The sequence below is a fragment of the Cibotium barometz genome, chromosome 5, assembly GCF_041138505.1.
Source record: "Cibotium barometz isolate CiBa-2024 chromosome 5, ASM4113850v1, whole genome shotgun sequence".
NCBI lineage: Eukaryota > Viridiplantae > Streptophyta > Polypodiopsida > Cyatheales > Cibotiaceae > Cibotium > Cibotium barometz.
The window spans coordinates 12,194,866-12,266,954 of NC_141050.1; positions in this window are offsets into that span (position 1 = coordinate 12,194,866).

A 72,089-nucleotide genomic window follows, 5' to 3' on the forward strand; every position below is an offset into this window, starting at 1 on the left:
GTTTAAAACTCATCCACACATGTGAAATAGGTGCCTCCTTCATGAGGTGAATTACCCACACTGAGGTGTCAAAAATGCATCATTTTCTTTAAATATCTCTTCTTTTTTACCTAGTAACCTTGTCCTTAGTCAACTCTTCATCTTATGTGAGTATTTACTTATTTTTGGGAGATTTTTCTTTTATTCTTCAATTTATCTCCTCCCTAAATTTGGATTAATCTTATTGGTCCATAGAAACCTTAATCCAAATTTTCATAAAATGTGGACCCTCAGGCTAAGGTCCTTTTTACCTATTTTTAATTTATTTTAATTGTACACTGGAAAGTTTTTTTTGAATTTTTGTTTAAAGGAAAATCATTTTAATAAGAAGGGATATTTTTCCATCCAAAGATATCTAGAAACTGAATTACCTCTCTCTAGAAGATTTTCTCTCTCTAGTCCAAAACAGAAGATCTGTTATCAAAACTGAAGCCAGAAAAACTTCCCTTGCCCGGAAAGCACGGGTGAATCCTCCAGGATAACTTTTCTCTAACGTAGTCAAAAGCCTTGACCAACTAAATTGATCTGACCCAACCCGTAGTATCAAAGTCAGATCAAGGAAAAGATTGCACTTGGATCATAGAGACCAATGCTTTTTTCCTCATTGAGAGGCACATCTGTTGATTCTTTTCTATAGAATAATTTTTATCCGTGATTTACTTCATCTATCGTACCATAACAGAATTGAGTCTCATTTTAGGGATCCATCAGTCCAGCCTACATTCCCATGGGTTAGCCAACCACTCTAGTGATGGGATCCAATTAGGAATTTGGTTAGGTTTTGTCACGGGTACCAGGGAAAAGAGTTCCTAGGCCCCCTAGCTGGATATTTATGCAAACTTAAAACTAGTCACACCACTTACACACCCAATATAAAATTGCCTTTTTCACAGAATCAGCTAACTTCAAAAATAATCATTTAATGAAACCATTGTGTCACTGATCATAATCCTGAAAATCTCTGGTTAAATCTTTATTTCCAATCATTCCTTCATCGGTGTACCTATGGCATCATTGGCAACCAGAACGCTCACCACTTGTTCACTCAGGGGCCTTTTTGATAATTCCCAGCTCATAGTAACCGGCAATATATTCACATATCAAAATGGAATCTCCATTGAAGATCAGCAAGATCAACGAACGGATCCATATAAAAGAGCCATGGTCTCATCCGTTGAGGACTAGCAAGGTCAATCAACCAGATCTATGCCCGAATTCAGAAAACAACACAAACTGATTCTTTTTCCAAATCAGTTTGGTCAATTTTTGACCATTTTTAGGTCAGTTGAGCTAACTTTTTGGAACTAGACTTGAATTAGGAGAGAGGAGAGATGAAATATCTCAATTTTTGAAGATTTAAAACTCAATTGCACATGTGAAGTAGGCGCCTCATTCATGAGGGGGAATCCCCATTGTGAGGTGTCAAAATCCATTTTTTTAGCTTTTCCTTTGGTCCTTAGTCCACTCTTCATTTTATGTGAGTATTTACTCATTTTTGGGGGGATTTTTTTTATTTCTTCAATTTATCTTCTTCATACATTTGGATGAATTTGATTGGCTCTTCAAAACCTTAATTTGAAATTTTTCAAAAATCTGGACCCCTAGGATAAGGCCTCTTGAATAAATTTTACTCAATTTCTAATGCACCTTCTGAAAATCTTTTTGAACTTCTGTTTCGGGGAAACTTATTTTAATAAGAAGATATATTTTTCCATCCAAAAATATTCAAAATTTGAATATTCTCTCTCTAGAATATTTTCTCTCTCTAGATCAAAACAGGTAGAAACAGGATCTTTTATATTTCTAAAGAGGGAATTAATTACAGGGGAAGATGCTGGATATCTTGAGAGGCTGGGGAGGAATCTTACATTCTCTCCCAATGTCCTCATCTCGCAAACTGGGGATGATCTCGTTACAGATCGGCTTCTTTCTCCTAGGTGACATCTTCAAAAGGATAGAACTTCCATTTAACCAATCATTCTCTCAGAATTCTGTTCTTGAGAATCTTTTCTCGAACTTCAAGGATTTCTTCAGGTTGGAGTTCCATCTGCCCTTGGGTTGAAGAAGTTAAGATTTCATCATCAAGCACATGATTCGGGTTTGGTATATACTTTTTAAGAAGGTTGACATGAAATACATTATGTACTTTGAGATGAGGAGGCAGAAGAAGCTCGTAGGCTAAGTCACCTACTTTCTTTGTAATCAGATATGGCCCACAATATCTAGGGGATAACTTCTTGTACTTCCCAAGAGATAGAGAACTTCTTTTGGGAGGCGTACTCAAATGAAGACCATATCTGCTTCTTTGAATTCTCTGTCTGTCCTCTTCTTATCTGCATACTGCTTTTGTCTATCCTGGGCAGCTTTTATATCTTTACGAATTGCCTGTAGCTCCATGTCATCAAGCATCTCTCTAGACATCTCGACCCTAATCAATGGGTCGGACCAAGTTAATGGAGTTAAGAAATCTTGTCCATACAAAGCTTTGAAAGGGCTCATCCCAATACTTCTGTGATAAGAAGCATTGTAGGCAAACTGGACTAGGTGCAGATAGCTTAGCCACTTCTTGGATTCCCTGCCACCCAGAGCATGACCGAAGTATATCTTCGATTACTTGGTTCACCCTTTCAGTTTGACCATCGATCTTAGGGTGGTAGGTTGTGCTGAGATCCAAGAAAGTTCCTACTGCTTCAAAAAATGCAGTCCAGAATCTTGACGTGAATTTAGGGTCTCGATCACTTACTATTCTTCTGGGTAGGCCATGAAATCTGAAGATTTCCTTGAGAAACACGCTAGCCACATCCACTACAGTGTAGGTTTCTTTTACTGGAATCAGATGGGCAACTTTGGTTAATATATCAACTACCCCAAAGATGGAGTTGTAACCTGATTGCACTGAAGGTAATCCAGTAATAAAATCCATACTGATACATTCCCACTTCCCAGGCATTTTTACTCTCTCTACCTTGACTTTTTGACAGGTCAGACATTCACGTACATGATTAAGCACATCCTTTTTTAGACCAGGCCAAAAGAAGCTTTTCTTCATAGACATGTAGGTTTTGATGAAACCTGGATGTCTTGCAATAAGGCTATCATGTGCTTCGTTCATAATTTGTCCCTTGGCTCCCTCATCATTTTGGGAATGCATAGCCTGTAATTATAATACATAATTCCATCATCCAGACTGTACCCTTGAACTCGGTTCAACTCCTGTGGAGTTTTGCTTTCCTGCATAAGTAGCGTAGCAATAGGGCCAAAGAATCTATCCTGCATGATCTTCTCTCTTGCTTCAATAATCAAAGGATTTGACACTATAGTAATTGCAAGCAAGGAGGCTTTTTTGCTGAGGGCATCTGCTATCACATTTTCTTTGCCTGGGTGATACTTGATTTCAAAATCAAATTCATGCACGGTCTACATCCACCTTCTTTGGCGCATGTTGACATTAGGGAAAAAGGGAGCTCATTTTGGGGCCCTGTAAGAAATTCACTATTTTTTTATTTATTTCTCTCCTAAAAGACCTCAAAAATAGTAAAATACGAAAACGTGGCTCAGAACTGTCAGTAAGGACTACAGAACTGTCAGTTCAGAAAGGAATAAGATAATCTTTTGTCTAACTAACACGATTTTGCATTACATATCTCCTTAGTTTTTTTTTTGTTTCCCGAAGATTCCGCATCTCTTTTGACGACGTGTACAGGCCTCTCATAAAGAATCCATCACTGAACTTGATGATTGCACTTTTTCAAAATATTTACATGGATACTGCCACACTTCCACGATTCATGTTACAAAAAGACTATGAGATTGACAAGCATATTGAAGAAATATTTCATGGTGGTAAAGGAACCACTGTGTATACCCTTGGAACAATATATTTGTAGATCTACAACAACTTCAAAGAAGAATGGTCGAGTTTTATGGAATAACATTTGAGGAGTGCAAAGGCATTTTGAAATTTGTTATCAAACTGGATGAGTGTGAGGTTGTAAAGGAAAAGAAAATGGAAAGGTGAGCACTTGATACATCATTGACTGAAGCGAGTTCGAAGTATTTTAGTGTGCAGTCGGAGAAACACATGGTGGTTAGGCTCGTTCCAGGTATGATCATTTTTTTGTTTCGTACTTGATTTTAGTCATTGTTTTCAAATCTTTTATAGTAAAACTTTTGTTTTCTATAATCACAAGTAAAGATAGAAGACCATGAAACACTAGATTGGGTGTTTCACCACACGAAAATACCAAGAATAAATAAAAGACAAGTGCGAGGAGAGAATCTCCATGTTGCAGGAAAAGGTGATTTTCAAGTAGAGTGGCACATGGCGGGGGATCTTAAAACACTTAAGTGCATGTATAACGTTAGTAAAGGAGGCAACTCAAAGTCTCCTTGTCTTTACTGCAAAGAATCAGCTCAAGTAATGGATTCCAAATGGTGGAAGAGAGCACCTAATAGAGATAAAGTTGACCCTAACTTCAAGGCCATTCTTGACATTCCACTATGTAATGTTCACATATGCTCATTGCATGGTCTATGTCGAATTATTGAGAAATTCGTATTTTTGTATATTGGATTTGCTTGGAAACTTCGTCCCGAAAAGAATAGAAAGGATGCTCTTCAACAAGCATTGGAAAAAGTGTTATCTGATATAGGTCTGCATGGAGGTGATGTTCATATCACAAAGGATTTTAAAAAGTCTACCAATGAGGTAGAACAGTTTCAAGGATTAATTATGGATTGTGGAAGCAAGTCCATAATGCCGTGAAAGATCATGAGGCAGATGGAGAAGCACGAAATGTGAAGGCAGAGGTGTGGAGGTCTCTTGATCAACTCTTCATGTTCTGTGACAATGTAACATGGACAAAAAGTGATACAAGAACTTTGAAGAGGCAATTAAACATTTTGGGAAGTCAATGAAAGACGCATGGACAGCCTGCAATATAACTCACTACATGGTAAAGTTCTGTCTTCTTCTTTTACTTAAGTGTGATCCTCTTTTTTTTATAACTTACTATGCATTCTTATGTCTCTGTGAAAACAGCATATCATCTACAACCACCTTCCCTATTTTGTCAAAAAGTATGGATGCCCAGTAATTTGGTCTACCCAAGGCATGGAGAAGTCTCACTACATGGCACATAATGCATTTTTCAGACACACACAACACTACGGAGGGAGTCAAAAGGCAAATAGTCTGAAGGAAGTCTTCCAATGGTTTTACCGAGGCATACTACAGAGGCTGCATGCTAAAAGAAAAGTTGCTAGCTCCAAAGTCAAGCCTGCTTTTATTCTAGCCCAAAAGCAAAGACGAAGACAAACTTTGGACAATTCAATGGCAGCAGAGAGACATAGACAATGGAGTAGGTATAGAAAAATGCATACTAAAAATATTTTATTAAAAAAGTGTTACTTTCTTTAGAATTAAATTCTATGCATAGAAGGAAGCATATTGAAATTTTTATTTTGATCATAAAAGAGTGATTTTCATCATAAATGATTTGTATGCATGAAAGATATATTTTTTATATTAAAAGAGTGATTTTCATCATAAATGATTTGTATGCATAAACATATACATAAAAGATATTTTTATGTATTAAAAGTGTGATTTTCATCATAAATGATTTTTATGCATAAATGGATGCATAAAAGAAATTCTTTTATATTAAAAGAGTGATTTTCATCATAAATGATTTGTATGCATAAAAGATTTTTTTATATTAAAAAAGTGATTTTCATCATAAATGGATTTTTTTGCATAAAAGAAATTGTTTTATTATAAAAGTGTGACTTTCATCAGAATTGAATTTATGAAAAAATAGATGCATAAAAGAAAGTTTTTATTTTAAAAGAATTATTTTTCATTGGATTTAGTTTTTATGCATGGGAAGATGCATAAGAGAAATTCTTTTATTCTAAAAGTGTAATTCCTACTAAATTGGATTTATGCATGGAAAGATGCATAAATAATTTATTTTAATCCAAAAGTGTTATTCTCATCAAATATGATTTTATGCATAGAAAGATGCATAAAGAATTTTATTTTTAATTCAAAATAGTTATTTTTATCAATTTTAATTTTATGCATAAATAGATGCATAAAGAAATTTATTTTTAATTCAAAAGAGTTAATTTTATCAATTTTGATTTTATGCATAAATAGATGCATAAAGAATTTTAGTTTTAATTCAAAAGAGTTATTTTCATCAATTTTGATTTTATTCATAGAAAGATGCATAAAATATTTTATTTTTAATTCAAAAGAGTTATTTTCATCAATTTTGATTTTACGCATAGAAAGATGCATAAAGAAATTGATTTTTAATTCAAAAGAGTTATTTTTATCAATTTTGATTTTATGCATAAATAGATGCATAAAGAAAATTATTTTTAACTCAAAAGAGTTATTTTCATCAATTTTGATTTTATGCATAAATAGATGCATAAAGAATTTTATTTTTAATTCAAAAGAGTTATTTTCATCAATTTTGATTTTATGCATAGAAAGATGCATAAAAGAATTATTTTTATTTCAAAAGTATTATTTTCATTGAAATTGAATTTATGCATAGATAGATGCACAAAAGATTTATTTTTATTTTGAAAGTATTATTCTCATTAAAATGGAATTTATGCATAGTAAAATGCATAAAAGGTTTATTTTGTAATTCAAAAGTGTTATTTTCTTTAAAATCGAATTTATGCATAAATAGATGCATAAAAGGATTTTTATAAAAGTGTTATTCCTACTAAAGTTGTCTTTATGCTTAATTAGATGCGTAAAGAATCTTTATATCAAAAAATTAGAATTCTCTTGCATTCTATGAATGGATGGATGGAAGTGATATGAATCAGATAAATGTAAATGGATGAATGGATGTGATGTTCTGTGAATTAGGATGTGAATAATGTAGATCAATGTAGATGGATGTATGGATGATGTGGTTTGATGTGTGAATGATGTGGGTTGATGTAAATGGATGGATGGATGATGTGGTTTGATGTGTGAATGATGTAGATTAATGTGGATGGATATATAGATGATGTGGTTTGATGTGTGAATGATGTAGATTAATGTGGATGTATGTATAGATGTTGTGGTTTGATGTGTGAATGATGTAGATTAATATGGATGGATGTATAGATGATGTGGTTTGATGTGCGAATGATGTGGGTTGAAGGAAATGGGTGTAAAGATGTAGATGTGGATGTGGATGTGGATGTGGATGTATGGATGTAGATGTGGATGTGGATGTGGATGTGTGAATGTGGATGTGGATGTGGATGTGGATGTATGAATGTGGATGTGGATGTATGGATGTAGATATGGATGTGGATGTATGAATGTGGATGTGGATGTATGGATGTGGATATGGATGTGGATGTATGAATGCGGATGTGGATGTGAATGTATGGATGTGGATGTATGGATGTGGATGTATGGATGTGGATATAGATGTGGATGTATGAATGCGGATGTGGATGTGGATGTACGAATGTGGATGTGTAGGTGGAATAATGATTGCGAGTGTGGATGTGAAAGGATGTGACGTCGATATGAGTGAATGGATGAGATGTGATATGTGAATCAGGACGTGAATGAATGATATGGGATGTGAATGAATGATATGGGATGTGAATGAATCTGATGTGATTGGATGAGAATGGGTACACATATGAATTGAATGTGGAATAAGTAATGTGGACTGATGAGGGATAATGTGGAAAGACAAGAGTTCATTATAGAAACTGTATTTGTGACCTGTTTGTAAATGATTGTTTTATGTCAAGAATGCTGGGGAAGCATTTTGACCGTCTTGTGATTAAGGTCGTGGATACCTAATTGATAAAGTTGCAACAGCTGATGGAGAGTCAAGGGAGGACGTCTCGCATAGCATGGTCGGCCAAGGTCTTGACCAGCCTCGGTTCGATTTAAATGATGAGCTTCCGGTACGGTGGATGAGGGACCAAGGAAGCGGCCTATGAGTGAAGCGCTAGGTGACCTGCGAAGGATCCTAGAGGGTGCTGACCATACGGTGCTCGGGCACTGGGTCGTCGAAGATATCCACACGTGCGTCGTGAAAGATATTGAATCAAGGAGTAAGAGTTGTTTTCTAAAATCGGGCATGGATCTGGTTGATTGACCTTGCTAGTCCTCAACGGATGAGTCCATAACTCTTTTATATGGATCTGTTGGTTGATCTTGCTGATCTTCCACGGAGATTCCATTTTGTTATGTGAATATATTGCCAGTTACTCTATGAGCTAGGAACTATCGAAAAGGCCTCTGTTTGAACAGGTGGTGAGCGTTCTGGTTGGCCAATGATGCCATAAGTACACCGATGAAGGAATGATTGGAAAACAAGGATTCAACTAGAGATTTTGAGGATTGTGATAAGTGACACAATGGTTTCATTAAAGGATTGTTTTAAAGATAACTGATGCTGAGAAAAAGGCAATTTCATATTGGGTGTGTAAGTGGTGTGACTAGTTTTATGTTTGCATGAACATCCGGCTAGGGAGCCTGGGAATTCTTTTTCCTGGTACCTGGGACAAAATTTAACCAAATTCCTAATTGGATCCCATCACTACAATGGTTGGGCGGTTGGCTAACCCGTGGGACTGGATGGGGTTGGGCTGGACTGATGGATCCGTAAATCGAGACTCAATTTCTGTTTAGTTCGATAGATGAATTAAATTCTGGACAAAAATTGTTCTATGGAAAAGAATCAACGGCTGTGCCTCTCAATGAGGAAAAAAGTGTTGGTCTCTATGATCCAAATACAATCTTTTTCCCTGATCTGACTATGGGACTTACGGGTTCGGTCAGATGAGCTCAGTTAGTTAAGGCTTTTGACTACGTTAGGAAAAAGTTATCCTGGTAGAATCGCCCGTGCTTTCCGAGAAAAGGAAGTTTTTCTGGGTTCGGTTTTGGAAAAATCGATGGATTAGTCTCTTGTCCGGATCTTTGTGGGTGAAACCCTGAGTGTGGAACCCTACCCCGCGTAAGAACCCGCGTAAGAAGTGCTACTTCCGCTGCTAGCACCCCTGAATTGTTGCGCGGTGGGGACAGGGATCTTATATATTCATAGAATTTAATCATAGAATTCTAATTTTTTATATAAAGATTCTTTACGCATCTATTTATGCATAAAAATTAACTTCAATGAGAAAAACACTTTTATAAAAATCCTTTTATGCATCTATTTATGCATAAATTCAATTTTAAGGAAAATAACACTTTTGAAATAAAATTAAATCCTTTATGCATCTTTCTAGGCATAAAATCAATTTTAATGAAAATAACACTTTTGAAATAAAAATAAATCCTTTATGCATCTTTCTATGCATAAAATAAATTTTAATGAGAATAACACTTTTGAAATAAAAATAAATCTTTATGCATCTTTCTATGCATAAAATCAATTTTAATGAGAATAACACTTTTGAAAGAATAATAAATCTTTTATGCATCTTTCTATGCATAAAATCAATTTTAATGAGAATAACACTTTTAAAATAAAAATAAATCTTTTATGCATCTTTCTATGCATAAAATAAATTTTAATGAAAATAATATTTTTATAATAAAAATTTCCATTATGCAGCTTTCTATGCATAGAAATTAAATTCAATGAAAACAACACTTTTATAATAAAAATTTCCATTATGCATCTTTCTATGAATAGAAATTAAATTCAACAAAAACAACACTTTTATAATAAAAATTCCCATTATGCATCTTTCTATGCATAGAAATTAAATTCAACGAAAACAACACTTTTATAATAAAAATTCCCATTATGCATCTTTCTATGCATAGAAATTAAATTCAATAAAAACAACACTTTTATAAAAAAAACTCCATTATGCATCTTTCTATGCGTAGAAATTAAATTCAACAAAAACAATAATTTTATAATAAAAATTTTCATTATGCATCTTTCTATGCATAGAACTTAATTTTTATAATTAATATCAGTGATATCCATTCATATTTATAGGTGAATATGTACATGGAATAAATTAGAATATTTCTTTTAGAATGCACAAACGGTGGGAATTACTCTTTTAGAATAACATAAAAATAAACTTTCTTTTCCACAAAATTTAAGCAAATTTTACCATAACCTCGTTTGTATGGATGACCATTTCTTAACATTCTATTTTCTATTTAAATTAACCCCAATAAGATATAAAGGACTCTAATCTACACAATTTTCAATTTCAAGAGAGTAAACAATAAGAAAAGTTTAATCAATTTATTTTTTAATCATTCTAGGATAAAGAAAGGCTAAATTGTAAGGAAGAGAACGGGATGGCCTTTTCATCAAGGCATAGCATTAGAATTTAATTTAATCAACTATAAAAAAACAAGAAGATTAAGAAAACCATAGATTTAAAATTTAAAAGTAAGAAGAATTTAGTTTACATAGAGTTTGTAAGCTTTCCTTTGGCTTGAGGGATTGAGGGTTCTACTCTTGTTTGGATCAATAGTGGCCACCAATTACTTTGGAGAGGATTAAGCCAAAAACAATTGATTTATGAAGAAAACTCAATGTAATTGGCTCTTGGTAGGAGTAGAGTAATAGTGCATAAACACTATTAATCTTTTACAAAGGGAGAGGCTTTTATTTATAGGAAAAAAACGAGCCTCTAACCAAGCAAACTGATTCTAGAATTTTCTAGATTAGTTTGGTCAATTTTTGACCATTTTTAGGTCAGTTTAGCTTACTTTTTGGATTTTTTGGATCTAGTTGAAACAGGAGAGAGGAGAGATGAAAATATCTCATTATTTATGAGTTTAAAACTCCTCCACACATGTGAAATAGGCGCCTCCTTCATGAGGGGAGATCCCCACATATTGAGGTGTAAAAAATACATCATTTCCTCTAAATATCTCTTTTTTTTAAACTAATAAACCTTGTTCTTAGTCAACTCTTCATCTTATGTGAGTATTTACTCATTTTTGGGAGATTTTCTTTTATTCTTCAATTTATCTCCTCCCTACATTTTGATTAATCTTATTGGTCCATAGGAACCTTAATTGGACCATAATCTAAAAATTTCAAAAAATATGGACCCTTGGGCTAAGGTCCTTTTTACCTTTTTTCAATTAACTCTAATTGCACATTGGAAAGTTTTTTTTGAATTTTTGTTTCAGAGGAAACCATTTTAGACACTAGGAGAAATTTTATATCCAAAAATATCTCAATTTTGAATTACCTCTCTCTAGATATTTTCTCTCTCTAGACCAAAACAGGGTAAAACAAGATCTTTCTTTTATTTCAGAGAGGGAAATAATTATAAGATCAAAAGGGGAGGTTCTTACACCTGCACACCTCAAAAGACGGAGGGAGGAATCTTACATCTACTCCACTTAAAAAATGTGAGATGTCCTCATCTCGCAGAATTAGAGGAGAACTCTTTCCCTTAAGATACAACTAATTCTAGGATTCCTACAGTTTGGTTAACCCAATAGAATCCTGGGATAAAGATCCCTTATATAGAACTCATCATCAGATAACAATTCACTTAGATCATATCATTCAAATCCTTATCACAATAATGGTCCATTAGACTGAAATTTCTATCTAAACAATCCTCATTGGAAATTTTCAATTATACAAATTTTTAATTTGACATCCCTTAAATTGATCCACTAGGTCAAGTGTTAACAGCAGAGCAGCAATCTATCAACAAAATCCAATAATCTCATAGTGATTTATTGAAGTCATTAACGTCATTCCAGTTATGAATATCATCACAGGGACTCGTCCCATTCATCCTCATTGTGGTTTTGCTCAGCTTATTACATTTCAACCAAAATTCAAGAATCATCATTTTTCAATCAGAATAAATCAACTCATCAGTTCTCAACCACAACTTAAAAATCATATCAACCACATTCGAATTCATTATCTGGATAGTATTTATGCTTATAATTTCAAGTCTTAGATTTACTCGTATATACTGCCACAGTAAAGAGCTGTAGTTAAACCCTCGGTATATACGGGTAGTCACGGTCCTTGAAACTATAAGGTAAATACCATCATTGAGTAAGATTCCTCCCGAGCCTCTCAAGATGTCCAGCATCTGCCCCTGTAATCAATTCCCTCTTCAGAAATATAAAAGATCTTGTTTCTACCTGTTTTGGCCTAGAGAGAGAAAATATTCTAGAGAGAGAATATTGAGATTTTGAATATTTTTAGATGAAAAATATCTCTTCTTATTAAAATAAGCTCCCCCAAAACAGAAGTTCAAAAAGATTTTCAGAAGGTGCATTAGAAACTAAGTACAATTTATTCCAAGAGGCCTTATTCTAGGAGTCCAGATTTTCAAAAAATTTCAAATTAAGATTTTGAAAGGACAATCAAATTCATCCAGATGTATGAAGAAGATAAATTGAAGAAATAAAGAAAATCCTCCCAAAAATGAGTAAATACTCACATAAGATGAAGAGTGGACTAAGGACCAAAGGAAAAGCTTTAAAAAATGGATTTTTGACACCTCACAATGGGGATTCCCCCTCATGAATGAGGCACCTACTTCACATGTGCAATTGAGTTTTAAATCTTTAAAAATTGAGATATTTCATCTCTCCTCTCTCCTAATTCAAGTCTAGTTCCAAAAAGTTAGCTCAACTGACCTAAAAATGGTCAAAAATTGACCAAACTGATTTGGAAAATTCTAGAATCAGTTTGTTTGGATAGGAGCTCAATTTTTCCTATAAATAGAAGCCTCCCTCTTTGTTGAAAAATAATAGTGTTTATGCATTGTTACTCTACTCCTCCCAAGCTAAGAACTGTGAATTTATTAATAATTCACTAGTTTTTGACGTTTCCCTCTTCCAAAGATTGGTGGCCACTCTTGTTACAAACAAGAGTAGAACCCTCAAACCATCAAGCCAAAGGAAAGATCCCAGAAATTATGTAAGTAGAGATCTTGTAATTTTCTTTATTGATTTTTATGCTTTTCTAATTTTTATGATTGTGTGAAGTGATAAATGGACGCTATGCCTTGATCGAAAGGCTTTTCCCCTCTCTCTTCTTAGAAACAACCCTTCTTTATCCTAGTTAAGTGATAATTATTGAAATTAAACTTTTTATAATGTTTTCTCTTTTATAAGTGAATTTTGATTAGTCTAGATTACTTTAAATCAATTAGAGATAATTTTTAAGACAAATTAAGTAGGAAAATTTGAAAAATGGTCAGCAATACAAAGGAGGTTATGGCAAAATTTTTGGAAAAAAGTATTATCTTTTATTATGCTAAAAGAGTAATCCCTATCATTTCTATACTCTACAAGTGTCATTTTCATGCATAGAAGATGCATATTGATTATTTTTTTATATGCATAAAAGAATAAATTTTTTATTATGAAAGTGTTACTTTCATCAAAATGGATTTTATGCATAAAAGAATAATTTTTTATTATGAAAGTGTTACTTTCATCAAAATAAATTTTTATGCATAAAAGAAAAAAAATTTATTATAAAAGCGTTACCTTCATCATTATTGATTTTTATGCATAAAGGGATGCATAAAATAATTTTTTAATTATAAAAGTGTTACTTTTATCATTATTGATTTTTATGCATAAAAGTATGCATGAAAGAATTTTTTTTATTATAAAAGTGTTACTTTTATCATTATTGATTTTTATGCATAAAGGGATGCATAAAAGAATTTGTTTTAGTTATAAAAGTGTTACTTTTATCATTATTGATTTTTATGCATAATAGTATGCATGAAAGAATTTTTTTTATTATAAAAGCCTTATTTTCATCATTATTGATTTTTATAAAGGGATGCATAAAAGAATTTTTTTAATTATAAAAGTGTTACTTTTATCATTATTGATTTTTATGCATAAAAGTATGCATGAAAGAATATTTTTTTTATTATAAAAGTGTTACTTTCATCATTATTTTTTTTAATGCATAAAATAATACATAAAGTTTTTTTAATTGTAAAAGTGTTACCTTCACTAATATTGATTTTTATGCATAAAAGGATGGATAAAAGAATTTTATTTTTATATCAAAATAAGAGTTCTCTTTAATCCTATGCCTAATTCCCCTGAAACATGATAAATGATTATGTAAATACTCTGTGAAAGAAAATCCTACCGTTTTATATTCTCTAAGATGACAATGAGAAAATTCAGTGAAACTATCGAAATCGAAATTTTTAGATAAATGATGCCTCATAGGAATTCATGATTAGTTTTAAATTCAGTAAAGTAGTAATTGAAATATTTTCCTTTGGTAAAGATAGTTCAAGAAGAACCTTTCCAGACTCAAAACCTGAATCACACTATGACCAAGACATAACTCCTTCGTCAGTTTCAAGAAATGACGATGTGACCAGTTCCTGAATCTATACTCAAATCACCCACCGAATCTGAAACTAAGTTGAGACCTTTGATTTTGATCTAAGGATTAAAAATTCAGAATTCAAGGAATTCTGCTTGAGAATCCAGTCCTGTGATCTAGAAGTCTTGGATACGGAATTAAGATATACTCATTGTATTCAAAAGAAAATCAAAACTGAAAACTTGCATAGAAACCCTGTTTTCTTAAAAGATTGTCTTATGCGAGAATGCTGGAGGAAGCATTTGGTATATGTGTTTTCTAAGGGAAGTTTGATTGCAACAGTTGGCGGGGAGTGTTCAAGGGACAGCTCACGTGACAAAGCCTACCCAAGTCTTGACCAGCCTCGGTATAGTTAAAATGGTGTGCTTCCGGTACGATGGACGAGGGCCGATGAAGCGGTCCCTGAGTGAAGTGCCAGGACACTTAAGGAGGATCCTGGAGGCTTCTGACTAGGAGATGCACGGGCTCGCGGTGCTAAGGACACCCATGCGTATGTCGAGGAAGATATTATATGATAGACCAATGTTTATTATAATCTGTTACTGGATCTCGTTGTTGACCCGATGGTCTCAACGGAGAGTCCAGAGTGATACTGTTCTGTGAGAAACAAAGACTCAATGGAAATTTTGAGTTATGACATGTGTAACCTTTGTCAATGGATTGTTTTATAAGTTAAATTTTAAAGAGGAGTGCGTGCGTATCTGTTTTCTAAAGCAAAAGTTAAGAAAGGCATTCAATTATGGGTGGGTGAGTACTTGTTTGGTTCTACTATTCCAGTGGTTGGGCGGTGGCTAACCCATGGGCCGAATGGGGTTAAGCTGGAATGAGTAGAGTTTTAATAATAAAATTGATTAATAGGAATACGCTTAGAACTCGAGTAGTTAATTAGAATCCTAAAGACTTCTCTAAAGAATAAGTGTGACGGCGGCTGTGCCTTATTCAATCAGGAAAAAAGCGTTGATTGCTTCAAGTTAAGTCTGTAATAGTTTCCCTTCTATCTGGTTTATTCAGATGAAGGTTAGTTCAGTACCTTGACCTCGTTAGAAAAATCCGTTAAGAAAATAAAAATGGTGGAATCGTCCCCGCTTTCCGGGCGGCATGGGAAATTTTTTTAAAGTAAGTCTGGGAAATAATGTTTTTGCTTGTTAATATTATGTTGAATAAACTTCAAAAAAATTGAAAACTTTTATATTGAATTGGAAATTATAGATGGAAGTTCCATACTTATCCGGTATTCCTGACCTCACCCAATCACAAGACATGACTGCGTTCACCTTTGAGCATCTCATCTCTTCCGCTTCGACTCGAACAAGCCGAACAAGACTCGCAACCCATTTTGAGGATTTATATTTTCCTGACCCAATGGAGAAACGACAGCATAAGTGGTTTGCAGGGCAGTATGTCCACGCCTCTTGTGACCGGCGTGCAATGTTGAGGCAGAACCTCTCATTGGCAATGATTCTGTTAAAGCTGAAAATGGTACATGGTGTCATTCTATATCATTCAATGCCTCGGAATTTCAGACTTTCATGCCAAGTCTACAGACTCCTTAGTTGCTTTATTCCTAAAGGAAAAGATAATAGCTCCCTTGTCAGTAAGTGAACGTTTGTATCAAGGCATGGCTATGGCCCACCAGTACCGTCGTCTTATGCATCTCGCGAGGAGATTTTGAATTCTAGAGCCGAGCTGCTCTATGTACATATTGCAACTTATATATAAATAAAGAAATGTTTTTTGGAGAAAAATTCCCTGTTGTATAATAAGTGATTGTTTATGGAGGATCTGATAAAGAAAAATCTTTTATCAGACATATGTCATGGATCTCCAATAAGATCATTGTCTTGTTTAAGAAATTGTTTTTCGAACCTCTTAAGTCTTAGGATCTCGTAAATGATATCAAAATAAAAATTTAATAATATGTAAATTTTTGGCAGAATCATGAGACGAGGAAACCGTGGCCGTCAGCCACCACCACAGACCCTCTCTCTAAAGATGACGAGCTTGACCCTGATGTTCGCAAGGCTCTTCATAGGACTCAGCCAAGACCCCTCAAAGGAGAAGGGGAGAACCTAGGCGAGGCTGTGGGGTGGAGAAATGGGTGGAAGCCATGGAAGAATATTTTGACATCATAGGCTACAATGAGCGGAGAAAATTGGCTCTTGCCACGCTGAAAATAGTGGAAATAGTGAGAGTAGCATGGAGGAACCACTATGACACCAACTGTCTGGACAGAAATACTCAGTCTTGGAACGACCTAAAAACCTATTTGAGAAAGAGATTTTGTCCCCCTGGATTTTTGGAAACCAAAATGAACGAATTCTTAGAGCTAAAGCAAGGGAGAAAAACCATCAAGGAATATCATCAGGACTTTGCTCTTTTACTCAAATATTCACCTCCTCTAGATGAAGAGCAACTCATGGTCAGGTTCATTCGGGGAATGAACAAACCCTTGGACACATTGGTCAAAAATGCCAAGCCACTGTCCATGGCTGAAGCTGTCAGAATGGCGAAGGACTTTGCCAAAGCCTTCATCGTAAAAGTCCCGCCAAAGCTAGCTCCCTCATCCTTCAAGAGATTTCAGACACCGGGAAGTTCTTTCAACTTTCCACCTCCAAAGAGACACCAAGGTCCTAACCAGAATGTGGAGACGGGAAGCTTTCGAAATGAAGGAAGACCTTTCCCCCCCGAAGTACATTCTCCAGAACTCCGGCTCTCTCCAAAATGCAAAGAGAAGACCTTCGAAGCGAGAACAAATGCTTCGGATGTCAAGGTCTTGGGCAAGGATTGCCCATCTCCTTCTGTGGGCCAAGGAAGCCAGGGTCCTAGAGTTCCAAGATAGACTCCTTCTTATCAGTCTAATCAGGGTCCCCTATGCGAGAATCAGGGAAATCCTAGGAGAACTCAAGCTCAGTCGTCTGCCTCTGTCCAAAGTAGCCTCCGAACTCCTTCCCAGAACTGGGGCAACCAAAGAGAAAGAGTTCCGCCTTAGACTGTAGCAACCAGAGCAGTCACAATAGTAGCAGTAGTGGAAGAAGAAAGAGGCCAGATTTATGCAGCAATTGAAAATCAAGGGCCAAATCGTCAATTCTCCGTCATCAATACTCTAGCTGAGTATCAGGGTAAGCCTTTTAAGCTTTTGATTGATTCAGGCAGTACTCATTCTTTCATTTCCCCTGGATGCTTGCGTAAGCTAGTCTTAGATCAGAAATCAGGGAAACCTATGCAAGTTGAATTGGCAAGTGGGAAGATTCTTTTCATTCACCTTGAGATAGATCGTATTCAGTTCAATCTAGATGGGAATTTAACTGACTATCAGTTTAGAGTTATACCTTTGGGAGTTTTTGACAGGATCCTTGGAATGGATTGGCTCCACAAAAATCAAGCTGACATTCACTGTCATAATGGAACCATCTCCTTCCGTGACCTTCACGGAAACAAAGTTCAAGGAACCAAAATTTTAGGATCCCCTAGTCTGCAGTTAGTAAAAGCTTCTAAGTTACTAAAAGGACTTAGAAAGAAGCAGCGCATTTATCATGTTAAAATGAATCCGGTAGACTCAAAGTTAAAAGCTAAAGAACCTGAATGGTTAAGTGAATATGATGATTTATTCCTAGCAGAATTAACAGAGATGCCTCCAATTCGGGAAGTAGATCATGTGATAGAATTAACCCTAGGAACTCAGCTAGTAGCCCTGCGCACGTACAAAATGCCAGTTCCTAAAGCCATCAAACTCAAGGAACAGCTTAGATAGTTGTTGGAACAAGGGTTTGTAAGACCCAGTGTTTCACCTTGGGGTGCGCCAGTTCTCTTTCAGAAAAAGAAAGATGGAACGCTAAGACTCTGTGTGGACTACAGAGGTCTAAGTATCCTATCCCCAGAATTCATGAGCTTCTGGACAGGCTAAGTGGAGCCCAGATCTTCACAAAGATAGATCTCAAATCAGGGTATTATCAGATCAGGATTAATGAGCAAGATATCCCGAAGACAGCCATCAATACTCGGTATGGGCATTATGAATTCACTGTCATGCTGTTTGGATTGACGAATGCCCCAGCTACATTAAATCGCTTAATGGAGGACATTCTCAGAGAATACCTGGATGATTTTGTTCTTGTTTTCGTTGATGATATTCTGATTTACTCAAAGAATGCAGTTGACCATGAAGTTCATGTCAGAAAAGTTCTTGAGATTCTAAGGAAGCACCAACTCTTTGCAAAAAAGAGCAAATGCACTCTCTGCCGACCATGTTGAATACTTGGGCTTTCTTGTATCAAAAGATGGAATTTCTCTAGACTCCGCAAAAGTCCAAGCAGTCATAGATTGGCTTGAACTAAAGACAGTGAAAGAAAATAGAGGATTCTTGGGATTGATTGGTTGGTATAGAATTTTTATACCAAAGTATGCTCTCATAGCTTCCCCCTGACTAATCTTCTCAAGAAGAATATTCCGTTTCAATGGTTTGCCACGTGCAAGAGTGCTTTTGATAAGCTGAAGACCGCCTTGGTTACCAATCCCGTTTTGAAGCTGCCAGATTTCTCTCTACCCTTTGAAGTAGTAAAAATTGATGCCAGTGGTTTTGCCCTGGGAGGTGCACTCATGCACGAAGGTCATGCAGTGGCCTATCAATCCCGAAAACTCAGAACGCATGAGAGGAATTATGTTGTCCACGACTTAGAACTACTTTGAGTAGTATATGCCTTGATGGACAGATCATTAGAGCTTAAAGTGGATCTTCACTCAGAAGGATCCATTAGGAAAAAAGGGAGCTCATTTTGGGGCCTTTTACGGTTTGGAAAAATAAGCTCTCAACCAATCAACAGAGGGCCAACGTAACGTTGGAAATTCACAAAAATAAGAGAAAATAGATAAAAGAAACAATACTTTATGTAGGTACAAGCGTGCTACATTAATGTGGAGATTGGTTTTTTATTCTCACAAGATCTTTGGACATGAAGATAGAATCTAGTCTGACATTTTCTCTGACAAGGGCCTTCCCGCTTCCACCTTCCTTTGAACTTTGAAATGTTGTGCTGCCTTTCCTTCGAAAGGTCTACCATTCTACACCACTGCCTCATTGTGCAGCAGTCTCTTCTTTTCCAAAACTGCTCCCTTGATCCTGTTTGGCTTAGAGTAAGATGTTTCTTGTCAACTGTCTGTCTGCCCACTTTCTCTTTCTTGAAACTTCACTTTGTTATCTTGTTTACATTACTTTGCTATTGTTACAGATTCACAAGGTCTCCATGGTGAATAAAAACTATGGCCGTTCTTGTGGAAGATGCTCTGTGGATGATAATGCTATGAAGACAGAATTATACCACACATCATTACCCCGTCGACCTGCTTCTTCTATTTCTTCGGTAGAGAATTCAAGTACAGTCAAAACGGAAGGAACTTGGGAAAGGTTTAGTGTTTCGAAAGGAGCATGGGTGCTCATGCAACCTAGCAAAAGAAAGAGACCCCAGACAAAAAACATTTTCTTGGCATCATGGAAGGGAAGAGTACGAGATTTTAAGATCACCAGAGGGAAGATATCGGTGAAAGAAGTTTTGATTAAGCATGTGTACATGCATAAAGAACTTGTCTTGCGAGACTATCCAAATGATCTTCCGCAACACAGGCCTAATTGTATATTTTTCTATTGTGGTTTTGTTCTTTATGAGGTGTATGGACTTTTAAGATGAACCTTTCTTTCTTTGCTTATTGACATTCTTGTGTTATTTTATTTCAGATTTATACCCTTCATCGTATGAGACATGGCAAAGCATCGATTGTATTCTGGGATTTATAGATATTTTGCATGGATCGATAGGAGAATAACAATACCAAGGTCAATGTGCAACAGAGCTAGCTCAATCGAGTATATTTTTTACTGATCATTTTTATCAGTTGGTTGGACAATGCTAACACACATGGTGTGTTAAGAAAACAAGATCATTTGACTTATCCTAGTCTCATTAAGCACTACTATTAGTTTACTTTACCCTATTGATTCATATTGCTTTTTTGCAGGTGCTCAAAAGAAGAGAGAGTTCAATAAAATGCAAAGACATTGAAAATTTGAAAATTGAGATAGCACAGACTCCATAAACAAAGGTATTATATTCAATAAAGTAAAATTTTGTACAGAAGTGTTTAATTGTATATGTAGAACATATTCTTGACAACCATTTTCTATTTATCTACAGCCTGATCTAGAGGTTGCTCTACATGGTCCAAGCTCTCCGTATCATCTTTTTTTGGAGAATCTGTTTTCTGCTACTCCATCCTGTCCTGTACAAGTGCTGCTCCATTGTCTCCTCTACTACCCCTGGAGAATCTGTTTGCTGTGCTGCTCCATCTTCTCCTCAATAACATCAGCAACAGCAGGTCCTTGTTCCTGTGGCTTCTCCTCATCAGCACTAGGTCCTTGTTCCTGTGGCACCACATCAGCATCATCTGTGTCATCAAGGTGTATGACATCTTCTCGGACTTTAGAGCTCTCACCCAACTCGACAGTAGCTGGTACAATAGGTTTGGGAGAGGCATACTTCAAAAACTTCCAAATTGTATCAGCTCTGAAACTATATACATAGTTCGAGCTGAAGCTATCTTCTCTCATCTGCAATGGCATATGATGATTTAGAACACTTTGTACCAATATCAATTATTTTGAAGCTAAATGAAAATTATTTTTTCTTACAAGGTCTGGCTGTCCTATCTCAAAATAGCTTGAAAGTATATATTTGGCACTAATCAGCACTCTCTAGCAGCCCCGCAGCTACTTGAATCATCTTGTTGTGGTGTCTGTACAGTTGGAAAGATATGTTAGAAACTGTTAACATCTGAACAAAACAAAATTATTCAATAGGTTCAAAGGCATAGCATGAAATAGACATCAGTAGGGGAAACGACTTTCTACCTCTAAATTTATTGACTCTATTGAATCCAAAAGATTGACATTAGGAGGACAGTGATCCAATGCATCTAGAAACCTTCTAATATAACTGCAATACATATAATTCAGTTAGTGTGCATTAAAACAAAATAATAAAGTTTAAAGTTAAAAATAGCACACACACCACTTACAATTTCAGCTCTCTGTGTGTGTTTTTAAGAGAGTTGAATATAAAGCATTGCTTCTGTTGGATATCAATAGAAGCAAAGCTCCAGTGGTCACTGTGTAAGGAAAAAAGCATTAAGAAATCAAAGGCTACAAGATTTCTCAATCTTAAAGAAGAATCCCAAAAGAAGCAGTCACCCACATACCTGTTATGGTATGGAAGTAAGCAAAACATCGATAACATCAAAATTGCAGTGTCTGAAACAATTGAAAATATCCATGGGAGTTTCCTTTGCATCTCTTAACCTGGAGGAAATGACAGGATCAATAATATGAACTGTATGTTGTATAGCGTGGTTAAGCCAGCTTCTCATCATGCTGCATTGGACCAAACAACAATTAGGGTAGGGTGTAAAGGAGGTACAAGAAGGATTGTTTTGCAAACAAATATAAAATAAAAGATACTTACTAGAGCATTGCAAGAATGATAGTATCTGAGCAATACTCATTCTTATGAGCCAATGCTGCCAAGCATGGTTTTGTCAAGTCAAAATTATTCACTGAAGTTTCATCCTCAATATGGACAACTATGTTAGGGCCCAGCTCCTGCAACCTTCTCTGTATCTACAGCTCCCTCTGTACAGTCTCCACATCTATAACAGATTTGGATTCTTTCTTTTTGCTGCTTCAGTGACTCCTCATAAGTAGCTTTCCCTCGTGGGTTACTTCAACAACCTTAACCTCATCTACCTTCAACTTTCTTGTAGGTGGAATTAATAATATGTCTCTCATCTTGATGGAATTAATAATATGTCTCTCATCTTGATGGAATTAATAATATGTCTCTCATCTTGATGTCTTGCCATACATTGCATCTTCAAAATATTTCTCCAAGTAATCCTCTGACATTTCCTGTAAGGAAAGAATGGCAGTCCTGTTCTACCTGAAACCAAGGTGCCAACTATCACATATGTCTTTCACTAGTCTCTAAAAAGGTGCCTTGGGGATTGCAAAGCCTATAGCTTTCTATTACTTCCTGATCTCCTTTAGCACACCTGCACCATGTTTCAATCTCTTGGCCTATTGCTGGAGCAGGCTCATTGGCTTTCCCTTCCTGCCATGTGTAACTCTTCTCTTTGGAGGCACACTAAATTCCTTGATACCTGCCCCAGCTGCTGCTGCTGCAAGCCCTGGCCCCTTGCCAGCACTCCTTGCAGTTGACTTGGTTCTAGCCATCACTCTGACAAGCTGCACACAAAGCAATGGAAACAGATTACAGCCATGGAGAACATGGAATGATACAAAAAGGCAATGATAGGGGTGGATGAAGCAACATTTATAAATTTGCAACAAAATGCGATTTCGACAGTTTGAAATTCCTAATAGCTCACTCTCGCGTTTTCCTGCAAATACTTGAAGTAACATGGTACATTCCTACAGTGATTTCTCTGTCTTTACAACTAAATACAATACATTAGGAAAAAAGGGAGCTCATTTTGGGACATTTTAGAAGAGAGAGAAAATAGGCTCTCAACCAATCAGGAGTGAGCCAACGTTACGTTGAAAATTCAACAAAAGAAGATGAAAATAAGAAAAATAAATAGTACTGTATGTTCATAGAAGCGTGTCACATTAATAAGGTGATCCAATTTGAATCTTTAAAAAAATTATTTTTTGTGCAGAATTTGGTGATTCTGACATTGCAAACGCGTTCGGAACGGCCCAAAACCCCAAAAACGACACTTGAAACGCTGGAATCGGACATCCGGAGGCTCGAAAACGGCCCAAAAAGGCCCAAAAGTGAGATTTGCAACAAAACGCGATTTCAGCTGTTTGAAATTTCTAAACCCTTCTCCTCGCGTTTTGCTGCAAATTTATGAGGCAGCCTACTGGAACATGCCTTCAGTCATTTCAACCAGCCCAATTCAAAAGTCTTTCTGCTTGTAGTATTTATTCTAATATCTAAGCTACATCACATCCCAAAAGTATGTGTTATACTATTAAACAAGAAGATAAGGATATAGAGAGTCTTACTGACCTGGAAGCTATCTGTGGGTGTGTTGTGCTTGTTGATGAGTACCCTGTGCTGGGGATGAACTTGTGCTGCTGGTCAGGATGCTGATAGTGCAGAGTAGGGAGGTAGGGAGGCAAGAGAGCTGAGGGGAGGGCCAAGACAGGAGAGATTAAACAGGAGGGAAAAGATTAGTGCAAAATACAAAAAAGGCAGCTACTAAATGATGGAGCCGTTTTTAAACACGTGTGGATGGGACCCAGATCTCTTGGAGTTTAAAACTTGGCACTGTGAATGGGACACTTTTTGCCTTGAAACTTGTGCCAATCATGATTTCATAATCATTTCCATAACCACTCTTCCCTCCCCGTCTTTCATCCTTGCCAGCACCCTCCCATCATCCTTTTCCTTCCCTCTCTGATCCCTTCCTACTCAACACACTCCATCCAGACTGCAACCTGCCTGAAGACTACTACCACTGCCAGATCTCCAGGTTACCTAGGCTGTAGCTCAAGTTTGGGAGAGAGCAGAAGATTCACCAGTGCAACTCCAACAGTATGGAAAAGGAAAAGAAAGGTCAGAGTTCTATATCCTTTTCAATGTTTTTTGATATATATTTCTTCCATCCATAGAATTCTTGATGTCCAGATATCTGGGCAATTTCCATCCACCACATCCCATATCCCAAATTTCCACATCCTAGTTTTATATTTGCAACAAAACGCGATTTCGGCTGTTTGAAATTTCTAAAGCTTTCTCCTCGCGTTTTCCTGCAAATTCATGAGGCAGCCTGCTGGAACATGCCTTCAGTCATTAAAATCAACCCAATTCAAAAGTCTTCCTACTTGTGGTATTTATCCTAATATCTAAGCTACATCACATCCCAAAAGTATGTGTGTTATTCTATTAAACAAGAAGATAAGGATATAGAGAGTCTTACTGACCTGGAAGCTATCTATTTGATTGGAGATGGATATCAATAGAACCTAGAAGTTTGCAACAAAATGCGAGGAGAGTGCTTAACATTTTCCAAATAGCCCTATATCGCGTTTTCCTGCAAATTCCTATATTTCTTTTGGTTTTCATTTCTTCCTCATTGTTTTGCTTTCTTTGGCCCTGGGGAATTCTTCCTAGTATCATCTACTGTGTCCAGGAATCTTTGAGGTGATCCTAGCATTTGATTGGAGATGGATAGCAATAGAAATGGAAAATTTGCACAACAAAATGCGAGGAGAGTACTTGACATTTTCCAAATGGCCCTACATCACGTTTTCTTGCAAATTCCTGTGTCCCTTTTGGTTTTCACTTCTTCCTCATTGTTTTGCTTTCTTTGGCCCTTGGGATTTCTTCCTTGATGATGAGAAAAGTTTTTGCTTTGGAACAATTGATTCTCAGGCCCCTCCTTTCAAGAGAAAGTTGGACTTTTTTGCTGCTATACTTAGACCACAACAATTACCAGGTGAGTCATGTGTGCTCATGAAGGGAGTTGTTTGGTGATATCCTATACATTCCCTGATTGCATATGTCAGCATATAGAATTCATGATATATAAATTTTGGTTCAGGCAAAAGGAAGAGACTGGAGCAGAAAGCTGAGTCTTCCCTCTCAAAACAAAAGGAATCAGAAGAGCACAAATCTCCAGATTTGCTCCTATTTGACTTTCTTCACAAATGCAAGGCTCAGAGGAACTTCCATATATACCACAGTATTTTCAAACAGGGAGTTCACTATGAGCTTTGTACTGGAGCATCACAAAAATTTTCTTTCAAATCATTGGGATACCTTCAAACAACTGACAGAGGCAGGAAGAATTGTGGAAGGTGAAAAGGTTTTTGTGCATATAAATCATATTGTCTCCATTGACAGGCTGAGGTACCATGTGAATAGAAGATTTGACAACCTGCCTGAGAAATATAAATTCAACTGTAGCTTGCACACCAGAAAGTGTAGAGTGCTTGAGGAGACCATGGCATTCCTTATGTACATTGTCTTTAGTCAGTACTCTCTAGAAGAGCAAGGGCAGGAGGCTGAAGAACAAGACACATTTGAAGCAGAGGAAAAAGAGGATGTTCCTGTGGCAACAGAAATGGCAGAGCAAGAATTAGATATCACTCTCCAGGAAAAAGAGTCCAATCAAGATCAAAAAGAGAGTTCCGATTGGTAGGCCCTGGGAGTAATAGGATTTAGTCATCAAATATAGCATAAACATTATGTTGAAGTTGAACTGATTTGTACAAAGTCTTTGATCCTCTACCTTTCCCTTTTGCATTTGTCCCATCACCGTACAATACTTCAATAGTCTTCCCACACTCAGTAGCTTCTAAAAGCGTTTGACATTCATTCTCAGTACACACTCAGTACACACTTAGTAGCTTCTAAAAGCGTTTGACACTCAGTACACACTCAGTACCTTATTGGTAAGGATCAATAGTGTGTCTAGCATAATTAAGTAGTATTGATTGAATTTTTTGTGTGTAGCTCATGGATGTATTGATGCTTGTTTAATATAGATCACATGTTTCACAAAAGAAATACTTTTGATGGAGTCTCAAAACATATAGGCATAAAACCAAGAGTCACTTGTTCCACAAAATAAAAATCTATTGATTGAGTTTGAAAACATGTGGACATAACACCAATAAGTTACAAACTGCTATTCATGTTTACTTGTCCATTTATGGTTTCTAAATATCTTCGAAGACAAAAATCATAAAAACCATAAAATGAAATAAAAAAGAGAAGAATCTCCAACTTACAAGGAGAATTTGAGAGCTTTCCTTTGGCTTGAGGAATCTATTCTTGTTTGAAACAAGAGTGGCCACCAATCTTTAGAAGAGGGAAAGGTCAAAAACTAATGAATTATGAGTAAATTCAAAGTTTTTGGCTCTTGGGAGAAGCAGGGTAACAGTGCAAAAAACACTATTAAGCTTCAACAAAAGGGAAGGCTTCTATTTATAGGAAAAAGTGAGCTTCTAACCAAGCCAACTGATTCTAGAATTTTCCAAATCAGTTTGGTCAATTTTTGACCATTTTTGGGTCAGTTTAGTCCACTTTTTGGATCTAGTTGAAACAGGAGAGAGGAGAGATAAAAATATCTCATTATTTGGGAGTTTAAAACTCTCCCACATATGTGAAATAGGCGCCTCCTTCATAAGGAAATTCCCCCATACTGAGGTGTCAAAAATGCATCATTTCATCTAAATATCTCTCTTTTTGAACTATTAACCTTGTCCTTAGTCAACTCTTCATCTTATGTGAGTATTTACTCCTTTTTGGGAGATTTTTCTTTTATTATTCTATTTATCTCCTCCCTACATTTGGATGAATCTTATTGGTCCATAGGAACCTTAATTTAAAATTTTTTAAAAATCTGGACTCCTAGGATAATGCCTCTTAAACAAATTATACTTAATTTCTAATTCACCTTCTGAAAATCTTTTTGAACTTCTGTTTCAAGGAAACTTATTTTAATAAGATGAGATATTTTTCTATCCAAAAATATTTAAAAACTGAATTACCACTCTCTAGAAGATTTTCTCTCTCTAGGCCAAAACTGATAGAAACAAGATCTTTTATATTTCTGAAGAGGGATTTGATTACACGGGGAGATACTAGACATCCTGAGAGGCTGGGAAGGAATCTTACAGAATAGATGTGAATGGATGGATGGATGTGATGTGAATAGAGGTGATGAGATGTGAGGTGAAAAGATGTGATGAGATGTGATGTGAATCAGATAGGTGTGAATGGATGGATGAATGTGGTGTGAATAGAGGTGATGAGATGTGAGGTGAATAGATGTGATGAGATGTAACATGAATCATATAGATGTGAATGAATGGATGGATGTGATGTGAATAGAGGTGATGAGATGTGAGGTGAATAGATGTGATGAGATGTGATGTGAATCAGATAGATGTGAATGGATGGATGGATGTGATGTGAATAGAGGTGATGAGATGTGAGGTGAATAGATGTGATGAGAATTAGATAGATGTGAATGGATACATGGATGTGATGTGAATAGAGGCGATGAGATGTGAGGTGAATAGATGTAACGAGATGTGATGCGAATTAGATAAGTGTGAATGAATGGATGGGTGGTTGTGATGTGAATAGAGGTGATGAGATGTGAGGTGAGTAGATGTGATAAGATGTGATGTGAATGAATGGATGAGATGTGATGTCATGTGAATCAGGATGTAAATGAATGATATGGGATATGAGTGGATGATATGTGATGAAAATGTATGTAACGGTATAAGTGAAGAATGGATGTGAATGTATATGTGAAAGAATTGATGTGGATATGTATGTGAAAGAATGGATGTGGATGTGTATGTGAAAGAATGTGATGTGAATGTGTATGTGAAGAATGGATGTGAATGAGTATGTGAAAGAATGGATATAGATGTGTATGTGAAAGAATGGATGTGGATGTATATATGAAAGAATTGATGTGGATATGTATGTGAAAGAATGGATGTGGATGTGCATGTGAAAGAATGTGATGTGAATGTGTATGTAAAGAATGGATGTGAATGAGTATGTGAAAGAATGGATATAGATGTGTATGTGAAAGAATGTGATGTGATGGAAAGAGATGTGATGTGTCATAAATACATGTGGATGTGAAGTGATGGATATGAATGTATAGATAGATGTGATAAGTCGTACATGTGAATGATTGGATGGATGTGGATGAATGAGATGAGATGTGTATGAATGAGATATGATGTGGATAGACGTGATGTGATATAATGGTGATGAGAATGAATGTGATGGATATGAATGAATGTGAATGTGATGGATATGAATGAATGTGATGTGATGGGATGTGCATCGGGATAGATGTGAATGAATGAGATGTGAGGTTAAATGAATAAGATGTGATGTGAGTGAATGTGATGTGGTCTGAATGGATGAGATGTGAATGAATGTGATGTGATGAGATGTGGATATGGGTAGATGCGAGTGGATGAGATATCTGATGCAGATAAATGAGAAAAAGATGTGATGAAATGAAAAATGATGTGATGAGAATGGGAATACATATGAAATAAATGAGAATTGATGTGGAATAATGTGGAAAGACAAGAGTTTGTTATAGAACCTGTATTTATGAGACAACCTGTTTTTAAATGACTATTTTATGTCAAGAATGTTGGGGAAGCATTTTGACCATCTTGTGAATGAGGTCGTGTGGAGACCTAATCTGATAAAGTTGTAACAGGTGATGGAGAGTCAAGGGAGGACATCTTGCATAGCAAGGTCACGGCCGAGGTCTTGACCAATCTCGGTTAGACATTAGGAGGATAGTGATCCAATGCATCTAGAAGCCTTCTAATACAACTGCAATATATATAATTCAGTTAGTGTGCATTAAATCAAAATAATGAAGTTTAAAGTTAAAAATAGCACACACACCACTTACAATTTTAGCTCTCTATGTGTGTTTTTAAGAGAGTTGAATAAAAAGCATTGCTTCTGCTAGATGTCAATAGAAGCAAAGCTCCAGTGGTCACTGCATAAGGAAAAAAGCATTAAGAAATCAAAGGCTACAAGAGTTCTCAATCTTAAAGAAAAATCCCAAAAGAAGCAGTCACCCACATACTTGTTATGGTATGGAAGTAGCAAAACATCGACAACATCAAAATCGCAGTGACTGAACCAATTGGAAATATCCATGGGAGTTTCCTTTGCATCTCTTAACTTGAAGGAAATGGCAGGATCAATAATATGAACTGTATGCTGTACAGCGTAGTTAAGCTAGCTTCTTATCATGCTGCATTGGACCAAACAATAATTAGGGTAGGGTGTAAAGGAGTTACAAGAAGGATTGTTTTGCAAACAAATGTAAAATAAAAGACACTTACTAGAGCATTGCAAGAATGATTGTATCTGAGCAATACTCATTCTTATGAGCCAATGCTGCCAAGCATGGTTTTGTCAAGTCAAAATTATTCACTGAAGTTTCATCCTCAATATGGACAACTATGTTAGGGCCCAGCTCCTGCAACCTTCTCTGTATCTGCAGCTCCATCTGTACAGTCTCCACATCTATAACAGATTTGGATTCTTTTATTTGCTGCTTCAGTGACTCCTCATAAGCAGCTTTCCCTCTGGTCCTCTTTGAGTGGGTTACTTCAATAACCTTAACCTCATCTACCTTCAACTTTCTTGTAGGTGGAATTAATAATATGTCTCTCATTTTGATGTCCTGCCATTCCACAGGATGGAACAGCTTGTCATACCTCCATCTCACTCTGGACAAAGTGTTGAAGTCTTTGGCCATCAAAGTTATCCTCCTGTGAGCATGGGCTACTACCAGCATTGCATCTTCAAAATATTTCTCCAAGTAATCCTCTGCCATTTCCTGTAAGGAAAGAATGGCAGTCCTGTTCCACCTGAAACCAAGGTGCCAACTATCACATATGTCTCTCACTAGTCTCTGAAAAGGTGCCTTGGGGATTGCAAAGCCTATAGCTTTCTATTGCTTCCTGATCTCCTTTAGCACACTTGCACCATGTTTCAATCTCTTGGCCTATTGCTGGAGCAGGCTCATTGGCTTCTCCTTTCTGCCATGTGCAACTCTTCCCTTTGGAGGCACACTAAATTCCTTGATACTTGCCCCAGCTACTGCTGCTGCAAGCCCTGGCCCCTTGCCAGCCCTCCTTGCAGTTGACTTGGTTCTTACCATCACTCTGACAAGCTGCATACAAAGCAATGGAAAGAGATTACAGCCATGGAGAACATGGAATGAGACAAGAAGACAATGACAGTGGTGGATGAAGCAACATTTATAAATTTGCAACAAAATGCGATTTCGATAGTTTGAAATTCCTAGCAGCTCACTCTCGCGTTTTCTTGCAAATACCTGAAGTAACATGCTATTACATTCCTATAGTGATTTCTCTGTCTTTACAACTAAAAATAATATGGATTGAGTTTATGCAAGGAGTGTACAGCCATGGATAGCTTAGAAAGACACAAAATCACAATGATAAGGGTGGATGAAGCAACAGTTTTATATTTGCAACAAAATGCGATTTCGGCTGTTTGAAATTCCTAAAGCCTTCTCCTCGCATTTTCCTGCAAATTCATGAGGCAGCATACTGGAACATGCCTTCAGTCATTTCACTGTGTTTGCAACTTGGTGCAGGATGGATTGAGTCTATGGAAGGCAAGAAGTGATCAATCTCTCACTCAACCAGCCCAATTCAAAAGTCTTCTTGCTTGTGGTTGCAGTGGAAAAAGCTAAGGAATGCATATAATATTTATCCTAATATCTAAGCTACATCACATCACTCAGTACCTTATCCTAATATACTATTAAACAAGAAGATAAGGATATAGAGAGTCTTACTGACCTGAAAGCTATCTGTAGGTGTGCTGTGCTGGTGATGAGTACCTTGTGCTAGGGATGAACCAGTGCTGCTGGTCAAGATGCTGATGGTGCAGAGTGGGGAGGTAGAGAGACAAGAGAGCTGAGAGGGGAGGGCCAAAACAGGAGAGATTAAACAGGAGGGAAAAGATTAGTGCAAAATACAAACAAAGCAGCTACTAAATACCACACGTGTGGAATGGAGTCATTTTTTCACACGTGTGAATGGGACCCAGATCTCTTGGAGTTTGAAACTTGGCACGTGTGAATGGCACTTTTTGCCTTGGAACTTGTGCCAATCATGATTTCATAATCAGATCCATACCCACTCTTCCCTCCCCGTCTTTCATCCATTCCAGCACCCTCCCATCATCCTTTTCCTTCCCCCTCTGATCCCTTCCTACCCAACACACTCCATCCACACTGCAACCTGCATGAAGACTACTACCACTACCAGATCTGTAGGTTACCTAGGCTGCAGCTCAAGTTTGGAAGAGAGCAGAAGATTCACCAGTGCAACTCCAACAGCATGGAAAAGGAAAAGAAAGGTCAGAGATCTATAACACCATATTAGTGAATTTGGGAATTTCCCAATTCCCATTTTTGAATACTTAAAAAAGGGGATATCGATAACATGTTTGTAAGTTTCTCAAAACCCTATCATATGACCTATCGTTGGAAAGCACTTGAAAAATGGAATCTAAAGAGCTAAAAATAATTTTTGACACCTCAATAAGGAGGGAGAGGGCTCATGAAGTAGGCACCTTTTTCTTATCATTACTTGGCATTTTTAATCCAAAAAAATGAGATATTTTTATCTCTCCTCTCTCCTCTTGCAAACTGGATCAAAAAGTGAGCTAAACTGGTCCAAATCTTTGTCCAAATTGGGTCAAATTGAAGCTAGACGCCTCTAGAACCTAGTTGGACTTATTTAGCGGCCTCCCTCACCTTTAAATAGCCTCTCATTCCTTTGTATTTTCATCTTTGAGTAATAACATGCTAGTATTATCTTCATTTTAGTGTAATTCTATTATCCCTCTATTTTGCCTCTACTTTTGGGAGCTTTGGAGCTTCTCAATTCTCCATCCTCTCTTGGAGATTACCCTCCCCAACTTGGTGGCCAAACCTTGCTTTGTGGGTTTCACTTCTCTCCAAAAGAATCAAGCCAAAATCAAAGGTAAGCCTTAATTCAATGGTTTTTCTATCTTTCTCAATGATAATCTTCTTCCCAACCCCTCTAATGCTTGGGAAGCTTTTTTATCAATGGTTTTTTCTTGAGATCAAGCTTTTTAATGATTCATAATGTTTAAATGGTTTAATACTAATCTTTATGCTTATTTATAATACTTTTTTATTAGTAAATCTCTCCTTTTGAAAGATTAATCATCTTTATGGTTAGATCCTTGTTAGAAGGATGGATCTTAATGATAATCTCATTATCTGAATCAAAACTCTAGGCTTGATAAGCTAGAGAAGAAGATTAAATATTTTTATGATTTTAATCTAGTTAAAAATGATGATTAATTCTTTTAAGCTTGTTTATGATTAAGAAAAATCATACTAATTCATTTTAAGATTGAAAGAGATTTATACTAATATTTTTATAAGTATTTTTATATATTAATGATGAATGGATACTTTTAGAATAATAAAAAGGTTTCAATATAATTATGTTTATAATTATGCTATGTATGCATGATAAAATTTTAGTTCAAAAGAGGAGTTCATATCACATTTCATAATTATGGGTATTTATTTAAAAGTAGAATTTTGAAAATTCTCAAAAAATATAGCAAATATGGTAAAAAATTTTAAAAAATAAATTTAATTTTATGCATAATTTTGTTAATACAAGAAGAGGAAATCCCATGGTATTCTAGGCATAAACATTTTTATGCTAAAAGAATGATTCTTATTACATTTATGAAAAATACTTTTATAGTATTTATGCATATTTGTTTAAATAGGGAAAAGAGAAATTCCCATCATATTCTAGGCATAGATATTTTTATGCTAAAAGAATGATTTTTGTCATATTTATGGAAAATACTTTTATAGTATTTATGCATAATTATTTAAATAGAGAAAAGAGGAATTTTTGTTATAATTATTTTTTCTTGCAAAAAAAAGATGCAAATAATTTAAATATTAAAAGAGAAATTCTTGGCATATTTCAAAACATGGGTATTTTTATTTATTTAAAAGAGAAATTTTCATCGTACTTTAATTAGAAAATATATAAATTAAATTCAATGTTAAAAGATAAGGTTTCACCATAAATTCATGTAGAAAATTATGGTATATTAATGTTGAGGATCAAAATGGATAAAATAATATTTTAGAATATTTTTATGCAAATAAATCAATTAAATGATGTATGCATATTCACAAATGGATTACTGGAAAAAGAGTTATCTTTATAAAATTCCATTATTCAAATAGAACTATTTATAATTCTATTGTGGCCAGGAAAGAATAAATTTTCATAATTTTTTTTTACCCTTACGATTGGAAATCCCAATTAATTTATCAAATAAATAGAAGAAAAATCCTTAGGACTCAAAGCTAGGATTAAATCCAAGTAATTTATGGTTAGACCACGACCACGTGAGAATGGTGGGCCAGTAAGATGCATACCTATCTCTCAAATCAGAAATTAAGCAAAACCTTGTGACCATTCCCATTTCTTCAATACGAAGAATGGATTACTGGTGATTTAGAGAAGTTTTCCTTAGACTCGAATCATCAAGAAATAAGTCAAAAATTCATTGTAATTGATGGGTGGGTTACCAAGATACTAGAATTGTGATTTTCATTAAGAAAGTTTGGATACTGAGAAAAAGGGTCTTGTGGAATCAAACTCAACGGGAAATTCTTACTTGCATAGAAACTCTGTTTTTCTAAAGGACTGTCTTACGCCATAATGCTAGAGGAAGCATTTGGCTTATGGTTTAATCTAAGGAGAATTACATTGTAATAGTTTGGCAGGGAGTCATCGAAGGACGTCTCTCGTGGGGGAAAGCCTTCTAACCTCAGTATAGTTAAAATGGTACGCTTTCGGTACGATGGATGAGGGCCGATGAAGCGGTCCCTGAGTGAAGTGCTGGGACACCTAAGGAGGATCCTAGAGGGTTCTGATCAGGCGATGCACGGGCTCGCAGGAGGCTACTAGGACACCCATGCGTATGTCAAGGAAGATATTGATGGACTTGAAAGAAATTATCTAAGTGAACTGGAACTTGAAATTAGATCTTGTTGGTTAATTAGCTGGTCTTCAACAGAGAGTCCCGATGACATTTTGATTGTAAAACATTAGACTAGAGTTTGAGGATTATGATGGAAATACTATCGTTTCATTCCAACTCTATTTTAAAGACGGCTCAATTTGTGAAAAAGGCAATTTCATATTGGGTATGTAAGTGGTGTGTCTATTTTGTAATTTGCTTGAGTGTCAGCTAGGGGGCGTGGGAACTCTTTTCCCTGGTACCCAGGACAAAACATAACCAAATTTTTATAAAAATGGATCCCACCAATACAGTGGTTGGCTAACCCATGGGCTAGGCTGGATCAGTAGATCCCTATGATACAATTAGATACATTCAAGTTACATTAGTTAGAATAAGTCCCAGGAAGATTCTTGTTCTATGGGAAAGAATCAACGGCTGTGCCTCACTTAAGGGGAAAAAAGCGATGATTTCTATGGACCAAGTGCAAATCCCTTCCTTGATCTGGCCATGTGACCTACGGGTTTGGTCAGAATAGAAAGGATAGTTAAGGCCTTGACCCGTTAGTTAAGATTCTCATTAGAAAATTTTCCTAGAGGAATCATCCGTGCTTTCAGGGCAAGGGAAGTTTTCCCAGTCTCGGTTTTGGAGGAACCGCCGGATTAGTCTCTTGTGCGGACATCCGTGGGCAAGGCCCCAAGTAGAAATCCCTGCCCTACGTGAGAGGCTGCTACTTCCAATGCCAGCACCCCGAGAGAAGGCCGCACGGAGAGGGCAGGGGTCTCACAACTAGTAACAGAGCTTTGTTGAAAGCTTAAGAAGGAAAAATAAACTTTATCAGAAATTTATAATAAAAACTTAGAAAGATGCATTTCCATGTTGTATTCTCATTCCTTAAGCTTCATTAATGAAGACTTTTAATCGATGAATTTGATTTTATAGATGGACGTTCTGTGTTTATCTAGTATTCCTGATCTTACTCAATCTCAGGATATGATTGCTTTCGCTTTTGAGCATATCCTCTCCTTCATGCATTACGACTCGAACGAGTAGAGCAAGACTTGCAAATCATTTCAAGGAATTATATTTTCTATACCCGCTGACGGCTGAGAGATGATAGCATAAGTGGCATGCAGTGCAATATGTCCATGCCTCTTGCAACAACTAGTGCCATGCTGCCCAAGCACCATTGTGCTTTGCTAGCGATAGAGTCATCGTGATGATCAACGACAAAAAGTTGACAATACCATATTGCCAGCAATTTAATGGATTTCTATGATGCTGAACGCAAAAGGATACAAGCCTCTTCCACAAAATCCCCTCTACACAATGACCTACCATCTGTGTCAATGACCGACTCTAATAAAGCATCAACTTCTTCAACCCCATCCTCACCTACAAAGTTCGATACCAAAACCTTGCAATCAGTAGCTATTCTTGAAGAAGTTCCCGAAGCCCAACCATCTATCTCTAACAGGGAAATCAAGGCTACTATGAAGGTGCCAATCAAATTGGGTGCCTTGATAGTCAAAACCTCTTTCTGAATGCAGCACTCAGAAGCCAAGGAAGAAGAAGAGTACTCCAAAACACCGTCCACAAAAGCCTATGCGAGTTCCTCAAAGAACTCCACCAATGCAAGAAGTGTGGGTACCAAAAACACTACTGAGCACAAGGGTAGTACCAAAGAAATACCAAAGCTTGGGTCCCCAAGCGCATCACAAAGTCCCGTAAGCTTGCACAAAGAAGAAAGCCTCAACACCAAGCACATCGGCAACCAAATTACAGTGCTCGTCAAAGATGGGTGCCTGTGCATGTACTTCAACAACAAGGATACTATGATGGTAATTCCATCATATGGTTGCCAAAATCAAACAATGTGAAGAAAACCTCACCACCGACTTCAACCCTAACAACTTCACCTATAGTTTGACAAGAATGGAGGCCCAAGCAATAGCAAGAAAATCCCTCAACCACTCTCGTGCATTTAGCACCAATATAAGAGCTTTTCTGTTCAAGCAAACAATCAGCAGTCTTCCCTACTGCCTCGACATCATTTCAGTAAAACAAATTTAAGATCAAATATGGAGACTTAGGATCACATCAAGAACAAAATAACAATGCTCTTGTCACCCCTCTGGAAGTGAGAAATGAGTGCACAAGAAGTTGTTTCTTGCAAATTATGACCTACATGACCCATAAAATAATAATAATAATAAACCCTCAAGGTTAAAACCTGCAACTTCATGGAATTAATCCATCTCATGCAATAGCCACTATATCTTTGTTAAGCTTTTTGCTTACTATTCTTTTGGCTAAATTAATGTAGCAACTGCTCCATGAGTACATATCCATACTCATGCGCTGGAGAACATTTGCACCAATGCCTCACCATCGACAACTTCCAGGTACATCTTTGGATGGGGGGTCATGGTGGGCGAAAGCTTGGTCAATGGTACAACCCATCGCCTCGAATTTTCTTTCAAATTACAAACCTCTCCAAACAACTCCACCATCTTCACAAATCAATGATCTTCAATCCTTAATGAAGATATCTATATTAGCCTCACAAGTCGACATAATTCTTTCAATCCTAACAACAAGTGGCTAATTCAATGTAGAGAAGCTCATTAAGAGTCTATATGACTCAATTCTTATACTGTATAAGAATTGAGTCTATATGACTCAATTCTTATACTGTATAAATTTGTTTTGATAAGAGCACTTAATTATACATAAAAACATACTTAAAGGATGTTAAAGCTTGTTCATTCTCCCCACACAAAGGTCTTCAACGCGATCACGCAGATGTGATTGCCATTAGGAAGGGGAGGATGTTAATCCAATTCTAGGATTAACAAGAGCTACCCCCATTATCTTACATCAAGGAGTCACGATAGATACACCAAAAGGGTCATACATTCAAGATATGAGGCAATAGTGTCCAAAGCTACAACTTGGATGGGTGCCCATGATTGTGTGACGGAGTATTTATGGCAATTCCCGCTTCAAGAGCGTGTAGTAGGAAGATAGGATGAAGTCTTAAGTGATGTACTTCATGGATATATTATGAGAGTAGTCATTGTAATAGCATTAGGCCTCTTATGAGCCTGAAGTGCCCGGTCGGCCATAGTTTGAGTGTGAACACTTATGGCCATGTATATAAGTGAATTTCTCTCATAATACAACATACTCTCCCATTGTGTAATTGAGTCTTGCTCTTGCTAATCTCTCTCCCTAATGCATGCTAGTGAGTGTGTGAAGTGAGGTGAGAGGAGAGACAAGGACATGTAGTGCAACACGGCGGTGTGACAATGCTCTCGGAGACGCGGTGGAATTGCTTCTCAAGGAGTTGTAGAGCTTGGAGACCTCAAGGGTTACGAGTTTGGCCATTGGAAAGATCCTCACGACAGTTGTGGTTCACCAAGTAATCTCTTTTTGGATGTGTTTCAAGGAGGGTTAGGGTGAGCCATAACACTCCCTTGATAATGATTGGATGAACCAATTTTTGGGGGAGGGATGGGATGTAAAGAGTACTTCTATAGAAGATGCCATTGAATGTAAAGTAACAATATCATATGTTATATTGAGGTGAAATAAAAACATAAAGTTTATTTGTGTTTGTAGCAAATTCTATTCGGGTGACATCCATTACTTTTAAGAATTGATTGTTTTTATGACCATGTATTTCATTGGGAGGCAAACATTATGCATGAGACCTACAGAAGATGGCAACTATGGAGAGGCATCTGCAAAGCTTGGATCAAGACATGTGTGATGGAACACACTCTTCCATCATTGATGTTGTCATCCAATTACAAGGTCGAGACCCGTCAGTGGTCAATCTAGAAAGCCATTGGCCATTGGCCTTTCTTCGACAAGAGATCCAATTGATGTGTAGTGATGTATTGAGGGATTTCTATTTTAAGTTAGATGGTAGGAAAATTGGAAGCAAGAGTGAAGCTTCCAAAACATGCTATGTTTGTATCGAACCACATACCCTAGAGGTTGTGGAAAGCTTGAGATTGTAACCTTTCCATCTATAATAAAATTTCAAGAGTTATCTTTAGTCTATATAATGTTGTATAGATGTTAATGTATCTTATTATTGATCGCTCTTTCTATGGCAACCACATGTCTTGGGCATCCCTGCTCCTCTACCTTGAAAACATCTAGATTTCAACATTAAGCCATAATAGGCTATTATTTACATATGTTACTTTGAATTCTACATACAAGCCCATATTAGTGCAATATAGACCTTGTATAGTGCAAGTCAATACAACGCAATATAAGGCCTCTCCTTGTTGTCAGTGTCCAATGTAAATCGTGCTGTAGTAGTAACTTGCAATATAGAAGGTCTTTTTAGCTCAAATATGGAACCCTATTCCATATCTTTGTCTCATAGTCGTGTTTGCTTAAATTTTAACAACGCAAACTTAGTATAGCTTGAATTCAGAACCAGGGAGAACAAAAGGAACACTTAATGTAAAGACATTACCGTAAAGCGAGTTTTCTTAGAGATCATCATTGTAACATGGAGATACAAAAATGCCTTGTTAAAATTCAGCATGAAAAATTTTTAAACATTTGAAGAGTAGTTAATACAAAGAATTTACACATTGTAATAATAAAAATTTTCACATTGCATCAAAAGTAAATGGGCTGACGTAGAATATTATTGTTGGGTAGGGGAAGCTTGGTCTTGTTGTGTGGGGGAGTGCTCTTGTTGTGCTTGCTCCCTCTGAGGGGATGGCGAATCTCCAAGGTGGATTCATTCCCTACTGTCAGTTTGGCATTTATGGATACTATCGAGCGATGACATTGGTCTTGGCCGTTGTGGAGGAGGCACAAATGCATATGGCATATCAAGCTCTCATGGCCCAATATTGTTAATTAGAGTCTCAATTGTTGTGGCTCTATATAGTCGTACATCCAAGTCTGTATAATCCGATAGTCATAGATTCTACACATACGAAAAATTGCATATGTGCTATCAGAGTGAATGTACAAAGAAATTGAGTGTATCATTAGAAGAAGAAGTGCATGCTTACATTTTCTAAGGGCAGTGCAAACATTGTGTGCAGTAGCAATATGGCATTGTAGCACACTCTCCAATCACAACTAAAGCCATCTTGTTGCTCTAGGACTTTGCATCTAATGGTCTCCGTTGGATCTAAAATCTCCTCCTAGGTAAGGGTCTCAATACTAACTATTAACTTTGTGAGATCCATGTTCCCACCGTGCAACGAATTAGGGGTGCTAGTAGCGAAAGTAGCACTACTTGCGCAGGGAAGGGTCCCTCGCTCGGGGTCTCACCCACGGATATCTGGACAAGAGACTAATCCCTCGATTTTTCCAAAACTGAACTCGGAAAAACTTCCCTTGCCCAAAAAGCACAGGCGATTCCTCCAAGTCCTCCAGGATAATTTTACTCTAACGTGGTCAAAGCCTTAACTAACTGAACTGATCTGACCAACCATGTAAGTCCCATAGTCAGATCAAGGAAAAGATTGCACTTGGATCATAGAGACCAACGCTTCTTTCCTCATTGAGAGGCACAACGGTTGATTCTTTTCCATAGAACAATTTTTATCCCAGATTTATTTCATCTATCATACTATAACAGAATTGAGTCTCAATTTTAGGGATCCATCAGTCTAGCCTAACCCCATCTAGTCCTGTGGGTTAGCCGACCCGCCCAACCACTGTAGTGATGGGATCCAATTAAGAATTTGGTTATGTTGCGTGGAGTGGACGAGTGAAGATCAATGCAAGGATGCAACAAAAAGATGCTTAGGGCTCTTGTAAAGAGTTCCAAGTTGTGGATGAGTGTGGGAGTGGGCTTGACAATAATCCCACATGGGAACTTTTGGAAGTTTTAGAGTTTTTGTATAAAAAGTGGCTCATTTGAGAGCTTATGGCTCATTTGAGAGCTTATGGACACATTGGGCTAAACTCATGTTTGAGCTCTCTTGAGACTAGCTCTCCCTCTTTTCCCATAGAGGTGTAAGCTCTTCTCTCTCCCCATCTACATTATTGTAAGTTCTATTTTTGTTAATTCAATGCAATGAGTTGTTGTTTATCTCTCTTCTCATGTCAATTCTCTAGTGTGCATGTTTCTTGTTGATAGCTTCAAGGTTTGTGTGCATGCTAGGGAAATGAGTGTTTGAGAATGAAGAATGCTTTGATCTTGTGTATGCAATAGCTTAGCTTTCTTCTTGTGTTGGATGCATGAATGAGTGGGATGATGAGTGAGTGAGCAATGGCAAGATTGAGCTTGTGTGTGTGATAAGTCTATGTCAATAGTAGTAGTATTCTTAGCATTCTCTCCATCAAATGGATAAGCTTTTGTGCACCGGTACCGGTTGAATCCCTAGCTCCGAAAGGGATGCAAATCCCATTGGATTGAGCTACATGTGGATCATACTACTCTTGCTACAAGTGAGAGAGTTTTCTGTCTCTCCATTGGCGCCGCTGCCGGGGAGAAGACTCAAATCCGGTTGAGAGTGTGTGGAAACCACCACTATTTCCTCTTTTGGTTGCAAAACCATTGAGTGATTAGGTTAAGTTCAGGTGTGCGATCCCGGTGTGAGTGGATAAGGTAGCAAATATTTTTTTTAATTTTTGTTATTTTTTTTTAAAAAAAACACAAAGAAACCATGCATTGTGACGGGTTGTAGCTCTCATGGAGCATTGTGGAATGCTATTGGGTGCGTTGCTAAGCTCTTCCATAGCTTATGCAAGCTCCATAGGCTCTCAAGTGTGAAGGCCGCTTAAGGGAGAGAGGAAAAAAAAGAGGAGGAGAAATTATTTTTGTTATATTATTAAAAAAAACACACAAAGAGAACTGTGCCTGTGTTTTATGTAAATAGTAAGGCATATTAAAGCCTTACTAAAAACATTATTAAACGGCTGACTGTAAGCAATCTGACGTGGCCGGCTGAAATCAGACATTGCTGGCCGGTGAGAGGCGGCCGCATGGAGACTGGCCGCGTGGGAGATGTGAAGGAGAGCCTGGCTGTGAACATGGCCGCCTGGCTGTGAAAGAGGCGTCTACTGAGCAAGGCACAAAAGGTAACTAAGGCTGCGAAGTGGGCGCAAGCAAAGCGAAGGTGGCGAGTGAAGGCTACTGGTCGGCGGGGGTGGCTGAAGCAAACAAAGGCGGCGGCTGGAGTTGGTGAAGGAGCAAAGCCCAGGCGACCTGCGGGTGAGGTGGCCGAAGGCTGGCCGTAGAAGAAGGTGGGAAGGCGAAGAGGTGGCGTGTAGAAGAAGAAGGCGGCTGGAAACCGGCCGCGTGGAGAAAGGTTGGCCGCAGTTGTAGTGGAAGGCGGCTGAGGGAGAGCGGCGAAAGCAAAGAGAAGCCAGCTAATACAGAAGGCTGTGGCAACTGGCTATCGGCTGCTGCAGCAGTGGAGGCAACTGGGAAGGCGAGAGCTGGAAGGTGACTAGCGCGAAGCTAAGGTGGACGGCGGTTGGCTGCTGTAGACGAGTAGCTGAGGAAGCGAGAGAGGTGGCTACGTGGAGACGACTGGCCGGTGGTGTGGAAGCGAAGTGGCCAACGTAGGAGACGAAGGCGGTGAAGGAACCTACAGGGCGAAGGCGAAAGCGGATAAGGTCCACGCGTCAGCAGAGCCAAGCGCACGATCCGGAGGAGATAACGATAAGGAAGAAAAAAAAAGAGGTTAGTATTTTTTTCTTCTTTTTTAATTTGTTATTTTGTTATTTTTTTATTTTTTTTTGGCGATTTTTATGTTGTTGCATTTAAAAAAAAAAGAAAAAAACCATAAAACAATAAATTTAAAAAAAAAGAAAAAGGAAAAAAAAAAGAGAGAAAAGAAAGAAAGAAAGAAAAAAACAAAAAACCAAAAAACCAAAAATAATAAAAATAATAATTTTTGTGTTTTTATTTTGAGTCCATATTCTTTGCATAATTTACATTTTTTTTAACTTTTGTAAATTTTTTGCATAATTAGTATTTTTGTGAAATTAGTAAGAAATAAAAAAATTAAAAAATTAAAAATTAAAAAATTAAGAAAAAAAAGAGAGAAGAAAAGAAAAGAAAAGAAAAAGAAATAGAAAAATTCTGTAAATTATGTGTTTTTTTAGGAATCCATATTCTTTGCATATTCTGTAATTTTTTATTTTTAAATTTTTTGTAATTTTTTGCATAATTAGAGTAACTTGCATTTTAAAAAAATGTAATTTTGTGCATATTTTGTATTTTTTTAGCGTAATTCATATTTTTGTGTAATTAGAAAAAAAAAATTAAAAAAAATAGGATAGGTATTTACACACATATTCAGGTTAGTTGCTTTTAGCGGTTAGGTAAGGTATATATATATATATATATATATATATATATATATATATATATATATATATATATAATAAAAACAAAAACAAAAACAACAAAAAAAAACCAAAAAAAATTGACCTTATGCACTTGCGATCGGGACGTCACATAGACACTGCCATAGGGCCTAGGGCACCTTCTAGAGTACCTACGCAGGAAAGTGGGACCCAATCAGTAGGAAATTTGGCAGATATTGCTGAAACCTTTTTCGAATCCCAATCTGATACCCTTTCTAGAACAACTAGCTCATTGTCCATGGACAATCTAGGGCCGTCAAATAGTCATCCCTTAGCCCCAAATAGGACACCCACAAGATCTTTTAATCCATTTGAAGCCGACACCATGGGGTTAACACTCAATGTGAGACTCCAATATGTCTACACGAATGCTCAAGGAGCTGAGATCTTTAGGGATCCACAACAATGATATCTTGTTAAGATCGCAGACTTTTTCTCAGAACTTGATAGAGCACCTCTAGTCAATGACCAAGGTAACATGTACATGGGTGGAGATGGTGTTCACTACGAAGTCACCTATCATCCAGAGAATGTAGACAAATTAGGGGAGCTCTCTAAAAGCGAGTTCTTAGACTTATCAAAGCTTTCCAAAGCAAGGGAGTCTAGAGATGATTGGCTCATTGAGCCGGACATGCCTGGACCATCCAATGCCCAGTCCTCAAAGCCATCCATAGATGATTTACTTCTTGTAGATCTGAATTTGGAAAGGGTTAGGAAAGGCAAGAGCAAAATGGATCAGGGGGCTGAGAACCAATGGGAGTTTGTACGACAAATTCCAGTAACAAAGGTCTTACAGGATTACCCACTTCAAGAGGTCTATAAGGACTCTTTAGAAGGATATTATGCCACAACTAGATTGCTAGAGCTAGATCTTCCTCTAGCACTTGTGGTGGTCGAGAAGCTTGCAGGACACATGAACCGAATTGTTGATAAATGGGCCAATGAATACCGAGAACCTTAGATTGGAAGGAGATTCGGGAGCTCACGTGGAAAGGACAATCATTATTCATGGAAGTGATCTCAACAAATACAGCTAAACCAGGAGAGACAGCCTTTCTTGGAGAAACTGCTGCTCCCTCCCTACGAGAGTTCATTAGAGAGGGACCCTCAACATCAAAGTGGACCACTGCAAGTAGCCCAACTCTAGCACCAAGATATTATCCTACACCAAAAGTGCGACCACAAATCACACCACAACAACGATTTTCTCACTATGACAATCGGAGGGTAGGGGAGCCAACTCGGCCTCCCATAAATGCACCTCCTGAAATGCGGGTGACAAGATCTTTGGAGGGGGTTGGTGAGGCAGGTAATAGGGGACCCACACCAATTTGGGATGCATGTGGACCATCTTACCAAAGAGAGGAACAATTCCCACTGAGAGTGAGAGGCCGTAGGCCCTATGATGAGTATTCAAGACAAGTAAGGCCATCAACTCTTCAGAAACTGGTAAAGAAGTACGAAGGGTCAGGAGATCCATATGACCATGTAGCAGCATTTAGGCAAGCAGTTCGAGCTGAGCAAGTGACTGACAAGCATACTCAAATTGAAGGATTTGGGCTCACTCTTGAGGGAAAGGCCCTTGCTTGGTTTCAGGCACTAGAAGCTTCAGACAAATCTTCTTTACGAGTTCTGGAAGAGAGATTCATTGCTGCTTTTTCCTCAACATGACACGGTAGCAAACATCTACTCTTTCAAGCAAGGCGAGAATGAGAGTGTTAGAGATTGTGTAAATAGGATGAAGCAGTACATTAATCGTTGCCCAGAAGAAGAGAAGCCCACCCAGAGTCGATTAATTTCTCTCTTCTTAAAAGGACTCAAAAATTCAACACTGCATACACATCTCTACGCAAAGAAGCATACAAATTTCAATGACTGTTGCCATGATGCTATGGATTTCACAGATGACTTCAAATTCCAAGATGGTACTAGCCCTGAGGTGAAACCTAGAGATCAGTGGGGTGATGACCAAAGTTCAGGGTCTAGTGCGCTAGTAAATCCAAACCAGATAGCTAACCTAGTACTAAGGAGATTGGGACAGACCTATCGCCCACCCATGCAGCCACAACAACAGCAGTAGCGAATGAGGAGTGTACTACCTACAAGTCCTCATCTTTGTGGAGCTTGTGGCGGTAACCATAAAACCAAAGAATGTAATACCTTTTCTCCTCTAGTCACAAACCAACCTACAAAGAAGTGGTGCCAGGCCTGTGCTTGGAACTTTACCCACACCACACAGGAATGTACTCGCATTGCAAGAATGAGACAAGAGCATGAGCAGCAAAGGGGTGGAGTAACTCCACAAATGCATCAACAGTATACAAATTTTGAACGTAAGCCACCGATGGCACAAGAGCAAGCACGACCTGTTCTTGGAGCTCAACCTCCTGCTCCTGGGACTGCTCCTGTGAGGGTTGTTGACTACGACAATTCAAATATGTGTAGAGACTTGGTAAACCCAGGCTATGTGGAGGAGGAATATGCATCATATTCATCCAAGGAAAATCTCTTTGAAAGTCGTGCATATCAAAGCCATCAAAGGAAAGTAGAAGCCAAACTAATGGGCCCCTGTTTTATGAATGCGGAGAACCCCATTGGGCTCGTGATTGTCCACATCGCTCAAGGCAAGCATCTCGATCCAATACAACAGTACCACAGTTTCCACCAATTGAAAGATATTGTCTAGGGTGTTGTGTAAAACACTTCCCAAAGGATTGTTTGCTGAAACCACATGAGGAAGGCACCTCTCAACCAAAGGTCTCACTCAACCTTGTAGGGGCAGTTCCATCACCACCTTCATTAGAGAATGAGGATGTCATGCCACTTAGAGTCATGACTAGATCACAGACACGAAATGCCGAAATGCAGACTGATGAGACACCTCGAACTAGGGATGCAAAGGCAAATCTAGTGGACAAGACTCTACATTCCAATAGAAAAAGGACCACTAGGAGGAAAAATAACCGCAACAAGCGAACTAAGAGTGCATCCACTAGTTCTCAAGAAGCCTCTAAACAAAACATGAAGGATCAAACTTTTACATCCCAAGAAGTGCATGAGGAGCATCAACCTAACCTGGGCCTAGTGCTAAACAAGATGAGGCTAGTACGACCGAGGATAGTTCTGGGGGTTCTATTTTTGTGGATAAGGTGAACGAGACTCTAGATGCCATCATTGATGCTCATAGAAGTCGCATTGCAGCTTTATCTAAGCTACCCAAGAAGCTTCAAGAATACCCAAACCCTCGTGAGAAGAGAGTTACATTGTCAGATGGGCGAGAAGATCTATGGATGTGTGGAGCCTCATGTAAGGATTTCAACACTAAGAGACTTAAGGGTAATCGAAGTGTATCGCATGAGGCATACATTCCACAACCCTTCCCTGAGCATTTAATTGATCCACTAGAATGGAGTCATGTCCTTGCAACATTATCGACCTGTGCTTTACCTAAGCCAATTCAATTTTGTGACTCAGATGGATATGACATTATTCCTATACGAATAGTACAACCACGTGACCTTCTAGATGTTTTGTACTATGGGGATGCGTCCACAATAGCACTGCATGTAGAGGAAGTCTCAGTGGAGGATTTAACACTCGAATCTGCTAATGATGCTGATAAGGAAGATGGATGGGACTCTGATTTTGATAATGATGTGATAATCCCTGAGGAAGAGTTAGGAAAGGCATGCCTACTCTTGAGAGGAAGGGAGGTTCAAGTAGAGATCCCTCGAAGCTGACCTAAACGTAAATGCTGTAAGATCCATAAGAGAATCCGTAAACAAGATGAGAGGGAACGACGTGAGAGACTACAAAACGAAAAGGAGGAGTTCTCTCGACCACTACCTCACTTCTCAGGAAAGAACGGATATCTATACTATAATGTCCAAGCACAAGATAGTATCAAAGACCAAGTAAAATGATCAGATGGATTCCAAGCAGGAGAAAAGCTAAAAAGTATTAGCAAAAATCGCAAAAAAACGAAGAAACGAAAACCAAAACTCAAGTCTAAAACCGATTCAAAAGAGAGTGTCAGAAGTGCAAAGATAACGGTTGAACAAAAAAATCTGATGCAAGATTGCAACAGAGAGCTCAAAACCGCATGGTCTTCAATGAGTGACGACTCAAGTGGACAAGAACAAGGTCTCAATGTTCCCCCCAACTTCACACAGTACACTCTTCAAGATCGGAAGATTGTTCTTCAACAACCCATGCGACAAAAGCCAAGCATGCCAGGGATTTCATATGATGGTCTAGAAGATGCAAAAAAGATTGATATCGCTAAGCCAGGAGAAGAGCCTCGCTATGTGTGGATTGCCACAGACTTGTCCTTAGATGAGGAGAAGTTATTAATTCAAACAATAAAGGAGTATCACGATGTTTTTGCTTGGAGTTATAAAGACCTCAAAGGAGTTGATCCAAGCATATGTCAGCATACAATTCCATTGCGAGAGGATGCAAAGCCTTCCAAGAAACGTCCTTATACTTACAATGAGAATTTTGCACGAAAGATAAAAGAAGAAATAGACAAGCTCTTAGAGGCAGAATTTATCTATGAGATTGAACACACTGAATGGGTCTCCCCTATTGTAGTGATGCCCAAGAAAAATGTGTTGAAATTTGAGCAAAATGATGAGCTATGGTGGATCATACACTAGAATCAACATGATTAACAAAGTGATTAAGAAATGATTAAGACGTAATTAGTGAATAATTAGCAGATAGATTAATGTAGGCATGGATACTCAAAAACCAGCAAATTCTCATTAGGGCTATGCCTCAATTTATAGTGTTTACATCAAGCATCAAATCCCCTTGATTTCTCCATGATTCACTCCCTGAATATCTCCACCTTTTGCCTGATTCTCTCCACCTCTTCTCTTTTCCCTGAATATCTCCCAGAATATCTCCACACTCCTAAATTCCCTCATGCTACCCATTATTCTCTCCCAGTAGATTCTCCTAACCTTTTCACAGGTTCTTTCACAATTACATCTCCTCTTTTACAGCCTCTATCCAAGAGCTTGTTCCCACACACACCCTATTCACTTGTATATTTCAACACCTCCCCTCAAGTGAATACTCCTAGTACACCTAGACCCTATACCAAGTTTGCCACCCTTTACTTGATAGTCCGCGACCAGTGTCTACTCCTCCCCTCAAGTTATCTCAGCACACCTGGACCCTGTATCAAGTTTCTTTCTTACTTGACAGTCCGCGACCAGTGCCTCAAGTCCCTAAACTCATAGTCCTTGACACTCTCTCTCTCTATGTGTCCAAGGCTTACTATAGTTGCCCACGACCTTGACTAAAGTGCTCACACATACATCTACCACGTGGCCTACATCATCGGTGGCTCAGAGGTGGTTTTACTTTATTGGGGCAGGTTACATTGGGTTGTGGGCTCTCTCTCTCTCTCTCTCTCTCTCAGAGATTTTCACACGGCTCCTCACTCTTTGGAGCCTCACATCTTCTCTTGTCTTCAGTCTTCTTCTCATGGCAGCATCTCTCCACGTGTCCGTCTCTTCTTTCAGTCTTCTTGGGGCAGCTTCTCTTCTTGTGGCAGCTTCTCTTCTCGTGTCCATGTCTTCCTTTAGATCTTCTTCTCAGTGTGGATCCTCTTCTTGGGAAGAGATATTCTTCTTCTTTCATGGCTGGGGCCATGAGCTCGTCCGTCAGGTCTTTTTGCTCCATGTGAGCAACATGTTTCAATGTTTTGCTAACAGTTCCTTTGGGTTTTTTATGTTTATTTTGTATCATTATGTAATGCAAACCCAAATTTATGCGGGAGGTCTTACCTCTTGCCTTATGCTGGACAAGGACAGTGTCTGTTCCCATTTTTACACTGATGCAATGTGCCCAATACATAATGCGTATAGCATTCATTCTCATGCACATTCCAAATGCAATTCTGGCTGTGAATAATCTTGAATTTGAGTGAGATTTACATGCATTAACCAAGGGTTAAGTGCAAAATGATGATTTTCACAATTTTATCAGCACAATTTTACCAGAAATTACATTAAATTAAGGGTAACCAATTTGTACGGGATGGTTGGAGTATCAAACCAACTCCGATTTGAAATCTGAAGTTATAGGGATCTGTATCAGATACCTAATGGTTAATTTGAACCCTCAATTGCACCAAAATACAGTGATTAGCACTGATTAATCATTGATTAGCAAATTAATGCTTTGGTTTGTGTGCAGAAAACAGAGTATGCGGGGAGCTCAGATCTGGTGCCTTCCACTTCAAATGAGCTCAAATGCTTTCAAAGGCATCAATAGCAATGAGTCTAGTAGAGGATTAAGCCAAGAAACACAAGATTTGACCAAATAATGAAAGCTTAATCTCTATTTTACCAAAGTCACCTGCAGATTTGATGAAGAGCTTTGATCTCTCTGTAGACTTGATGAAATTGATTTCTGTCTTCACCAGCTTGTAGAGCATGCTTGAAAACCCCCGGGGCTAAGAGGAATTGAAGCAATTTGGCTTGATGAGCACAAGATCTGCAAAACTGTCAGGAAAAACTGTGCTGAGGAAAACGTCGATTTCTCCTGAATCCGCCGGCGGTTTGCTGCGTTTTCTTGATGGGCTTGAAGCCAAGGAGCTTAGCTAGCTATGGTTAGAAGCTTTTGCCCTAATTTGATGTGTGCTAGATGCTAGAGACCCTCCACTAGCTGGGGGTGAAGGGGAAGAGTGAAAACTCACTAAAAACTGATTTTTTACTAATTACCTACTAATCCTGATTAATTCACTAATGGGCTCATAAATCTGGTTGATTCTAGGCATGGCTCTGATACCATGTTGAAATTTGAGCAAAATGATGAGCTATGGTGGATCATACACTAGAATCAACATGATTAACAAAGTGATTAAGAAATGATTAAGACGTAATTAGTGAATAATTAGCAGATAGATTAATGTAGGCATGGATACTCAAAAACCAGCAAATTCTCATTAGGGCTATGCCTCAATTTATAGTGTTTACATCAAGCATCAAATCCCCTTGATTTCTCCATGATTCACTCCCTGAATATCTCCACCTTTTGCCTGATTCTCTCCACCTCTTCTCTTTTCCCTGAATATCTCCCAGAATATCTCCACACTCCTAAATTCCCTCATGCTACCCATTATTCTCTCCCAGTAGATTCTCCTAACCTTTTCACAGGTTCTTTCACAATTACATCTCCTCTTTTACAGCCTCTATCCAAGAGCTTGTTCCCACACACACCCTATTCACTTGTATATTTCAACAAAATGGAAAACTTCGAGTATGTGTAAACCTCAAGAAGGTAAATGCAGCTACTGTACGTGATCATTACCCACTTCCAATCACGGATCATGTTCTGGAAGGAGTTGTAGGGAAAAAGGCAAATAGTTTCTTGGATGGATTCTCCGGTTACAATCAAGTGTCAATTAATCCAAAGGATCAACACAAGACAACCTTTGCTATTGAAGATGGCATCTTTGCCTATCGTGTTATGCCATTTGGTCTAACAAATGCACCAACAATCTTTCAGCGGTTAATGAGTCATGTATTCAAGGAGTACCTTAGGCAATTTCTTGAGATCTTCATGGATGATTTATGTGTCCACTCACAAGAGCGAGATGATCATATAGAACACCTCAGACTTGTGTTTCAAAAGTGTCAACTTTATCGTATATGCTTGAATCCTGACAAGTGCAAATTCATGGTAAGACAAGGGAAAATTTTGGGCCATATTGTTTCTCGCAATGGGATTTCAACAGATATGGATAAAATTGATGTCATTGTCTCATTACCTCGGCCTATCAACCCTAAAGGGGTACAAACATTCATGGGACATTGTGGCTATTATCGTCGATTCATCTACATGTACGCTGTCCTAGCCAGACCATTATATGCTCTTCTTGTAAAGTTTAATTGGAGTGATGAGTGTGAGGAATCCTTTGAAAAGTTGAAGCAAGCATTAGTGACTGCACCCATCTTACGGGCCCCAGATTGGAACCAAATTTTTCATGTCCATATTGATGCTTCAAACTTTGCAATTGGATGTATTTTGGCTCAATCGGGAGAACATAATAAGGATTTTCCAATCTCATATGCTAGTCGACAATTGAACAATGCTAAGAAGAATTATACCACAACAGAAAGAGAAGGTTTGTCTATGATATATGCAGTGAAAAAGTTTCGCCATTACCTTTTGGCAAACAAATTCATATTTTTTGTGGACCATCAAGCATAGTGAGGTGGTTTATCATCCTTCTTGAGTTTGATTTTGAAGTGGCAGTCCGAAAAGGAACAACTCATCTTAGGGCAGATCATTTGTCTCGAATCACCTCTGGCGAAGCTCCTGTGGGTGTGGATGATGATATGTTAGATTCAACACTTTTCCTTGTAGAGACAGCTCCTAAATGGTCTGAATCCATCTTAGAAATTTTGACAAGTGGGCAGATACAACTAGCGGGTCCTAATGTGAACCTATGGCGACCATTCAAGTTAATCTCAGGGAGATTATATCGTCAGGGTAATGATGGAGTGTTGTGACTTATACCTAACCCTGACCAATATGAGGAGATCTTGGAATGGGCACATGCGGGTATCGATGGAATCCGTGCATCAGCTACTACTTGTGTGCGACGTATATCTCAGGATGGGCAATGGTGGCCTACCATGCATGCGGATGCTGAAAAATTTGTTCGTAACTGTGCTTCATGTCAAATTCAATAGCCAATTCATAATGTCACATTATTCCAAATTTCAACTACACCAAGTTGGAGTAAGTATATTGTGGACTATCTTCAGCATGGTCATACTGATCACAAAATTGCTAAACATCAAAAGCGTGCTATTGAAGTTGAAGCGGCAAACTATATGCTGATAGAGGGCTAACTCTACAAGAGGGGCAAGGATGGCAACTTACGCATGTGTGTATGTGAAGCTGACTACTTGAAAATCTTGACTCATGCACATGCAGGTGTTGGGGGTGGACACTTTTCGAGCAATACCACAGGTAAGTTGATTAGGTGGTCTGGGCTTTGGTGGCCAACCTTACAAATGGATGCCGAAGAATATGTAAAACGTTGTGACGATTGTCAAAGGACCAAACCTCCCATCACAAAGGACAATATGCCATTCCGGCCTATGTTAAGCACACGTGCTTTTGCAAAATGGGGTATTGATTTTGTTGGTCCCATTAAACCTCCAGCTCGTCACACGCAAACTGACTGTTTGACCAAATGGGTAGAGGCAAAGGCTACAGTCAAAAATGATGCCAGAACCACAGCCAAATTCTTGTATGAGTACGTGTTTACATGCTATGGCTTACCTATTGAAATTGTTAGTGATCAAGGTGTGCACTTTGTGAATGAGGTCATAGAGTTTTTGCTTCAAGAATTTATGGTAATTCACAAGCGTTCTGCACCCTATCATCCCCAGACCAATGGACAAGCTAAGAGTACTAACAAGATTCTCTGCATAGCACTCACAAAGATTGTTGAGGGACACAGGACTGATTGGGAGCAAAAGTTGCACTCAGTTCTTTGGGCATATAGGGCAGCCTATAAAACATCTATGGACACAATCCCATTTGAGCTTGCTTTTGGGCTAGATGCAATTCTTCCCATTGAATTTCTTGTACCTACTCTACGAGTTGCTAAACAATTGGACTGGACTGGTCATGAGCTTTCACAACGCATTGATGAATTGGAAAAGCTTGATGAGACCTGCTTATTGGCGGTAATGGGGATGTATACCGAGAAGAGGAGACAAAAGCAATGGTATGATAGAAATGTAATAACTGGCTGATTCAAAAAAGGGGACCTTGTGCTCTTGTACACACTTAAGAAGCATAAGAGAAAGCTCAAGAAACGCGGCCTAGGACCGTTTGTGATTAATGAGCTTACTCCAAGTGGTGCAGTGCGTTTAGAGACACTAAAAGGTGAGCAAATGCCTAACTTCATTAATGGAAGTCATCTCAAGAAATACAATGAACCATTAACTGAAGCCATGCTTCAACAAATGCATGCTGCACACACACGGAAAGAAGCACATGCCCTACTTAAACGTCAGGCTCAAGAAGAGGCTAAAGCTAGAGTTGCAAAAGCCAAGGAGCATCGCAAGGCTTCTATGTTGGCCTTACAATTGGCTACTGATGAACAATATGTCGATCCTTTCAATATTCAAGTGTGCCTTCTTCATGAGACTATCTACTTTGTCTCTGCCTTAATTGACTCTGGTGCAGATTATAATGTTCTCTCGTTTGTTGACACATGGATAGCCTTGGGACAACCAACACTTGTGCACATTCCTATTGACTTACGAAGCTTCTCAGGTGAAGATAACCCTATAGAGGGAAAATGTGTCATTATAATGTCCATTCAGGATCACCAGAGCAGATGTCAGTTCCCTTTTATGTGGCAAGTAAGTCCAAGGCAGTGGTAGAGGCTGCTCTCAGTCGATCATAGTTAAGTGCTACCAATTGTTCATTAGATTGGAAGAACAGACAATACAAATTGCAAATTGATTCTGATTGCATCTTGGGATCTGCTACTCCACGAGCTTTATCATGTCAAAAGGGTGGTGTTTCTACACAACCCACTTTCAAAATCTGCTCTTGAAACTCCAACACAAATGATGTGGATAATCGATGAGTCCTCAAGTGAGGGCCATGGCTGGTATGTTCCAACTACTCTAGTCGTTGCTCAAAGAAGGCCAGCAAGAAGGAATTATTAATTTGGCTACCCAAAGATGCGTACAAACTCGTACCATCTAGCCTAGTTGCTAAGCCTCCTAAAAAGCACATCTTTTCCAAGCCTAAAACTCAGATTGTTACTCGTTGGGTCCCAAAGTATGTTCTTAAAGCACAAGGCTATTATGAGGGTGCAACAGCAATTTGGCTTCCTAAATGCCATGGTTTTCTAGGGGTAAAAGAGTGTATCAATAAGATTCCAAAAGCCACCCTTGGTTTTCCATATCAGTGGGTGCAAAGAAAATCAACACAACCTCTTCAAGATAGGATAGGTGGTTGTGATAGCACCTACAAATCTCCTTGTGTTGACCTTCCCAAAACAAGTATTGAAACACCAGTTGTCCCAATTTCTCCTGGTTACACAATTCCACCATCAACTTGTATACCTAAGACAAGTCCAACTTCACATGAGTCTCCTTTGAGCATAGATTCTAGCACTTCAATGCCTAAATCATCTTATCTTGCTCAAATTCCTCGACAATTGCTAACCTTTCCACCTCTTAAGAAGGACATACCCAAAACCAAAGATAAGGCATTAACACTACAATTGAAGCTCTTTGGTAGATCAGTGTTTGAATAATGTGGTTCCTTATGCCTTTAGAGGATTGTGTTCTTTTTGAGATGATCTTATCTACAATGTTTTTGATTGGGATTGTAATGATGGATATGAGTGTATAAAGTTTGAAGTTTCTAAATTTCATTGTTCTACGCCCAGATACCTCCTGATGGATACTTGGCGAGATACATGTCCACCATGCATTGACCCTGATAGTACTCGACTTGAACATCACGGGGGTTATAGTGCTCCTCCTTTTCAAACTCATTCTAGGTACTTTTATGCTCCCTTAGGTGAAAATTGCTGTGGGCATCACTTTGTCACGTTATTCTATCAACAGCATCACCTATTTCCACATTGTCAAGAGTGTGCACGACTCGTATTAGGAGAAGCTTCACACATTTGTTGGATATGCCGCTCTTACTTTAGACGATGTGGCACGGGCTTAATGAAACAAATTGTGGGAATTACACCCCAACACCATAACCTTCTTAATGTGAGAATACCAGAGAGAGGACAAAATCAACGTAGATTACCTGAGGAGGTTCAAGCAGGGATACATGCATAAATGACTTGCAACCACCTATCTTGCAAGCCCTCCTTCCCCAAGCCTCAACATGTCAATTTTGGATCACTATGAGTACCTACATTGAGCAGTTCCAAAATCAAAATTGTCTGCTTAACCTTCCCATAGAACCAATGCCATATTTTAGCGACGAGGAAGCACTCCTTCCTCTACCACCTTCTCCAGAGGCCAGTTTTTGTGCAGGGTTGTCCTTGCATCCTGAGGTCATTGATACCATCTTTCCAGCAAAAGTGGACATGGATCCACCATCAGTGCAAGGGTAAGCTCAGCGATTCCACAATAAGATCAACAGGCCAAGGCACTTTTCTCCCAATGGGTTTTTTCCCTCGGCTATATTCGGTGATTAGCACCAATAACAAATTTTATTCCTTTCTTTTCATTTCTTGTTTGTTTTGCAGAGATCTCAACTAAACAAGAGCATACAAACATGCCCCAATAGTCCACCTATTGTGCACACAAATTAGGAAGGGGGGAGACATGCAATGCCTACAAAGAGCAAAGAGAAGCAATCTGCACAACATCAGCAATGCATCAATGCAAACGCACAACATCAACGGGCACTACAACAGGTGTATTCAAATCATAATCTTTTGTTCTTTATGTGCTTTTAACTTTTGGATATATTGTTTGCATGTTCACCCACAGTTGGCTGGTTTAAGTTTTAGATTAGTTGTTAAAATGTGGTGAGTGATTTCTAGATTCTTAGAGGACTTAGTAGAAGATATTTCTATTTGAAGATAGTGTAGGATATATACCAACGGAGTGTGCCAAGTTCTTATGCTCTCGAAGTATATTAGTTATCCCTAGTGGTAGCTACCTCTTAGTATGGGCTAGGTGCTAGGATTAATAAAAAATTTACAAAATCATGCCCTAAAAATATATACAAGTGAATCGAGACATGACGTGTCTACAGCCATGTGGAATGCTTGGTAGGACCTGGGGTTGTCTTAGCACCTTGGGGCCGATGCCTTGGTTTCCATGGGATGAACACTGACGTCTAAAAGATTCAGAAAAATACCTTCAAGGACTCTATCGCCTTGATAGATGTTGGTAGGACTCTGGGGTACATTATGGGCCCTCGAGACCGATGCCCTCATCTTCATGGGATACTCCTTATGTCAAAAAGAAAGAAAAGGGTCTGTCGCCCTTGAGATACTTAGCGGCCTTTAGATTCTCTTGGCAGAGGTCTCTTGGACATTGCTTGGGTCTCATTGGGATGGAACCTTCCTCTTTATCATCTTTTACACACACGTCAAAAAAAAAAAGGAAGAAAAAAAAAAGAGAGGTCCAATCACCTTTGCTCATATTTAGGAGTAGGTTTGCCACTTATGAATAACTGAAATACTTGTAGGACATTGAGACTGTGGTCATAACCTGTGGTGTGCAAGCACACTTGCCTTTGCATAGCACTATCTACCACTTAGTCTCACTTTGACTAGTCTTTACTCACCTATTTTAGCACTCTTTAAAACTCTAATCAGCCTTTCACTTGTATGCTCACATGTGAGATTGTCATTGCTGGTTTTTTTTCAATAAAAGGCTTTACTTGTATCCATTGTTTTTGCAGCTTTTGCTTCTACCGCGCTCGAGGACGTGCGCAAAATAGGAAGGGGGGAGTGTTGCGTGACGAGTGGACGAGTGAAGAACAATGCAAGGATGCAACAAAAAGATGCTTAGGGCTCTTGTAAAGAGTTCCAAGTTGTGGATGAGTGTGGAAGTGGGCTTGACAATAATCCCACATGGAAACTTTTGGGAGTTTTAGAGTTTTTGTATAAAAAGTGGCTCATTTGAGAGCTTATGGACATATTGGGCTAAACTCATGTTTGAGCTCTCTTGAGACTAGCTCTCCCTCTTTTCCCATAGAGATGCAAGCTCTTCTCTCTCCCCATCTACATTATGGTAAGTTCTATTTTTGTTAATTCAATGCAATGAGTTATTTTTTATCTCTCTTCTCATGTCAATTCTCTAGTGTGCATGTTTCTTGTTGATAGCTTCAAGGTTTGTGTGCATGATAGGGAAATGAGTGTTTGAGAATGAAGAATGCTTTGATCTTGTGTATGCAATAGCTTAGCTTTCTTCTTGTGTTGGATGCATGAATGAGTGGGATGATGAGTGAGTGAGCAATGGCAAGATTGAGCTTGTGTGTGTGATAAGTCTATGTCAATAGTAGTAGTATTCTTAGCATTCTCTCCATCAAATGGATAAGCTTTTGTGCACCAGTACGGGTTGAATCCCTATCTCCGAAAGGGATGCATATCCCATTGGATTGAGCTACATGTGGATCATACTACTCTTGCTACAAGTGAGAGAGTTTTTTGTCTCTCCAGGTTAGGTTTTGTCCTGGGTACCAGCGAAAAGAGTATCCAAGCCCCCTAGCTAGATATTCATGCAAACTTAAAATTAGTCACACCACTTACACACCCAATATGAAATTGCCTTTTTCATAAAATCATTTATCTTTAAAACAATCATTTAATGAAACCAAAGTGTCACTGATCATAATCCTCCAAAATATCCGGTTGAATCCTAATTTTCAATTTTTCCTTCATCGGTGTACCTATGGCATCATTGGCAACCAGAACGCTCCACCACCTGTCCACTCACGGGCCTTTTCGATAGTTCCTAGCTCATAATAACCGATAATATATTCACATATCAAAATGGAATCTCCGTTGAAGATCAGCAAGATCAACCAACGGATCCATATAAAAGAGCCATGGACTCATCCGTTGTTGAGGACCAGCAAGGTCAATCAACCAGATCCATGCCCAAATTCAGAAAACAACTCTTACTCCTTGTTCCAATATCTTCCTCGATGCACGCATGGGTATCGTCGGCAACCCAGAGCCCGAGCATCGTATGGTCAAAGCACCCTCTAGGATCCTTCGCATGGGATTCAATAGAGCCAATAGATTTAGAGGTAGAAAGTCGTTCCCTCTACTGATGTCTATTTCATGCTATGCCTTTGAACTTATTGAATAATTTTGTTTTGTTCAGATATTAATAGTTTCTAACATATCTTTCCAACTGTACAGACACCACAACAAGATGATTCAAGTAGCTGCTGGAGAGTGCTGATCAGTGCCAAATATATACTTTCAAGCTATTTTGAGATAGGACAGTCAGACCTTGTAAGAAAAAATAATTTTCATTTAGCTTCAAAATAATTGATATTGATACAAAGTGTTCTAAATCATCATATGCCATTGCAGATGAGAGAAGATAGCTTCAGCTCCAACTATGTATATAGTTTCAGAGCTGATACAATTTGAAAGTTTTTGAAGTATGCCTCCCCCAAACCTATTGTACCAGCTACTGTCGAGTTGGGTGAGAGCTCTAAAGTCCGAGAAGGTGTCATACACCTTGATGACACAGATGATGCTGATGTGGTGCCACAAGAACAAGGACCTAGTGCTGATGAGGAGAAGCCATAGGAACAAGAACTTGCTACTGCTGCTGATGTTATTGAGGAGAAGATGGAGCAGCAGCAAACAGATGCTCTAGGGGCAGTAGAGGAGACAATGGAGCAGCACCAAGAGATTGTACAGGATAGGATGGAGCAGCAGAAAATAGATTCTCCAAAAAAAGATGATACGGTGAGCTTGGACCATGTAGAGCAGCCTCTGGATCAGGCTGTATATAAATAAAAAATGGTTGTCAAGAATATGTTCTACATATATAATTAAACACTTCTGTATAAAATTTTACTTTATTGAATATAATACCTTTGTTTATGGAGTCTGTGTTATCTCAATTTTCAATGTCTTTGCATTTTATTGAACTCTCTCTTCTTTTGAGCACCTGCAAAAAAGCAATATGAAACAATAGGGTAAAGTAAACTAATAGCAGTGCTTAATGAGACTAGGATAAGTCAGATGGTGTACCTTCTTATTGTTGTAGATAAATAAAAAGTCCTTTGAAATAGAACCTTCTGTCTCAAACAGAATGTCATTGCACAATTGAGCTAGGGAGCAACATTGTCTTAATGAGATATTGACTAGCACATCACCATTCTCAACAACATCAATATTAAGAAGTTTATTTTCTGCACCAAAATAATCTTCATCTTGATCCATTGGGACTAGTTTTGTGCCTAGCATTCGACTGCTCTTATAATAAAAAGAAAAAATAAAATTTTGTGATGCAACCATGTACTTCAGTTGCATAGAAGGTTGGACAACCTCACAAAACACTGAACTACATGTCTTCTTATCCCAACCTTTATCCAAAAATTGTGGCATGCATGCCAGACTTGTTGCTTTAACTGTGAACATTGTTTTTTAAACCTAATCTAGTAGAGCGCCATCAGCACATGTGGTTCTCTGCAGGGCGACGTATTAACACCAATACCAATCAGCGTCAAAGACTCGGGCAAAATATCTCGCTAGCCATGATCTTGATAAGGCTAGGAGTTATTAATTATGTCCAACTCTATAATCATTCACCCCGAAATTTTAGAATTTCTTGCCGAATGTTTAGACTTTTGAGTCGCTTTAATTCCTAGGAGTAGAATTACAGCACCATTATCAGTGATGAATCATGTATATTATAGCATGTCTCCATCGCAGTATCGCCTTTTTATGCATATGCGATTGAGGTAGTGACTTTTGAAGCCGAGACGCTCTATGTATATATCAAAAACTTTTGATAATAAATAATGTTTTGCAAAAGATTCCAAATTGATTTCGTGGTTGTGAATATTGGTTAACAAAATTATCAGAGTGAATCTTGTTTTCAAATTTAATTATGATGGAATATTTATTGTTTAAGAAATAAATCTCAAAAATTAAATAGTCATAAATCTGCTGACAAAGTTAAGTTGACAAAAATATCGCTTGTCAAAATCATGAGGCGCGTGGCCGTGCTAGTGTAAGGTCCCTCCCAAGCCATGTATGTATGTGTCTCTTTTAATATAGATTTCAATAAGGAAAGAGAGTGTACTTAGAGAAGAGTGAGACAATAAGGCTAAAAACATTAGGAAAGTATTAGAATAAAAATATTAGCTCCAAAAATCCTAAAAGAAATAAGAAGACAAGAATAATTCTATTAAGAGATAAGCATCTCCAAAAATACAAATTCAAATTTAAGTGATAAGAGGTCATATTTAGAGTACTTTTACATATTTAGAGTCCATGCATACTAAAAATGTGAAAAAGCAACGCGTTTCTAAAGATGGCACGTTTGCAGCTATATACAGACGTTTTTGCCTATTCTACCCATGTTGGCTTGTAGACTAGATGCCTTTCGGTTCTTTTGACTGGTTATACCTAAAAGAAATAAGAAGATAAGAATAGTTCTATTAAGAGATAAGTATCTCCAAAAATAGAAATTCTAATTTAGGTGATAGGAGGTTGTATTTACATATTTAGAATCCATGCATACTAAAAATGTGAAAAAGCAACACCTTTCTAAAGATGGCATGTTTGTGGCTATATACAAACATTTTTGCGTATTCTAAAGGCCTTGGCTTGTAGACTAGATGCCTTCTGGTTCTTTTGACTGGTTATACAACCATATTCTGAGTTTTTATCAGAGAGTTATGGCCGAAACAATTTGCTGATTCTGTCAGGGTCTCTACACAGGAAAAACTGTAAGAAGGCAGCAAGTAGCCTCAAGGTAATCCTAGAGCTTGAGATGTATATATCCCTTCATTCCTATCTAATATCTTAGAAGAGAAGGTTAGATTGATATGGTCTTTCAGAGGAAGAGACCAAAACTCCATAGCTTTTCTTTTAAAGAAAGAATAGTATGTCGTAGCTCTGCAAGAGAAGGCTATTTTGCCATAGACCTTCAAAAGAGAGAAAAGTCAGAGTACGAGTAAGACGAGATAAATCTTGGGGATGATCGGATGATTTCAATTGTAAGAGAAGATATTAGAAGACTCTCTATTCTCATATATCAAGTTTTGAAACTCTTATTAACGAGCAAAGACAATGATAAACGATAAATTTCTATAAGGTATATTTTTTTATTTTTTCAATTATATATCATTCTTAGGGGTTGAGGTATGGCTTTGGCTTATCTATTAATTATTAATAGTGATCTATTTGATTGATTTGCTATTTAAAGTTTGTATTCTTTTAAACAAGAGTATATGCCTTAATAAAGAATGTCTTATCTCGCAATCTCAAGTTGAAATGCTAAAATCTTTGTGAAAAAGGATTGTTTTCTTAAGAAGGTAACATGGATTCTAGTCCTATGGTTTAGTGAGTAAATGGATTGTTATATTGGTTAAATTAAAGTACATGTACAACTTCTCCCTGCCTTGACGCTGCCCCATGCTTGTGCTTATGTAGCAAGACGACATAGACATTAGTAAGGCCCAAAGTTGGCCCATGGTATCCCTCATACTATTGGGAGAATGAGGTTCGTCGATTGAGGCGAGTGATTGTGATGCTACCTAGTTCTGAGGGCCAAGGCTAGTGCGATGAATTAGCCCACCCTAGTACATACCATACCTAGGAATGCTACCAGGTGCAAAGAGGTTAGAATTCATGGAGCATATGGACACACTTGGACTTAGTAGGCTACCAACTCTTCCAACTTTTGGGAGCTGGGCCTTAGCACATGCTTCAAATTCATTTCTTCTTATGACACATATCTCAGCACTAGTACCATTAGAGATTCCACATGATTACCCTCAATTCATGTGTAGCAGGATTATAGCATCTATATCCCTTTTGCTCAAGGGAATACCCAATAGACACATATTTTTCTACCTTTGGATCCAGCTTAGTATGCAACTCATCTCGCACATGCACATATGCAATACATCTAAAAACTTTCAAGTGATACAAATCAGTTTTCCTACCAGTAAACTTCTCCTCTAGCGTTACATCATGTATGGCTACAGTAGGAGTTCTATTCATGATATAAACCGCTATAGACACAGCCTCATCCCAATAGCTATGCAGCATATTCTTCTTTGCCATCAATGCTCATGCTATCTCTGTAATGTGCTTGTTTTTCCGCTCAACAACTCCATTTTGTTGCGGAGTGTATCTACATGTGTAAATTGTCTGTTAATGCCATTCTTTCGTAAGAATTCAGAGAACTCATTGGAGAAGTATTCTCTGCCTCCATCTGACCTTAGGCACTTCACATGTTTTCCTGTCTGTTTTTCAGCCCATCACTCTGAAATTTTAAAAATTAGTACACTTCACTCTTATCCTTCATGAAATACACCCACACTTTCCTTGCATGGTCCATCAAATGAATGTTACGTAGCACCTACAACCACCCATAGATAGTCTTTGTAGTAGGACCCCATACGTCTGAATGCACAACCTCTAGTACATTCTTGCTCACATTTTTGTCATGTGAAAATACATGTCTTGTTTGCTTTCCCAATTGACATGCTTCAAAAACTTTCTACATACCTTCAACTTTAAACTTAGGTAGCCCTATCACAATTTCTTTAGTCTATGCATAGACTTCGTTCTTTGCACATTTACATCAAATGTATGTATTTGTAACAACTCCTGAACCATTTGCAAACATTGCAGCACTCAATTCAGGCATATTTACATTCAATGTAAACATTCTGCCCACTCTGTTGCCTTTTGTAACCAACCTTCACTTATCTTTAAAGTCTTCTACATAGCAGTCATTAGGGTTAAACCAGACTTGCAAACCCTGCTCAATCATCTGGCCAACAGAAACCAGATTCTTTGTAATGTTTGGAACATGAAGTACATCTGCAAGGTACTTCACCATTTCATCCTACATGGACAATGGCACATCCCTAACATAGGTAATCGGATGAGCAGTGTCATCCCCTGTTTCAACAAAACCTGGTCTTTCAAGACTCTTCATTTCCTTGAACCACTCACCATGACTTGTCATGTGGTTTAAAGCACCTGAATCAACATACCATACATCATCTTTACATGCTGCTACATCATTTCTAGACACAGCACTAACCACATGTTGCATAATAAACAACCTCTCATTATCCTCATTATTTCAGCTAGAGGATGCATAATTGTCTTGCTGCACTTTTCCAGTGCCAGAACACCTAAGGAGGATCCTGGAGGGTTTTGACGAGGCGATGCACGGGCTCGCGGGTGCCTAGGACACCTATGCATATGTCGTGGAAGAGATATGTATGATGGACGAAATGATTATTGTAATCTGTTACTGGATCTCATTGAGCTGACCAGTGGGTCTCAACGAAGAGTCTAGAGTGATACTATTTTTTGAGAAACAAGGGACTGAATGGAAATTTTGAGTTATGATATCTGTAACCAATAACTGTTTGTCAATGGATTATTTTATATGTTAAAGATGAGTGTGTGCGTATCTGTATTTGAAAGCAAAAGTTAAGAAAGGCATTCAATTATGGGTGGGTAAATAATAGTCTGGTTCTACCGATTCCAGTGGTTGGGTGGTGGCTATGGGTGGTGGATAACCCATGGGCCAGATGGGGTTAGGCTGGAATCAGTGGAGTTTTAATAAATTGAAATAATAGAAATACGCTTAGAATTCGAGTAGTTAAATAAAACCCTGAAGAATTTCTCAAATGAGTAGATCAACGGCTGTGCTTGATTTCGGTTAAGAAAAAAGTGTTGATTTCCTCATATGATTAGATCAACGATTGTGCCTGATTTCGATTAGGAAAAAGCGTTGATTTCTTCATATTAAGTCAGTGATAGTTTTCCTTCTATCTAGTTTAATCAAGTGAAGGATATTTTAGAAAATTTGTTTTAAAAAATCAAAAAGTTGGAACCGTCCCCATTTTTCGGGTGTTGAGATATCGAGCTCATCTAGTGAGGCGGTGGACACTGATGACCAGCCTAGGGGATAGGGCCCACACTTACACCAGTGGCATGGTTGGTGAGATCATGGGTGATATGCGGTCAATGGGATGACATGCTCTGTGTGATAGCCATTCTAGAGACTGGCATAGTTATTTAGTTGGGTACTATAGAGAACCCTAGTATGTATTTGGTTGAGTACCTTTCATATTGTGTGTACTCTTATCTTTGTATATGGTGTGTTGAGTGTTGAGTGAAGAAGAAGAAGATTTTCAGCCTCTCACCTTGTGTGCTCTCTTTTAGGATTTTGTGAGTGTATGTGTGTGCTTGCAAGAGCTCAAGCTCTCTTCTCCCCTGCATCTTTTCATCGGGCAAGGAAGATTTTCTCGGTTTCGGTTTCGGAATGACCACCAGATAAGTCTCATGTCCAGACATTCGAGGGCGAGGTCCCGAGTGGGAAACCCTACCTCGTGCAAGAGGAAGCTACTTACGCTCTGCTAGCAATCGGGAATTCGGTGCGCGGAGAGGGGGCAGAGGGGTCTCACAAGAACGGGGCAGCATCAAGGCAGGGAGAGTTGTACCTGTACCTTAATTTAACCCAAGATAACAATCCATTTACTCAACTAAACCATAGGACTAGAATCCATGTTACCTTCTTAAGAAAACAATCCTTTTCACAAAGATTTTAGCATTTCAACTTGAGAATGCAATAAGACATTCTTTATTAAGGCATATGCTGTTGTTTAAAAGAATACAAACTTTAACTAGTAAATCAATTAAATAGATCACTATTAATGTAAGATCCCTGTCCCCCACTGTGCAACGCGGATTTGGGGTGCTAGCAGTGGAAGTAGTACATCTAGCATGGGGCAGGGTCCTACACTCGGGGCCTCACCCCACGGATATCCGGACAAGTGACTAATTCCTCGATTCTTCCAAAACCGAACTCGGAAAAACTTCTCTTGCCCGAAAAGCACAGGCGATTCCTCCAGGATAAAATTTTATTCTAACGTAATCAAGATCATTTCTGACCAAATTGATCCGACTGCACCTATAAAGATACTTGGCCGGATCAAGGAAGAAACTTGCACTTGGATCATAGACATCAACGCTTTTTTCCCCATCAAGAGGCACAGTCGTTGATTCCTTTTTCCATAGAACAATTACTATCCGGGATTTACTTCATCTAGTGTACTATAATAGAAATTGAGTCTCAATTTACGGATCCATCAGTCCAGCCTAACCCCATCCAGTCCCATGGGTTAGCCAACCGCCCAACCACTGTAGTGATGGGATACAATTAGGAATTTGGTTAGGTTTTGTCCCGGGTACTAGGGAAAAGAGTTCCCAGGCTCCCTAGCCAGATGTTCATGCAAACATAAAACTAGTCACATGTATCTGGGCACTAAATGCCTGATACTTGGTAATGGAAATCTCATAAAAGAACAAACACTAGCACAAAGACATTCCCTTTAGCAGAAAATCATAGCAGTAAAACGGAATACAAAACATCATACAGAAAATCCGCTACACACAATAACCCTGAACAGATGATCAGAATTCATTCATGTCATAATCATGTAAGGGATTACATTTCCGCTTCTTCATCTTTTACAATTCTGAATATCCGTTATGCGCCTTCTTATGATCAACTAACTACATCTCTTCATATCTCTCCCTTCTCACGAATTCCTAAGCAACTACCCAAAAGGATCATTCACATACATAGAATTCGGATATTCCAACTTAGGTAAAGTCAACCCCTAACACATGGCACAACCCGGTGGTTGGGTTTTCAAGAAAACCCGACTCGGACCCATAAATCCCTGATCAAACCATCCATTGTCTTTACATTGCTTCAAAAAGAAAACACAACTGCAAACTGAAAGCAAAATCCTACTAAACTAGAAATCCTAAAACACTAGAAAAACGCATAAATTACTGAGGTAACACCACCGGCTCCAACGGCTTCGGCGGATCATCTTTAGTCTTTGAATCTTCCACCGGCTCCAGATTGACGACTGGAACAGCAATCTGATCTGCAGGCATTATATCCTGTGACACCATCTGAATGACTTCAGCCTGGCCAACTGCTTCCTTTTCAATCTCCGACATAATCTCCACAGTTTGTCCATGATCCCCCACAGTAGCCTGCTCTGTATCCAACTGTCCCTCATTAGGCAACTCCATAAAACACATGGCTTGAACCTGCTTCTCAAACTCTAACAATTTCAACATCAAAGCATCCTTTTCAGACTGTAAACCTGCGACCTGATCCAACAATATCTGCTCAGATTCAGAAATGAAAGCTCCACTTAATGTATTAAATGGCTTCATCACCCAGGCTTCAATCCGATCTCGGATACCTTGCCACAGCTTGACTCCCACCTCAGTTAAGCTCCGCCTAATCACTGCTAAATCAGACTCTGAAACTAACACTCCCTCCACATCTTCATTACTCTGAGATAACATCTGTCTTTCAATAGCCAACAATGGTTGAATACGTTGGGCTAACATCTGATTCTCCACCTGCAAACCCACATTTTGCTCAGACAATACAGCCAACTCCATATGCATCTTCTCCTGTAATTGAGTTGTCCATTCTTTAAACAATCCCAACGACATCTTTGTCTTCACCAAATTTCTCTGACACTCTGCTACCTGGTCTTTCTCTTTAACCACTGCCTCCTGAGCTTGAACTAACAACATCTTAGTTTTCACTAACTCCTCCTCCTGATGCTTGACTTTAAGCTGATAAGTAGCTTCTGATCTCGACTGCTCCTGGATTACCCGAACCTGGTGTTTCCAATCTGCAATACTACTCTCCTGCTTCCGAACATACTCTTGGACCTTATTCAAAGACCAGAGCACATCTTGCAACTCTCCACTCTGAACACTCTGTTCTGCTTCCTTGGCTATGACTAAAACGGAATCCCACTGATTTGACTTAACAGGAGTAAAGTCCATCGTCTTTACCACAGCTTGGATCGCAGATGAATCCACATCCAATTTTCTTTTCTTGCTAAAAGTGAATTTCTTACCCACTGAAACTAATGATGGATCAGTACCAACAGACTCTGTGGCCTGATGCAACAAATCTAGCCCTTTCGGAACATCTGGTGAGACCAACACCTCCTTGGCTTCGGAGCGAGTATAGCCTGCTTCCACCAAATCCTGAAACACATTCATCTTGTCAGGCTGATGCTCAAACCCCAATGGAGAATCCACTGCCCCCTCCGGGACAACGTCAACCTGACCCGGTTCTTCAGGACCACCATGCACTGGTTGAGGCGGCAAAAGAGGCAATTTGCTGGCAGAAATCATAGGAACCTTCTCAAACAAAGCTGCTAAGAACGCCGACAGCCGAGAAGTGACTTGAGACTTCCTCTTATCAGTGATTTCCACCTCCTGCAGAATTCTAGTGTGCACCAAAGAAGCCCAACTAACTTTCCCCCCTTTCTCAGCATACAACAAAGGTGCAAAATTGTCTTTTGACATGTATTCCAATTTAATAACCTGACAAATTCGCTCAAGGTACCATCTTAAATGTTGACGACGGGGTTCAGCGACATTCTTCACCATGTAATAGGCTCGAGACCCCTGTGGAAGCCCAAATTCCTTCCTCATGGCCACATCCGAACACTTTGCCACAGCCACAGTTTCTTCATAATGGAGATGAAACACTTCTGCTATCAATTGAGGTGTCAAACCCACAGTCGCAGAGAGGTAACCATTCCTCTTACGAATCACCTCCAACTGCGTTTTGGCATAAACATTCTCCCGCCATCTGTCCCACGGCAAAGATGCAAACTCCCATAACCCAATGGTCTGCAACCACTGAGTAGTCACCGCCTCTGACAGATCCAGATGAAGAGAAAAATCCAAGAAAGGATCCATTAAAGCCTGCAAAGTAGTAGCTTCCAACCCCCCTACCTCAGCAGACAGCGCATCCTCAGGCTCGAAATCTTCATCAGCCTCTACAGACGCACGAACAGAAAGCTCCTTACTGGCGGCGGGTTGCTGACGCAGTCGTCGGGGAGAAGAGCGCTCCACAGGAACCACCTTAAGCGGCATCGAACGCCCCATCTCAGCCAGCGCTTGACGCAGGGAATTCAGCTTTGCTAAGCACTCTGCGTTATTCATGCAAAAAGTCTCCTCAAAGCATGCCAAAATTGAAATGTGCATGAAAAAACCCCCACACGTGGTGATATAAAACACAACATCACCCAGTCGGCCAAATCTACCACACATGCCCGACTTTCCATCAGTATCCTCCACTTGTACACTAGCGGACATTCCCAAATTTTCTAACACATCCCCACTTACACCTTCGCCTAATTTGCCCACTGGTGCGGATATTCCTCCGTCTGCTAAAACTCCGACCTCTGCGGATACTCCGACCACTGGTGGCTGACCCAAAAACTTCTTCAGTCGGAAACCATTAATCGGTTTCTCGACCAGAGTCCCAAACATATCAGCAAGTCGGAAAGTACCCTGACCACAATCCTCCATGATTTTGTACGGCATGTACCGCAACTTTAATTTACCCGGATGAGGACCAAGCTTCGAATTATACAGCAAAACCCAATCCCCAACCTGAAAAACTTTGAATTTGATCTGTCTACTTACCCAAGCCTTCCGCCTTTGCTGAATCACCTCTGTGATATACCCACTAACAATCCGATCCTCTTCGAGCTGATACAGCATCCGCTGTCGGAACTGAACAGATTCTTCCGGTGATAACCGATCAGCAATAGCCACCCGCAAACTAGGAACTACATATTCCATTGGAACCACCGCCTCCAAGCCATACACCAGCTTGAAGGGTGTCAGACCTGTAGTGACTTTAAAAGCTGTACGGAATGACCATAGAGCAGAATCAAGCTTCACATCCCAGTCATCCCTATTCTTTGCTACTATCTTCTTCAAAATCTTCACCAAGATCTTGTTGGAACTCTCTGCTTGACCATTGGCTTGAGGATGATAGGCAGTAGACTTCTTATGCATGATCAAATGAGTCTTGGTCAGCTCCGCAATGACAGCATTGAGAAAATGAGTACCCCGATCACTAACCAATTCGACTGGCACCCAAACCTAGTCATAATGTTGTGATACAGAAACCTAGCCACACTGTTGGCGGTATTATCTTTCAAAGCAACAGCTTCCACCCACTTCGTACAATAATCAGTAGCCACCAAGATATAACGACAACCTGTCCGCTTGGACTTAGGCTTGATTGGCCCAACAAAATCCAAACCCCACTTCTGAAAAGGATCTAAGGGCAGAATCGGATTATCCGCCATGCGGTCTGAAGCTCCAGGCTGCCCCAACTGTTGACAAACCAAGCAACTCCTAGCATGATTGTGTGCATCCTTCAGCACTGTAGGCCACCAAAGCCCAGATTGAAGAATCTTCTTACCTGTAATGTCTCCAGAAAAATGCCCACCTGCAATTCCACCATGAGCCTCTTGCAGAACTGCTGATTGCTCAAATTCTGGGACACAGCGACGGATAATCTGATCTATCCCTCTCTTGTACAGAGCACCTGCAATTACCAAAAAAGGTTTACTCCTGAGTACCAGCTTTCTCTGTTGATCAGTGGAAAATTCCACTGGCATGGTGCCATCTGTCAAGAAACTCAACATCTGATCATACCAAGAATCCAATATCGCCACAGTAGCTGAAAACAAAACCGAATCAGGTAAGTGATCATCCACCCCTACAGCTACTTCCCCAATCTCCAACCTACTCAAATAATCCGCTACAGCATGCTCCTTTCCCGGGGTATGTATGATCAGAAAGTCAAACTCCTGGAGTAGAAGCATCCACCTAGCTAACCTACCCATCAAGTGTGGTTTCTTTACCAGATACAATAAGGCCTGATGATCTACATGGAAAACCACCTTATTGCTCAACAGATAGTGCCGGAACTTGTGAAGAGAATACACCATCCCCAAAGCTTCCCTCTCCGTGACGGCATAATTCCTTTCAGCACTTGTCAACATCTTGCTAGCATAGTACACTGGTCGAAACCAGCCCTTAATCTTCTCCTGCATGAGGACAGCCCCTATGGCAATGTCCGAAGCATCTACAAAAACATGAAACGGTAACCCCCAATCAGGAGGTTGCACTATCGGTGCCACCACCAACATCTTCTTCAGAATTTGAAATGCCTTTTCTTGAACTGGAGACCACACAAAATCCACTCCCTTCTTGGTCAAATGAGTAAGGGGTGCACACACATCTGAAAGATATCGCAAAAACCTACTATGCCACTTAACCTGCCCCAAAAACCTGCTTGTCTCCTTAAGAGTACGTGGTGCGGAAGCCTTTTGAATGGCCTCAATCTTCTTAGCATCAATCAAGATGCCTTCCTGGGACACCACATGGCCCAAGAGAATCCCACGCCTTACTGCAATAGCACATTTGAAGGGATTAAGAGCTATGCGGAACATCCGACAGCGCTCCAAACAGAGCCTCAGGTGCTGTAAGTGCAAAGCCATTTTACCAAAGACACTAAAATCATCAAGAAAGGCTCGCATAAAATCCAACAGATATGGCTCAAATGCCTTCTGAGCCACAAATGAAAATGATGGTGGGCCATTCTTTTATCCAAAGCTCATCACCGTGTAAGCAAATGCTCCCCACTCAGTGATAAAGGCCGTCTTATCCACATCCTCCGGTGCCATCCTTATCTGATTATACCCTGAGAAACCATCCAAAAAACTATACATCTCATGACCAGCCACAGCATCAAGGAGGGTATCACAGAACGGTAACAGAAACGGGTCAGTAATTGTGGCAGCATTCAACTTCCTGTAATCTACACACACCCTGATCTTGCCATTCTTCTTTGGCACGACCACAATGGGAGACAGCCAAGTCACCTCATTGACCTGCTTGATAAACCCGACCCGTAAAAGCTTATCCAGCTCCTCCTTGACCTGCTTGGCGAAATTTGGATTCATTTGGTACCGCTGTTGGATGACAAGAACAGCATCATGCTTCAAATTGATGCGGTGCTGATGTAAAGCTGGATCAATGCCCTTCATATCAGAATACTCCCAAGCAAATACATCTCGAAACTCCACTAACAGTTTCTGCAAGTCCTCCTTAAATTGACCTTCAACATGCACACTCACTCGGACCACCTTGGGATCGGATGCAGTACCTAAATTCATGTCCTGTAATTCATCTTCCTCCACCCTGATGGACTTCTGCAAACGCCGTTCATATTGCTGTTCAGCTGCTATAATGGCTTCTTGCTCGGTTACAGAATGCACCTGCTGAGCCTTGGCAGCTAAAGCTTCTTCCACCGCCCTCTGAAAAGTCTGGCCTTCCATGATCTGGCCTGGTACCACCTGGATCTCCTGCTCGGGCACCACACTGTCTTCAGTCGGAACATCCGATGATTGTTCCACACCCTCGACACTCTGCGGAACTGCCGATACAGGGTTTCCAGTATTCTGATATCTGGTGACAATAGCTTCCACATCTACATCAAAGATCGGTACTACCGTTGGATTTGCTTGCATATATGCCTCCTCCTCATCTTCACCTACATCACTTGCCAAATGAATGCCCTGAGCACATAAAGGCTTCTGCCCCTGCTTCAAGAGAACTTTGGATAACATGGACAAGCGAGTTGTCTTCTTGCCCTGCCTGATCACCACAGTATTATCCTCCCAATCCTGCTTGACTCGGGCAATTTTAAACCAGGGGCGGCCTAGCAACATGGCATAGGCAGACCCGCTATCCTGCATCCGGAGCACCACAAAATTCACAAGAAACGACAGACCACCCACCTTAATAGATTGATTCTTGAGAATCCCCAAAGGTTGAAGTCGCCTCTGATCTGCCATCCTCACTTGAAAAGGTGCTGGTGCTAACGCTCCCAACTTCATACGGAGGTAAACGGTCTCCGGTAGAATATTGACTCCGGAACCCCCATCCAGTAAAACCTCTTCAAACTTGTGCCCGTGGAATGCCACCTTAATCACTGGGACTTGAAAATCCACATCTGCGGACTCAGCTTGAGAAACTCCCACAAACGGGGCTTGATCCTCCACCATCTTTGCTGGAACTGGCTCCTGCAGCTTCCCCAACAGCTGTTCCCGGAAAGCCGGTACCATGCTTAACAGCTGATCCAAGGAAATCTGAATAGGCGCATGCATTAGTGCATCAAATAGATCCCCAGAACCTGGTACTGTTTCAGTTACCTTAGGAACTGGATCGGAATGGACCACCGCAATCTTTCCTGGAAGTGGATCACAAGGTGGCTGGGCTGGAATCGGTTCCTCCGACAACTGTGCCTTTAGCAGTGGCCCCATCGGTTCCACCGGGAGCTGCTTCTGCTGGAGTTTCTGAACCTGACTGGAAACTTTTCTACGAACCACCTCCTGGTCCTCCCAACTGATAGGTCCCTTACCCTTTGCACGGGTAACAGCCAAAGTATCCACTAAATCTTGCCCCTTACAATCCCCAACGAGCATACCCGTGGAGCACTCACCCTGCGCATCAACAGAGCTAGAAGCTTTCAGCACTTGGAACTGCTGCGGCACACCCTGAAGATGTGAAACCCCCGTGCTAGCCCCCGCTGCTTTATCTCCCACCATCTCTATCAGGATGGCATTTTCTTGAGCTGGAGGTCTCTGCTGCTGCTGGTCCTGGGGAGGTCCCTGACCCCGATTCCCCTCATTGAATCGAATGACAGGTCTCCCTCTTTCCTCCCTGTGCTTACACCATAATTCACAGGCCGGACCAATTCGATGCCCGTCTTTTCCACAGTAATCACACAGTGGCACACCCTGAGGTCCCCTCTGAAACCCTTGCTGCCCCTGCCAATTAGGTCTTGGAGCATATGGTCTTGGAGGCCTATTATAGGGAACATGCGGAACGGTCGGAACCACCGGATGAGCCTCTGCAACTTGCTGAGGTGGTGCTCTCTAAACCACATTGGGTGGCACCTTGCCTCTGTAGTTGGGGTTGTACCAACAGGCACTCGTAAGATGG